This window comes from Erpetoichthys calabaricus, chromosome 7 (genome assembly GCF_900747795.2).
Source record: "Erpetoichthys calabaricus chromosome 7, fErpCal1.3, whole genome shotgun sequence".
Classification (NCBI taxonomy): Eukaryota; Metazoa; Chordata; class Cladistia; order Polypteriformes; family Polypteridae; genus Erpetoichthys; species Erpetoichthys calabaricus.
In genome coordinates, this window is record NC_041400.2 from 127,117,647 (window position 1) to 127,189,735 (window position 72,089).

A 72,089-nucleotide genomic window follows, 5' to 3' on the forward strand; every position below is an offset into this window, starting at 1 on the left:
CAGGCAGGAGAAGAGCTGTTCATTGTATCTTTTAATTTTTCCTTGGCAAAATACCTTAGAGGGAGCACACATCAAAAGCAGTCCGTTACAGCATGGGTAGAATGATAAGAAAGAAAAGAGGGTCAGTGTCAAACAATGCACACATCTTACTCTGGTTGGTTCGTTGTGTGATGGAAGGCCGGCAGCTCAACCTGGCTGGGATGCCCCGAGAATGAAAGGATGGGGGAATGCAGCTACTTTTGGACACTGCCTTGCCCAAGATGCTAGACGGCAGATCCCCTGGAGTATAGTGGTGCCTCAGATTCCCACAGGGCATTCTTGGACTTGGAGTTCAGTTTCTCAACCCTGTTGGGTGCCATGGGTGCCGCCAGGGGGAGCTTTCGAAGGACCTGGGGAGTCATACTTTCCCTATAGCCCGGAAGTACTAATGGATCACGCAGACAGGAGCCCCGAAGTATTTACAGGGCTGACTAAAGAACTTGAATTCTCCAGCTGGCAAGTCACGTGGGAGGAAGAACAGAAGCTCTTCCGGGTTGGGCACTAGTTAAAGAATGGCTGAAGACCCAGCAGGGGAGCCGGAGTCGGGAGGTGTAGGATAGAGTTTTCTGGGAGGTGTGGTGGAGAAAAAGAGAATTTATTATTGTACTTGGTGTTTCTCTTGCCTGTTTATTTGTGGCTGTGGTGCTTGTGGGCACTTCATAGAAGGAAAAGAAGAAATTAAATAACTTCTTCGTGTTTTTAACCTGCGTCTGACTGTTAGGGTTAAAGATGCAACGGCGACCCCTAGCATCCACACATTTATAGTTGGTTTACACCCAAATGATTTATATAAAATAAAAGTCTGTTATATTATATTCTGGTTCTTCTTATACAGTATCATTGAGTTGAGCCACCACCCTTGAAATTTCTGTGCTTATAACAACTGTCCATTATGGTTGTTTATAGGACATCTGCTGACTTCTTTGTCATCTCTTAGTTGTCTTTGTGCTGTTCACTTGACCTTTATCTGGTTTCCTGATATGTCTGAAATGTTTTCTGACATTTATTAACCCTTTACGCTATTTCTTTAAGATGAATCCTATGTTACCCTAAAATTATTCTTCCACATTATGCTCGTGCTTATGCTGTAGGTGACTGCAATTGTTCACAGACGTCTCGGCAAGAAGCCACTCTGTAGCACTCTTATGTATTTCCATACTGCAGTCTGGTTTTCTGGCAGGCTGATTAGATAGTAGTCGCTGCCCTTGTATCCGTCAGTGTTCAGTTAAATCTAGTTTACTAGTGATAATTTACTAACATGTTCATTAGATTCATGGCTATTATTTGATGCACAACATCCAATGCTAAAAATATATTTAATTTTTCTGTGGTTACTTTTAAAGTCTTTTGATTTAGCATGAAAGCATGCACATCATATGAAGGATAAAGAGAAAATAAATATCAAGGGAGGCATATACAGAATCATAAAGTATTTTGAATTGGCTGCAACTGCATTGCCTGTGGGCTGATGTTTTATGAATAGCTGCTTACGCAGTACTTACAGTAAACTCCAAAAGTTGGCTTACGTCCTGCTTAAATATGTGTTTGAACTCTGCTGCCATCTATGAAATACCAACGTGAATAAAAAAATGTGTAGCTCCCGTCTTTGGTCTTTTTGTTTTCTTACACACAGACACCACCTAGAAGGCACCTGTTGGACAGCCAGTTGTTCAGATGTGACAAATATGACGAATACAGTTTAGGTCAGAATATGGAAATGCACAATACAACTGTCTGAAGATTTTTTTCTCTGCTTGTCATTTCACTGTTTGTTTCTTTTCCTGGGTCTAATATACTCACCTAGTGCCCTTTTTATGTATAACCCACACAGCTCATAAAAAAGATTTTAAAATCATGAAATATAAAGTCTGTGATTGGAATAAAAACAACTGGTCACAGTCATCTTCCGTGGACTGCATGGAACATCCTGGCTTATAAATCCTAATAAACCAGTTGCTTTTCCATGACGCCCTGTAACAGCTAATTCAGATGCTCAGGAAGCGATGCCAGACACTAGATTAAAAGCAGAATGATTTATTTTAGAATTAATCTCACAGCCCTGCCAGGACTTGATAATGAAAGGGTTAAAAAAGCAATGTTCACTCAGTGGGGATGGCCGTCACCCTTACTTTCCTCCAAATGTCCACTCATAATCATGCCTTTTTTAAAATATTCATTCTTTTGCAGTCTGCAGAGCCTAATGGCACTCGGTGTGCGGTGTAATTAAAAAGAATGTCCCAAAAAAATGAGGTAAAAATCATACAGAATAGCTTTATAACAACAGATGGGTGAGAAAATCACCAGAGCATACAGCACATGGAAAAAGTCTTCAAAATTTAAATGCTTTGTTTATATTAATTTGATGAATTTAAAATAAGTGACATATAAAACTAACAGTGACTAAAAAAAAACAAAAAACGAACACCTAAGATTAATAAGTAATTGCAGCCTTCTCAGGAGTTTTTATTCCGTTTTTTTGTCAGCTCACTTTTTAAATCACAAGTTCACAGAGAACCAGTGTTGAGCATGGCTGGGAAAGTTCATTTCTGGGTGGGCATACCTATCCATCACAGGGAAGATTCACAATCCACCCCAAAAGCTCTTAATGACTCTATCGTTCTGTGCTAAAGGCTGGAGTACAGTATGCTACCTCAGTTGGTGCTAAGCATAAATTTACCAGTCAAACCTTGTTTTCTTTCCTTTTGCATATTTTACATTTCAGATGTAAGAAGGGAGCCATTGGTTTTAGATTAACAGCCTTTAACATGACTTATGATTGGCCAGCAGGGCTGTCTGTTAAGAAAGATGAGCTAAGTTTGTGTCTCTACATGCCATTCCACAGCATTCAGTTTTAAAACGCTGTCAGTGAGGCACAGTGAGGTGTGCGTATTCAGCAGACTCCCATGGATCTCTTGCAGCTCACATTTATTTCCCTGGGTGCTGTGGTGGTGTTTTGTGCTGCTCTGAAGGTTTATTATTTCTTGAAGATTTTTTCCCCAAAGATCTGGTGTCCTGTGCCTGATCTCTTTTTCATCTCATTAGGAGAGTGGGCAGGTAAGCCTTCCTAATTACTGTTCATACGGAATCTTAATGCTGTCTAACTCTAGGCTGTAATCTAATGTAAAGTCAGTCTGAGCAAGTCACTCACTTCAGCTTTTTGTTTCTTTATGTAGCTATCAATCATTGAGAAGCATGTTTAAAGTGATTTCCACAGCAAAGAGAAATGATCTGCTTCCAAAAATGAACAAATTGTAGTATTACTATAAATATTGAATATTTACTTTTTGTTTTAGCACATTTTTAAGCTTACATTCTTCAATATTGCTAGATATGATAAATTGATGTTTCCTAAATTAGAATACTGGGAACAGAAAATGAAATTTGCATTATTGTGTATTGCATTATACTATGTTTTTTAATAGGTGTGTGCTGAAAAGTGTGAAAGTTTTTAATTTATCAGTTATGGTTTTATGTTTGCAAATGTGAATACAGCTCTGAGTCTTTCTTATGAGAAAATCAGTACACAATAAAAACTAAATTAAATTGAGGTGAAATGTATACATTATTAAAGCAGATGTGAATTTATTATATCTAAATCTGTATCTGTATCTATCTAGCATATATATTTATATATATACTAGCTATGTAAGCCCTTGCTGTAAAAACTCTGGGCTCCTAGAAGCTGTTGAAAACGTCAGAAAAAAAATTGAAATGCAGAGTCGGCGGTTTCGTTTTGTGGACGTACTCACCCCCTTGTCTATCAGCTGCTAAGTGAGTTTCTCTCTCCTCAGAGGTTTAGTTTTGACAATATGTTCGCCTCGCTTGTGTATTAGCAGCTAAGCTAGTTTGTCTTTCATCGGCGGTTTCATTTTGGTGATGGAGTCGCTTTCTTTCAAGCTTCATGCTGTAGCCTCACACTTCTTTCTTCTTCCGACTCGTTAACTTGGGGCCACACTTGCTGGCTCTTTGATTTTCATGCTGTAGCTTCGCACTTTCGAGCCGGACAGACAGACAGTCACACTTCCACACGTAGATGTTTATATGTAAGATATTACTAGCTGTACAACTTGTCTTAGATTGGTTGAAATCGAATCTAAGTAATCAATGCAGACCTTGGCGTTAATGTTTGCAGTGTAACATGCAAAGCATACATCTCTGTTATGTGCCATTTGGTATGGGATTTGTAAAAGCAGTGGTAATGTTTGTGATGCACCATCTACTTTACTGACAAAGCAACCAGACAGACACACAGGCTAATACCGGGTGACCGATGAACAGACTGTGAAGGAGCCTGGAAAAAGAGTTGGGGCACCTGCCAGGTTACCCCATTTAATCATTTAATCGTAGGTGCCAAACTGCTTTTGCACACATGGAAATCGGGCTTAATGCATAAACCTACAAATATTAAGGATTCCATCAGTGGAATCTACATCTCCATTGCCAGTTGATTCCAAATTGAGGTGCCATCTTCCAGGGAACCACCTGTTTATTTTTTCCGGTCTCAACTGAAAGGAGCTGAAGGTGGGTGCCAGGCATCTTCCTGGGGCTGTCTCTTGGAACCGTGGGTGAGAAAGAAGACAGTGTTAGCACCAGTGCCCCCTCTCATGGTGGGGTGGTACTGCTTAGCTTGACAGAGCCAGCTTTTTCAGTTTTTTTCAGTTTGTTTTCTTTTAACCATTGAGTCTTTGATCCTATTGTTTTGCCCTTTGCTTATTGTGCAAAGCCAGAAAGGTGAGATCCCCAGGCGCACATGCATGATAATACTGTATATACAGTATGTGTAATATAAAAATGAAAAAATGTGTACATTTAGCTGCCATATAAGCAAACGTAATCAGTTATGAAAAGACTAACTTTGTATGACAGGTTTCACTTTGTACAATTAGAATTCATTCCTCATATACCAAGTATGATTATACAGTATAGTCAAAATTGACTATGTTGCAAGTAGGACTCCATAGATTGAATATATATATATATATATATATATATATATACTGTATATATATATATATATATATATATATATATATATATATATATATATATATATATATATATATATATATATATAAATCTGTAATATAAATATATATACAATTCCACACCCTTTGTTCAATCTCGACAGAGTTTTGCTACTTTGGAAGTCAAAAATTAAGATGGGTCCAACTAGAGACCTCCACAGTTCTGCAGTTCAGTAGCTCTGCTAGACAGCCATATGGATTGCAGGTTTTTGTCTCTTGGCTTACTTGACTTGACTCAGATAACCGTCTGCCAACCCTAGTGCAACCTGGTGTTATCACTGACATATAATACAAAGTGACAACCTCCTGAGTGGAATGGAGCTCTGGGGGTGTCTTTGGACATTTTTTTTTACTAGCAGACAAAAGAATTACAGCTTAAAAGTATTTAACTGGGCATTGCTACTATATATATATATATATACACGAGATGAGACACAAAAATAACTGGATTGGTAAAAAAACATATATTTATTGATGAATTACTGCATTCTAAACATTGTCACCTTCTATATCCTCCCCCTCCTGATCTCTACACCGCTCCATACACATCTTCCATTGATTGAAACAGTGCTGGAAGTCTTCTTGCTTGAGGCTCTTCAACAGGCTTGTCGTTTTTGGCTTCACTTCATCCATTGAAGAAAAATGTGTTCCCTTCAGGTCACTTTTGATTTTCAGGAACAAGTAAAAATCACAGGGAGTTAAATCGAGCGAATAGGGAGGATGATCGAGGGAAAAATGGTTTTGTCAGTCAAAAACTGCTTTATGAAAAAAGCATTGTGCGCGAGCATTGTCTTGTCTTGACTCGCTGTTCGATTTTTTTCACCCGACATTATCGAGGCAACTCATGTAGCAATTGTTGTGCAAATACTGACTGGGCTATTCACAGGATACACCTAGCCGGTCGGCGGTTTGAGAGGGCATATAGGAGGGGATAGAGTTCTATGATTAGCATCTGGAAAGCCCTAAGTCCAGTCCGGTTATTTTTGTGTCTCACTTCGTATATAGGAAGGACTGGGGGAACAGGTGTTGACAGAGCATTACCTCCCCCAGAATGCTAGATGGCAGCCCCCATGGATGGCAGCAGTGCCTCAGACTCCTGCAGGGCTTCATGGGAGATGGAGTAGAATACAACCCTGTTGGGATCCAGGTGCGCCACCAGGGGGCACTGCAGCTGTCCCTGAGCCCATGTGGGCAGTATTTCTGCCACACCTGGAAGTGCTGCTGGAAGTGAGGCAACGAACACCTAAAGCACTTCCAGGTGCCTTATATGAGGGTTCAGTGGACATTACTTGGTGAGCCAGTGTTGGGAGGAGGGAGATGAAGCTTGTAGAGGAGAAAAGGAAAAGGAAAAGAAGGAAAGAGGATTGTGTTGTGTTTGGGACGGTGTTGAGTTTTTGGGAATGGGGAAGGCATTGCTCACAAGGTAAAAAGAAAATAAAAACTCACGTGTGCTTGAACTTGTGTCCTACGCCTGTCTGTGTCAGGTGTAACAGATGAGGCGTTCGTCCACCTCTTGAACCCTCAGGTACCACTCTGATGACCAGGTGAAAGTACAACAATATTTTATTTTATTATTGTACAGTGCACAAAGCACTCTCCTCCCCACACTCATTAACACAATACACTATTCAATAAACAATACTCTCTCCTCCTCACCCAGACACTTGCCACCCTACCTCCCAGCTCAGCTCAGTCTCTGGGCTTACCCAGAGTCCTTTTATAGCCCCTGACCCGGAAATGGTTCCATAGCCAAACCCACAAGTCCGTTTTCCTTCCGGGTCAGGGCAAACAGTCCTTTTCTTCATCCCGGGAGCACGTCACTTCCTTGAGTCACGTGACTGACATGCACTCCCGGGTTATAGGGCATGTAAAAGTCCACTAGCCCCTTCACAGCGACTCCTGGCGGCCCCCAAGGTATCCAGCAGGGCTGTGTATAGAAACTACAGAGTCCATGAGGCCCTGCTGGAACTCGGGGCACCAATATGCTGTCCGGAGAGCTCCTCCTAGCGGCCTGGGGGTGAGGGCCGGACTGGAAAGCTGGCAATCCTCCACACAGGGTTGGCCATTACAACATATATATATATATCTGTGTGTGTGTGTGTGTGTGTGTGCGTGTGTGTGTGTATGTGTAAACCAAAATTTCCACAAGAACTGGACAGACCAGTGGAAGTCGAGATTCAGGAATGATTCCATGCCCCATACGCCAGGTGGCAGTTTCCTACCAGCCAGACCCCAAGATATTTCTCCAATCCGCTGGCTAATTTGCTTTCATCGTTGCACTGGCCTCCCGTCCAGGTAATGTAATTTTCTCTCTCTTTTCTCTAATTTTCCTACTATGTATAGGTATATGTATATGTATATATATATATATATACTGTATATATATATATATATATATATATATATATATATATATATATATATATATATATATATATATATATATATATATATATAATTTAGATTCTGTAACCCTGGGCTCAATTAATCAAGTTCACAAAATGGATATACAATTTACTTTAGGGTGGTGAGGAGCTGAAGTCTTTTTCCGCAGCACTGGGTGCAAGATAGAAACCATACAAACAAAGGCAAAACAGCCAAAACGTTTTGCCACCTTTAGTAAATATGTTTTATATATTTAGATTTGCATACTCTACATACTGTACATATATACTATATGCCATATTTGAGTCTTTTTGTAAATGTTTGACAATATGATTAAGGTGCATATCTAACTGCAATGTTTTGTGGAACAGCAGTTATCACAGCCGAAAGAATTATAATCTTGCTCTGGGATAAACAGACAGTATACAGTATAACCTTTATATGATTTGTCAAATTGATGAGAATATTTAATTATCTATATTGACAAATAACAAAGAACTAAAAATAAGTAAAATATTCATGCCGTGCAGATCAGGCTTGCACAAGCCTTTGCAAGTACATAATGAAGCATACATTCTGCTGTTGATTGATGACTTTATGCTGTGCTGAAAAGATAAGCGACGGCATAATCTTTTTAGGATTACTGTAAGGCCACATTCCTGCATTATGTTGTTTTGAAATTGCAGCGTCACTTTCATTTCATACTTGCTCTTGTTTTTATATTTTTTGTAATCATGATGAAAAGAATTGTTTTGGTGTAATCTAAAGAAATGTCAAGCAAAATGACACCTTTTATTGGCTAACTAAAAAGATTACAATATGCAAGCTTTCGAGGCATATTGTAATATTTTTAGTTAGCCAATAAAAGGTGTCATTTTGCTTGACTTTTCTCTACATTCATAATGGCTAACACAGTACAACACCCTAGTACTACAGACATACAAGACGGTGTAATCTAATGAAACAATGTGGCACATTAGCTAATGCTGCTGCTGTCTCAGAGAGACTTGGGTTCAGGCCCGACTTGTTCAAAGTCTGGAGTTATTCTCTGTCTTCTCCATGTGTATTTCTTGCAGGTAATCCAGTTGTGTCTAACATCACAAAGTTGGGCAGATGATGTTAATGTGCGTCTCTAAATTTTCACCAGTAGTTAATGTGTGTCGCTGTACTGTGGGATGGAAAAGCTTACCATCCAGATTTGACTGCTGCCTTGATGATGCTAAGATGAGCTAAAACAGTTCTTTCATCCATCCATCCATCCATTATTCAACCCGCTATATCCTAACTACAGGGTTACGGGGGTCTGCTGGAAAAAAAAAAACTTCAAAAAACATTGATGGATGGACAAAACAAAATCTTGATTTTGGTTGTGTGTCCTTGCTTAGTGTAGTGCTACACCCTGATGGTATTTAAATGCAAGGGCATCTAAAGCATTTTGCTAATCCGGTTTTGTTTCTTGTGGTGCTGATATTTTTTCGCTTATTCAAGTAAGAATTTCTCCTTCTCCATTACTACTTCTGTATTTTCTCCTGTGGTGGTTTTTAGCTCATATTATTTAAGTAATGTGTTTTTTTACAGATAATTTCTCAACACAATGTTGAGTAAATTAAATTCTGATATCTCAACATTTTTGCTACTATTAAAATACTGAATGAATTTCACTGAGTAAAAGTTACTTATTTGTTTTAATAAAGGTTTATTTCTAGTTAAAATCATTCACATTTGATTTTGATTTCATGTCCTACACCGTGTAACTGAAACAGGGTTAGCAGTTTTTGTCCAATGTACACAATGATTACTGACACATAAAATACTGAACATCTATTTCACCCAATGCTTTTTTTGATTTTTCTGTCAGTTAATCATTATAGTGCTTTGAATGATGAATAACTTTTAAAAGCCCTCTCGAGATCTTACTTACACAATTGGAATAAAAGCAAGCTGAGTGACATCACAGAGCTGATCAATGTGCCAAAATAGCAGGTTGAAATCTTCAGCCTTTGTTTTCACTTTTTTCAAATTTGAGGTTTTAAGGAGATGAAGCTTCTAATGGTAGCAAAGCAGAAACGAACACTTTAGAGGTGAAGCCAGTTCACTGCTGAGCCTCCTCACACACACACCTATGATCTGTCACACAAGGGCAATTCATAGTCACCAGTTACGCTAACATTAGTGGCACGGTGGCGCAGTTTTTAATGTGGATGCCTTGCAGCTCCAGTGTCCCAGTTAGGAATTCCGGGACATTATCAGTGTAGAGCTTGTAAATTCTCTCGGTGCCAACTGGGGGTTTTCTTCAGTTATTCTAGCTTGATTCCCATTCTAATAGATTGGATATAAATATTAAGATAATGGTGTAGTCTAAACTGGTCGTGCATACGGGAGTTTGGGAATGTGCTTGAATGTGCCCGCTGATGGACTTCTGCACCTTGTAGGATTCATTCCTAGCTTGTGCATCAGGCTGCCAGCAGAGCCACTGGCTTCCCACAACACATTAACTTAGAGAATTGATGAGTGGATGGATAGAATTAGACTAACATGAATGGCTTCTGAGTTAAACTATTTTTTTTTTTTTTGTTTTGAACAAAATGTTTGTCGAACTTTTTTTCAACCTTCACCCCATCCTGAGTTAAGCTGATTTAGAAATGACTAATATATTACAAGAAAGAGAAGAATGAAGTTGGGAAAAAGAAAAGCCATGGGGGCAGTTTAAAGGAAAATCATATCATGGAGAATCAAAATAGATGTAAATAAATCCAAGTTGCATAAATTATTGGGAGGACCAGGTGTGGAAAAAGTTACAGTGGATTCAAAAGTTATTCAGATCGTTTCACTTTTCTGCACACTTTATTGTGTTGCAGATTTAACTTTAAATGGATACATTTTTCATTTCTGTCCATCAATCTAAATTCAATAACCCATAATGACATAATGAAAACATGTTTTCAGAAAGGTTTGCAAATTTGTTAAAAATCAAAAACTAAAATTTAACTCTAAGTATTCAGACCCTTAATTCAGTACTTTGTAGAAGACTCTTGGGAAAGAATTAAAGCTTTCACTCTTCTTCAGTAAGTCTCTACAAGCTTGGCACACCTGGATTTAGGCAGTTGATCCCATTTTTCCTGGGAAATCTTCTTCGGCTCCTTTAGATTGGATGAGAAACATCTTTCAACTGCCATCTTCAGGTTGCTCCACAGATGTTCCATGCAGGGCCGGATTAAGACGAAATTGGGCCTGATGCTGCAGTGCAAAAAAGGCCTATTTTTTCTCAGCATCATTAGTGCAGTGCATTCGACACTCACTCGTCTGTTTTCATCTGGGCCTATTTCAGGAATGGGCCTAATGCTGCAGCATCAATAGCATCCTACTTAATCCAGCCCTGGTTCCATGGGGTTTAAGTCTGGGCTTTGGCTGGGCCACTCAAGGGCAGTCAAACACTCGTCCTGAAGTCACTCCAGCATTGCCTTGGCTGTATACTTTGGGTCTTTGTCAGACTGAAAGGTAATCTGCCACCCCAGCCTGAGGTCACATGCCCTACGGAGCAGGTTAAATTCTTAAGGGTCCCTCTGTATTTGACTACATTCATCCTTCCCTTGATTCTTCCTGTCAAATGTATCCATATAAAATTACATCTGCAACAGAAGAAAATGAAGAATGTGAAGGAGTTTGAATACTTTTGTAAGAATATTGGTGTATTTGCGTTTTCTAGAGTAATTTCTGATTTTACATTATGTACTTGAGGAAGTAGGAGAAGAGTAATGTGAGCGGTCTCTGTGCCAAAGTGGAACTAGGGGAAGAGCTTTGTAGTTTGCTTCATAATTTATGAAGAAAAATGGTGGAGACAGAGAGTAGGTGGGACAAAGTGTGAAACAGATTAGTGACTGCTTAGCGAATTAGAGCTAAGCAGGGCTGGCGCTTGGGGTGAAGCGATGAGTCTCAGTTGGCACTTCATTCAGGGCAGTATTTTCATCAAATATATTTTTTAAAATTACAAAATAACAATACAAAAAAGTTAAGCATGATCCTAGGAATAACACACATATCTAGTGCCTTATCAATACGGTTTCATGTGCCTTTTGAAGCCACATGCTGGTTCGTGGTATTGGTGTTCATTTCCCTGATCTCTCTCCCAAATTTATACAATTAATAAAAATAATTCCTCAGACAGATACAACCTTATAAATATGAATAACAGCTACATGCTACGAGGTGTGATCAAAAAGTACGGTGAATGTTGATGCAGAGCGCCATCCAAGAACAATGCAAAATTATTCAATGCAGGTTCTGACATGTCCTTTCTAGAGCCTAGTTTGTGACAAGTTTCAACATATTTGATACTGTCAGTTGTTTGTGAGCCACTGTTGAGTTCAAGTGTGTTTTTCAAGTTTGTCGTTAATAATGGATATCGAGCAACACATTAACATGAAATTTTGTTTCAAATTGCAAAAAGCTCAGGAAACCATCAGATTAATTAAGACTGTTTACAAGTAGTTTGATCGATTTCGTAATGGATCTGACTCAGTTGAAGATGAGAAATGACCTGGGGCCTCATGCATAACGCTGTGTGTAGAATTCACACTATAACATGAAGTAAGCACAAAAGCCGAAATGTGCTTACGCACAGAAAAATCCAGATGCAGGAATCTGTGCGTTCGCCAACTTCCGCGTTCTTCCGTTACATAAATCCCGCTCAGCATGGAAATAAACATACGTGCATGTGCTTGCTGTCCCGCTCCAACTCCTCCCAGAATTACGCCTCTTTGAATATGCAAATCAATATAAATAGCCCTTAAGTCCAGCGTTCTGTGAAAAGGCAATGGCAAAAGTACAAGGAAAAATAGAAGAATTTCAGCGAATACCAAATGGAGGCAAAGAAAAACGTACTATTTGTTGGTTTAAACAGTTATATAAGCAACAAAAGGAAGTTGATTGAGTGACATAGCGTGTCGGAGAAACTCGAAAGCTCAAGTTCACAAAGTCGCACAGTGCCCGAAATAAAAAAGTTGTCACATATCAAAGTCGGCGTGAAAAGGCGACTCACAGCCCACCGTCTGAGTGTCATATGAAAGCTTATTAGGGTACAGTGAAAAAAAGGCACACAGTGTGAAAAAAGCACGAAATGTCAACTTTAATCTCGAAATTTCCACTTTAATCACGTAATTTATTTTGTCATTAAAGTAGAACATCATAAACTTCATCTTAAAATTGTTTAATTTACTAGTTTCTCAAATCCCATCGTAACTAAAGTAGCATGTTAAATGCTTTATTGTGTATTTGATCTTATATGTGCTCTATGTGCCTGAATCACTACGTGCTCTTCATCCGACAGGACACAGAATCCATTACATTCATAATATTACAGCTCTCTGAATAATTAAAATACTGAAAAGTATTCGTGATATAATTTTCAGGATGATATGAGTTAAAGCATGTTATTAAACATGCGAATACGGTGGCGCAGTGATTGTTCATGTCTTACAGCAAGATGCTTGCTGCGCCATGCGCAACCTTCAATGAAATACTTTATTACAGAAGTACTGTCTTTTTCAAATGTACTAATCTCCAATTCCTGTCTTTACCTTTCTTTCTCCAAATACCCAGTCGCCACACAATCCGCTCTGTAATAGACGTTAAGCCATCTGTAAGCTTAGAACGCCGATTCTTCAAAACTTTTAAGGAACATCGAAATATCTTCGTAATGTTTAATTATTCTATCCATCTATCCTTCCAGTGTCGCTCCAGCCACAGTATGAATACACCGTGAGGCAGGAACAATCCGTGAACGAAGCTCAAGCTCGCTAGCGCTGCAGCACCGTGTAGTTAAAGTTTTATCTGTATAATATAATCAACATATTTTGCTGCATTTCATCTTAAAAATGATATTGTCATCATATGTAAATACACGCTTTATAAAGTGGCTCAGGTTGTGCAATATTATAACTGTATCATAAGTACAATTACCTTACGGTAACTTGCAAGTACAAACAGTTCTACAAGGAGCACTTGATGGACTGATTGAGTGCGTGTATCGTTCTTGGGATGAAACTGTTTGTGAACTGCGAGGTCCGAACTGGAAAGGCTGTGAAGCGTTGGTCGGATGAGAGCAGTTCAAATAGCGAATGGCTGAGGCAGTGAGTGCTTGATGCTGTATACCGATAATTCGCTTTCCAATCGCTGTAGATCTGTGATTCACACTCAGATACAGTGATATAAATACTCCAAGCGGTGCAGTGAGAGTAATATGGAAAAAGATGATCCACTGTAGCAACCCCTAATGGGAGCTGCTGACAGAAGAAGAAGAAGAAGAAGGTGCAGTGAGAGTAACAACGCTAAAGAACTTATGGTATTTAGAATAGTTTGACCATTCTGTGGACCATTATATTCTTACAGGTTAATTACAATCAGATGCATTAAATTTATGAATGATATGCGGTTAATTTCAGTGTATTTGATAAAGCCGTTGTCGTGGATGTGGATCTAAGAAAGGGTAACCACACAGGAACAGTAGCACTGCTTTGACGCTGAGTGCCACCAGTCTGCAAAACCGAGCGGAGAACTTGCGTACGACAGGGTATGAGGTACCGTGGAAAAGTGCGTGGCTTTACGCCAAGTATAGGTTTTATACATTGCGATTTGAACGTGGAAACGTTCTTATGCAACATTTCTGTGCATACGCACTGTTTATACATGAGGCCCCAGGACATCCTTCAACATCAATAACCAAGGGAAATGTTGAAACGGTTTCATTCTTCATAATAACAACGCTCTTGTCACACATCCCTTCTAGTACGACAATTTCTGTCGAATTAAAACGTTATACTGTGTCCGCATCCACCTTATTCGCCAGATCTGGCACCGTGTGACTTCTGGCTTTTCCCTAAATTGAAAATGACCATGAAAGGCAAACGATTTCAATTCACTGAGGACATCCAGGCAGCCACGACAGCCCAACTAAAGACACTCTCGAAAGAAAACTTCCAGAACTGCTTTGCAAAGTGGCAGGAGCATTGGGATAAGAGCATTCGAAGTGGAGGAGAGTATTTTGAGGGTGACTAGTAGTTGTAAATCTTTTTCTTTTTTAAAACATTCACCGTATTTTTTGATCACACCTCGTAGCTTCAAATTTTTCACAGTGACTTAGTCATGTGGCCATACTTGGATACTTATTCGCCAGCTACTTATTTGGATTTTCAGCTCCACCCCTAATTGCCTGTATTTATCCAGTAGATGTCACTAAAAACTTATTTTATAACATACAGTGTTTAAAAATTGTGAATGCTCCCATCTACATCAATTGCTATAACCTTATTGTTTCTTCTGTACACCATCTTGAAACAAAGACGCTGGAATATGAAAATGCATATGGAATTTAGTCAACAGGTTCAAAGATATTCAAAGATGTCTTCCGTGGAATCATCACAACTGGATACATCTCTCAGAATATTATGCATTTTTCTGCGTTAAATTTTGGAATACACGTAAGAATTGTGTGTGTGTTTTTGTGTTTTATTTTGTTTCTGTAAAGTGAATTGTGTATATATCCATCCATCCATTATCCAACCCGCTATCCTAACTACTGGGTCACGGAGATCTGCTGGAGCCAATCCCAGCCAACACAGGGCGCAAGACAGTAAACAAACCCCGGGCAGGGCGCCAGCCCACCACAGGACACACACACACACACACTAGGGACAATTTAGAATCGCCAGTGCACCTAACCTGCATGTCCTTGGACTGTGGGAGGAAACCGGAGCACCCAGAGGAAACCCACGCAGACACAGGGAGAACATGCTAACTCCACGCAGGGAGGACCCGGGAAGTGAACCCGGGTCTCCTAACTGTGAGGCAGCAGCGCTACCCACTGTGCCACCGTGCCGCCCTGTGTATATATTACAAGAGAAAAAAAAGTGCTTTCAACTTACAATTTACATAGTACTATATACTTTTTTGTGTTTCAGAATTGCAAAGTCAAAAGCAAAATTAATTTTATTTGCTATGACATAAAACAAATGTGAAATGAAACTTGTCTCTTTCACTTATCAATTACAAAATCAAGATGAGGCACAATGTTCATTTTAATAATGATCAGACATTAGAATAATTAAAAGTCCAATACATAATTAACTGAGGTACGAATGTCATCTTCATTATTCCTGAAACTTTCAGTGACAAAAATGGTGGAAGGAGAAAGATGGGCCTGTAGGGATAAACTATTAAAGACACAGTTTGGTCCAGTAGATTTTTGTGGTCAGAGAAGGTTTAAAATGCTTTAATGTCCATAAAGTAAAAGAGATTCAGATTACAGATAGCTACCGCTAGTGTATTGAGAGATCAGTTGAAAAGGAGGCATGGAAAAGGATACCCTTGCCTGGCACCATTTTGGGAAGGAAAGGGATGGGGGATTTTGGTATTGGTCAGTGTTGTCATTCTAGACACCTTTAGCTTTTGTTTTGTGGCTGCATGTTGTTTGTTTCTTATATCTTTCAGTTAACGATGTAGAATTGGATTTGTTTTAGGACTTAATTCTGATTTTGGGAACTTTATTATATTTAAAGTCTTGTCTTTTTTTGTTTTCTTGGAAGAGTCACTGCTCTGGATTTAAGTTTGTTTGCTATTGCTGTGGGGTGTTTCCCAGAAGTCATGGTTTTGCTGTCACTAGTGCACCAGTATTTAAGCTGGTGTCATGTTGTATGTGACATATGAAGTTGGGGACAAAAACAAAACATTTTTTGCAGGGTCTAGGCGTTGCTAAAACATTTTCTGAGCTAAGACTTTGTGGGTTTTTACCCTTCTTTATGACTTCTGTCTCCCATTTTTAATCATCAGCTCCACATTTTTGGCTTTGTTTTATGACTCATCCACCTTCTGGTCCTTTTATTGTTTTATTCTGCCAAGCTTCATCCTAGCATTTTAACACTACACACAGAAGCAATAGTGGCATTTAGGGGTGACCATCACAGGCCCCGTGCCTAAGGAGGCCCTGCTTTTGAGGTCCGCATGTCCTGTTCGAGCAGATTTGTCAAGTTATATTTTCCAGTATATATATATTTGAGATGCTTCTGAGAGGAACCCTTTCAAAATCCCTCTGCAAGGTCAAATTCTGTGCATATACGTCTTTGAAAACATTCTATAGTCCACCTTCATCGCCCGAAAAGGGTCACCAGTATAATCCCTTCCTAAAATAGGTATAGCCCATTAGTCGCTGGGTTGCCTTCTCCTATCTATAGAAGAAGTCGGAAGGCAAGAATAGTGTATTTTAGTCTCTGAACCTGGAAACCGGTAAGAGATTTCACGATGATACCCCTACGCTGACATGACATCAACGGGAGTTATGACTATGACATCCTACATATCGAGACTCAGGGTATACTTGCAATTTGGGTACTTTTCTAGAAGGCCCTGCTAATTTCTGCATGACACTGCATCACATTTTGCACTGTCATGATGTTGTCATGAATTATGAATTGCACTTTTTTTAAATAGATTATATCTTTATATTTTGATGAAGTCTGCATGTTATCTTGCAAAAATTTAGCTGAATACTGTAATGAGAAAATCTGGTCTATGTTAACATTATTTTTATTAAATTCACACACAAGTTTATGCATTCCACACATACCGGTAACAGTGTTTGATGTAACCGGCCCAGCGTGGGCTTGGTCAGCCCTAGGCCTTGCACACCTCTAAGGCCACCTCTTCACAGAAACCTGTTTTTTTCACAACCCACCTCAGTAGCAACCAATGAATCTATCTTGTGAGCATTATTTGAGATGAGATTTTACAGGGTTTTGGAGAGTTTAGGCTGAGTCACTGACACGCAAGAGCCTCCAGACTTTGTCAGGCCCTACCTAGGAGAGGATGAGGCCAGCTTGTCTGGGTGGATCATATTTTAATGACTTAAAACCGTTGACAAACACAGACCTTAAATCCAAAGTTTTGCATCAGTATTCAAAAATGATCATTCTGATATAATATTGTACTATTTGCTTGCTTTTCTTGACATGTTGACCCCAAGATTTTAGTGTCTAGAAGAAGCAGCATCCTTATTATAGGATAGTTCCTGCCCAAAGGAGGAAATGTGTTCAGATGGAAGGCCACCCAGCTTTGAAGCCTTCCCTTCACTCTTGGAGCTTAAAGCCTTCTTCAGTTCTACTTAGATGATGCTGATGTTTAAAAGAGAGACTTATTCATCTGTGAGAAGTTTCTTTAACAGATAATTTATTATTGGAACAGTTAGGAAATAATTTAGTGCAATAACCACACCATTTTCTAATAGTTTTTGGGTCACAGGAAAGTGATTAATTTTTGGTATAAATGAGTAGGATTGACGAAGACTTTCTGAAAGTCTTACCACTCTCTGGTACACTGGAATTTTTGTAGTGAAAGACAATATCAAAACACACTTGCTTTGTAATGAACAGCAGGGATATTCCAAATGGCAAATGGTTTTTACAGGCCACAACATAAGCGAGTATTGCTACACCAAACGCCAAAATATCACTAAAAAGGGTAAAACAAACTGAAAAACACTAGACAAGTATAAGTCAAACACATAAACTATACCATATAATACATTTCTTTAGAAACTATTTTCTCTTGCTTGTAAGTAGTTTCTTTAGTTACAAAGTTCAGACCATTACTGATCATGAGTCTTATTCTTATTTCAAATGCTGTAGTGATATTTGGCCCTTGAAGCACAGACCAGCAGACTTGACCTCAGATGTGCATCATGAGCACAAAGTGCTTAAGCAGTGGTGGACCTCCAGTTTTGGGGCTCTGAAGCTCGAACTGTTATGGGATCCCTTTCGCAACCAGCAAAGAGGTCTGGGTAACCACTGTTATATTCTTCAGTGACGTTGTTTTCCATGACAGATCACCACAACTTTTTTTAAAAATGTAAGACCTCAATTTTGATAAAAATTGCTGTACTGGATTATCACACAAGTCAATGTCTCTGTTGTGAATGAAATTTTCCCATACCTTATAGTTTTTGAATTATGGGGAATGAACTTTAAAGTTGCTTCTTGGGGCCTTCCAGGATTAAGGGCCCAGAGGCTTAAGTTTTATCAGTTTAATAGTAGATTGACCCCTTTGCTTGATTCTCAATCTCAAAAAATACGCTTTGCGGCCTGTACATGCAAAAGGCTCCAAAGAATATAAATCACAGAAAGAGAGAGGGGAACTCCAAAAAACTCAACCCCCAAAAGAACAAAAATAATGTTTCCTGCAAGAAATGCTTATTTAACAAAAAGATACAAACTGGCAGAAATACAGAATACTGTCTCAAAGGTACACCTCAAAAAACAACCAAAACCAAGTCTGGAATCCAAAGAGCAAAACCATAAACCAGTCAAAAATCCATTAATGAGAAAGTTAAAACAGAAAAATGTACAAAATGTCTCAAAAGGGAGTCCAAATCCAGGAAATGAAGAACAAGTTTACAAGCTAATGCCTTGGATCTTAGATAGGTCGAGGGAGGTTCCCACAGCTGCAGGGTTGGAAGACCGTCAAGTTCAACATACAGAGGGCAAGGAAAATACTGAACACAATCAACAAAACACACAATGATTAATAGCTGAGATAAAATTGATTAAAGAATCCTCAGGTATACATCAAAATGAAAAATTCTGCAGTAATCTATACTGTTGATTTCTTCGCCCAGTTTTACTGGTCAAGGTATTTTCGTTATTAACAGCAATGGGAATTGAAATTTTTCAGGTAAGGAAGACAAAAGTGTCAAGGCTATGTAGTTTATATTGACTAATAAAAGTTGTGACATCCACTAGCAATTTGCTTGGCTTGTCACCACATATATAATAATTGGTGCGTGTTCTGTGAATTCAAAACTCCTCTCTTAGAATATAAAATGCATTAAGCTCAGTTGTGGTGTTAGCAATACATTATTCTTACTCCTTATTAATTAAAAAATACGGAGCTGTGATTGAAAAGCTAAAAATGTCTATTGCAGTAGTCTTCTCTGTTTTCCAGTGGTACAATTCTGTTTATTTGTATCTCTTTATCAGTTTTAGTTGCTCTTCCACGTGATAGATAGATAGATGCTCAGTGGCCTGAACTTGTTGGAGCTCATCTGATGTTATCTGTTGGGTACCTTTTGGCAGACAACCAGTCCAAGAAAGATAAGATGAGATTAATGTGATAACTGGTCTACACGTTAAACCTGTTATGCCACATCCTTGCATGCATACATGACCACAGCCATTTCATTATTTCCCACCACTACAGTCCCAATCTATTTTTGCCTCAGAGCATCAGTTTTGCACAGATGTAAAAATTCATTCAATTTTTTAAAAAGCAATCCAACACCTCAGATTAATAGATGCAGGCCAGTTCTAAATCCTTTCCACCTTACTTTTACCCGTGCTCTGGATCTTTGCCCTTTCTATCCTCAGCTGGTCCTGAAATAAGGTATAACAGAGATCAGCGGTGATTGAGTATGGGAATATTTAATACAATACAATACAATGCAATACAATTTAGTTTTGTATAGCCCAAAAATCACATAAGAACTATCGCAATGGGCTATAATAGACCCTGCCTTTTGATAGCCCCCCAGCCTTGACTCTCTAAGAAGACAAGGAATAACTTCCAAAAAAAAACCCTAGTAGGGAAAAAAAATGGAAGAAACATCACTGGATAGAGGAAAGTTCAAAGTTTAAAAATTCAACTTCAAGATTCAAATGACTTAATTTTCATGAAAGATGGTGCCCCACCTCATTTCCACTTGGAGGTCCTGAACGACACCATTCCAGGACGATGGATTGGAAGAGGTGGACAACAAGATCTTGCTCATCATCTATGGCCTCCCAGGTCTCCAGACTTGTGATTTTTATCTCTGGGGGTACATTAAAGAAAGAGAGTTTGTTCCACTTATGCCCACTAATCTTCAAGATTTGTGACATCGAATTGAGGAAGCTGTGAATTCAGTAACTAGGGATCAGTTGACTCATTTGTGACAAGAAATGGTGTACTGTTTTGATGTTTGTCGTGCTACATATGGTGCTCATGTTGAGTGCATGGAACCTCAAGAACCATAGGACCAAACTTTGAACTTTCCTCTATCTAGCGATGTGTGGAATGTTTTTCTGTCTTTTACAGCTTGTTTCAAATAAATTCTTGAATAGCCCTGTATGTGTATATATATATATATATATATATATATATATATATATATATATATATATATATATATATATAGTTGTGCTTCCCTTATAGCCTGGAAGTACTTTCGAGTCATGAGGACCGAAATCCAGAAGTACTTCCGGGCTGACAAAAAACATTGAATTCTCCGTCTGACCTAGAAGTGCTGGCAAATCACGTGGGAGGAAGAGCAGAAGCACTTCTAGGTCAAGAACTATATAAAGGACTGCTGAAGACCCAGCAAGCAAGCCGGAGTCGGGAGTTGGAGTACAGAGCTTGCTGGGAGGTGTGGTGGAGAAAAGAGAGAATTATATTGAGAGATTTAATAATTACTTGTCTGTTTACTTGTGGCTGTGGTGCTTGTGGGCACTTTAAAGGAAGAAATTAAATAAATGTCCTGTGTCTGTGTGTTGGGGTTAAATAGATCCCACTTTGAGTTGTTCAGAATCTCTAACATTCTTAGATGTTATAAATGAAAGGTACTGTAGCCTTGAGGTTCTTCCAATTCTCTTTGCTCACCCAAGTTTTCAGCTCATCTGAATGTCAACCGAGATGGCCTCACACTCAGGTCTGTGTATGTGATGACAGAAGCATATCTTAAATCATAAAAATTAATTTAAAAATTGATAGTTACAAGCCAGAGGTTAATTCTAAACAATAATAATTAAGAAATTAATAATGATGAAACAACAAATACTGGGTAAAGTATCAGACCCTTGCGTCTTCAACATCAACTGCCCAAGGGGAAGGAAAAACTTTGAAATCATAGCTGGCAATTACTTCCATGCAGTCTGCAGTAAAGCTCTTCTGTGGCCCAAGGAGGCAACTGAAACCTTTAAATGACATTTGGCAAGTTCCTAGTGGGAGTTAGCCACTCTGCCATAAACACCTGATTGATGGAGTGCTGCTGAGATGGTCTTCATTTCTGACAAGTTCTCCCAACTTAGCAGAGGACTTTTCGATTAGAGTGACCATTTGGTTCTTGGAGAGCTCCCTGCCAAGGGCTTACTTGCCCAGTTACTCAATTTAGCTGGATGGCCAACTCCAGGAAGAGTCCTGGTGGTTTCGATCTTCTTCCATTTCACAATTATTAAGGCCACTGTGCTCTTGGAATCACTCAAAACTTTAGAAATGGTTTTCTATGCTTGCCCTGATTTATGCCTCACCACGGTTTGATCAGAGACATCTACAGACAGACTTCATTGGACTTCAAGGCTTGGTGTTTGTTCAGACACTCGGTGTGAATTGTGGTACTTTGTATTGTGATGCGTGAGACGCTGCCTTGCACCCAAAAGACGAGACAGAGTCTAAGGATGTCAGGAAAATCAGCTTTATTCAACTTGAAACAGGAACAGCAAGGTTATTAGTGCAGTGGGAGCTACCTCTCTACTACACACAGACACAGCAGATGGGCAGAGCCGGGGCCAGGTCAGTGGTCAAGTTAAAATGTTCACTGCATCATCCATCAGGTGACAGATGTGTTGTGCGAGGAGGCAGGGAGCTTGCACTTGCCTCTGTGGTGCTGCGAAGCCTCTGCGACAGACAAGCAGCCCTTTATAGATTTGTCAATTGTGGTTCAGCATGTTGCCCCTTTGGGGAGGGTCTCAAAAGAGTTCAAACATCTCACAATATATCCTGTACAGGTGAGTGCCTTTCCAAAGCTGTCCAATCAATTCAGTTTGCCACAGGTGGACGTCAGTGAAGTTCTAGACCAGGGGTCTCCAACTCCAGTCCTGAAGAGCTACTGTGGCTGCAGGTTTTCATTCTAACCCTTTGAAAGAGAACAGGGAATGCAGAAGGCATTTAAGGTGAAAGGATGCAAACTGTAGTTGTATTCTTATTAAATGTTTAAGCAAAGTCTTTTACCAAAGTTATATTATACTTTATACTTAAGAAATAAGTAGTGGGCTTCAATGGGAATGACTTTCGTTGAACAATAGTAAACATTGTGAAAATGTTAATGAAAAAAAAGATCAAATTATTCATGTCGCATCAGCCATGCGTCAGGCATCCAGTCATTTTTCCAATTGTGTATTTTGGCCAAAATATTATGACACATTACAATGCTTCTTTGTATTACTAAATCACCCATGTGAAATGAAGCAATCTAGAAAAATACTAAAAATGACTTCAGGTTAGCTTTTCGAACACAATGCGGCCTAGTTTCTTTCACACAAGTAATCAATCTGAAGAAAAGCTGAGTTCCAGCTCTTCACAATTAGCACAGCATGCAGTTGCCTAATTAAAAAGGGACTGCGGCTAGGAGGGCTATTATGTCAGTCACAGTTCATCAATGGTGGCACCTGTGTGTTAAATCGAGAGATCATCTCGGATGACCTACCTAGTTCATGACTCTTTGGCATAATTTGCAGAGGGTTGGGATGGCAGAGAAGGACTCCTTTTTGACCATTCCTCTTGTACTGCATTCTAAGACAAGGCCGCAGATGCTGTACTTCTGTCCATGGTTTCAGATGTAAGGAAAACGCTTTTCATTCTGTGTTCTGGTCAGTTTTATCAACTCCAAAAAAACATTCTGCATATTCACATCATCATCAATGGTTTCATAGCTATTTTATGGGTTTTCAAAGGTTAGCCAGACACCTCCCAAATTTTTTCTCCTTGGTGTTCTTCAACATTTCATATCATTTGACACCACCTTCACCCATAACATTATCTCAAGACAATCGTGAAAATACAGATTTCCTACTAAAACAAAATAAAGAATTAGGGTATAATGCCAATTTGTCATACCTGCACAGGTCACAAAATGTCACTGTCAGCTATCTTTACATAAAACATATTGCAAAACATAACCAGAGAACTTGAATGGCATGGGTTGATGGGCTTGATTGTAATAAATGAAACTGATAAAAGAGAGACAGGGAAAAGGTAAAAAAAAAAAAAAAAGTTTTTGAAAAGGAGTGAGCATTAAGTTTTGTTTTCCGTCTATTCATTGTAATAGATGGCTGACGTCCTTACCCAGCTGAGACACCCTCACAGTGGAAGAACAGGGGGAGACAGCTTATACAGGGCTTTGTCTCCCCAGGACTCTAGATGGCAGCAAGCTCAGGCTCGGATCCTCACATGGGTGCCAGGTATTGTAGAGGGACAGCCTTGATGGATCCTGTGGAGGGCACCAGGGGAAGCTGTGGGATTTGGCAGTCCCTACTCCATAGGACTCCAATCTCACCTAGAAGTACTTCAGAGCTGAGGTGTCATATCACCGGAAGCACACCTGGGGATTAGATAAAGGGAGCTGCCTGCCTCTTAATCAATGAGCCAGAGTCGGGAGGAGGAGGAGGAAACTTGTAGGGAGGAGTGGAGGAGGCAGTGACTATGAGAGAAGGATGAAAAGAGTTGTACTGTATTGTGCTTGTACTTAATTGTACTTGTGGCTGAGGTGAGAAATGCTCGGGGATGAGTTTCCCACAATTAAAGACTCTTTGCCTTTTATACTTGTGTCTGAGACTGCTTATGTTGGGTGTTTCTTTGTAAGAATTAGTAGTAGAACTGTCACATATGACCATCGTGGAACACATCACACTCTCCCAACACCATAAAAAAGAATGCATTAATATGCACTGCAAGACAGAACACAGACAACTATGAAGTGCTTGGTTACATGTTCGCAAACCTTATTTAACTAAAACAAAATCCATCCATCCATCCATTTTCCAACCCGCTGAATCCGAACACAGGATCACGGGGGTCTGCCGGAGCCAATCCCAGCCAACACAGGGCACAAGGCAGGGAACCAATCCCGGGCAGGGTGCCAACCCACCGCAACTAAAACAAAATGCAAGTTATAAATCCATTGAAAAAGAAAAAAAATGCTTTTGCAGACGCGAGTCTCAAAGTATATTCGTTCAAGATGACAGAACTTCCACCGATAAGGACTTCTGGCAGGAAGAGGTTGGTCCGGGTGGGCGAAGTGACATCAAGGGTGGTAAAGCCGGAAGTGACATCAAGGGTGGTAAAGCCGCCAATTTTCCGGTCTGCAGAGGGAGGAAAATATAAGGTGTTAGTGAATAGTGCCTTCCTGTGTTCCGTGTTCTGCTGTTGCCAATGTGCATGTTTGAGACTGTACATAACATAATAAAAGCATTCAGGCCCCTTCACTTTAAATTGATATATTTGCTATTGAGTCTACATATAATAACCTATAATGACAAAGTGAAAGCATGTTTTGAGAAAGGTTTGTAAATTCATTAAAAATCAAAAGCTGAAATCTCTCATTCACATAAATATTCAAACCCTTAATTCAGTACTTTGTAGAAGCCCCTATGGCTGCAATTACAGCTTTTGAGTCTTCTTGGGGGAGTCTCTTCAGGCTTTGCACTCCTGGATTTGAGCAATTTGTCACATTTTTGTTTGACAGATCCTCTCAAGCTCCATTAGATTTGATAGGAAGTGTCTGCTATCTTCAGGTGTCTCTGCAGATGTTCTGTGGGGTTTGAGTCTGGTTTTTGGCTAGCTAGGCCACTCAAGGACAATCAGAGACTTGTCTCGAAACCACTCCAATGTTGTCATGCTGAAAAGCGAACCTTCACCCCGGACTGAGACTGAACACACTCTGGACCTCTCTGTATTCAACTACATTCCTCCTTCCCTCAATTCTGACCAGTGTCCCTGTCCCTGCTGCTGAGCACCCATAGTACCTGATACTACAATTTGATCGTGGCGGTCTACAGAGAGTTTCTTGAACTAAATGATTTAGTTTTTGACCTCACACGCAGTATAAATTGGGGGACCTTATTCAATTTTACACTGGTGGACTCCAATCAAGTTCTAGAAACATCTCAAGGATAATCAAAGCAAACACGATATACATGACCACAATTTGGAGTACCACATCAAAGGGTCTGAATGCTTATATGAATGAGAGATTTCAGTTTTTTATTTTTAAGAAGATTGCAGACTTTTCTGAAAACACGTTTTCAGTTTGTCATAATGGGTTATTCAGTGTAGGTTAGTGAGCAAAAATGGCAAATTTATCCATTTAAAATTAAATCTACAAAATGATAAAGTGTGCAGAAAGTGAAGGAATTGAATACTTTCTTAATGCACAGTAATTAATAGAAAACACTATAACGTTGCTCACTTGATGTACTCCTCACTCTTATTCCTGTGCTCCTATATTTATTAACTCATAGATCTGGCCAAAAGATTAATAAAGAGAGAACCAATAAGCGATAATAAGGACATGCCAAAGATAGATATGTAGTGCCATTTTTTCTTACATGAAATATTAGATTATGAGTGCATCTTAACTGTGAGAGTGAAAGTTCAGAGTGCTTTTATGTATCCTCACTAAGGAATTTAAGACTCAGAAACCTTGAGTTATGATAGAGGTTAGGAGCACCACATGACAAACCAACTCAGAATCCCAGATTAGGAGCCATGTAATAGGTGACACCTCAGCACCACACTCGTTCAGATGGAATGGAATGAGTGTGAGGTTTTTTATGGTGGCTGGGGTGCCAATTCTGCCACCAACCCCCAGGGTTGGAGGTTGGAGGGCCTACTTGCAGATTAACGTCATACCCAGGATGGAGTAATTGCAGGTTAAGGGCCTTGCTCAAGGGCCCACCGAAGTAGAGTCACTTTTGGCGTTTATGGGACTCGAACAGACAACCTTCCAATTGCCAGTGTAAATCCCTAGCCTCAGAGCCACCACTCTGCCCATAGTTATGATGCAGTTTCCATAAAAAGCTCTTCCATTTTGCTAGCGTCTGGCTAAAGATGTGTGCAGATGTCCAAGCACTAATATCATCATGTACAAAGCTTGCCTAAGGCTATGAAGGGCCACACATATACTGAAAATAGAGAGTGTAATATTGCAAGGATCCCAGGAGCAGCAGAGTGTAAAACAGGAGCTGGATGGGGTGCCAGGCCATTGCAGGGAACACATACTGTATACCTGCCAGAGCAATTTACAGTCACCAATCAACTACACCAGGACTGCTTTAGGAGACCAAAAGAAATCAGAAAATTCCACGTGGACGCAAGAACTTCACACACTTTCTAGACTGAGTCTTCTAAGTAGAATACTGGAGCTGTTGGACAGTGTTGACTAGTGTATCACTATGCTGTCTATAATTTAAAATGCGATGTAGTTTTTTGTTTCAAACACACCTTACTTGTATTTCTGTTATTCAGAATTGTGTTTTTTTCCTACAGTTGTTACAGGAGCAACCGATGGAATTGGGAGAGAATATGCTTTTGAGGTAATGTTCCAAAACATTTTTTGAAGCTGATTACACCAATTCTCTTTTACTGTTGCATGTAATTATTACCCTTTTTGCTTGGGAATTGTGAAATTTCCACACATAAAAATGATCCTTAAGATTCTTTGATGTTTAAAAAATGTCCTATTATTATGTACACACACATATTAGTTAAGGATTAGAAGGGAACACGATGAGTGTCCACAACATGAATGATCCCAAAGTGCGCAGGGAGATACTTAGAGTATCTGCAGGGTTTCTTTCAATATAGTACATACAATGCAGCAGGCTTGCTTAGTATGACAGTCAATTTCAAATTTCTTTAGAAAAAGTGGTTTGTACATTAAAAAAAAAGGATTTTACAAAGTTAAATATCCCCACATGGCAGATATTAATGGAGTTTGTGGTGGCACATCAACACATTCTCCCTAACACTAATAGTGTAATCTTTCCAACACGCACAGTATGCAAATAAATCAACAAGTTCAATTCATTTTACTGTAAGTTACAGTCCTACAGTGGGTAAACAAAATGGGTGTAACAGGGGATTTTAATATCTGTTAAATTGTGTGGGTTTGGGTGAAGTCCAAAATATAAAACATATAGAACAGGTTCAGACAAAACCAATATAATTATACAAAAACAAAGTTTTAGTGCTTGTTTAACACTTTTCCAATCTCTTCTCTCTGATGCTAAAGCAGCAGTGGCCAAGTTTTCAGTCGATAGTGAAAGCAATGGACAGCATCTGAGACCGCCTACGGGGCAGAGAGTGAAAGGAACGCCCTTCACTTTCTTTCTCCATTGGGAAAGACACTTGTGTATTTGACAAAACACTCCCTGTCATCATTACAGGAACATACTGTATTATTTGATGCTGTAAAAGCAAAGTAAGCTTAATTCATAATTACACATCTTGTTATATCAGATATGTGAGGACACTTTGGTGACATTATAAAAATAGTGAAAATGTAATTAAGAAGCTGCAAAACTGGTACACAGCTCATGAACTATACAGTAGCTCATGTCATGAACATTACTTTTACCCTTGTGTTAATAGTCATTTACTTTTACATATTTTCATTTTACTTTTGTTGTACTGTGAGTAATTTTAGCCTTGCATAATTCTTTTAACATGGATGACTAATGACTGTTAGATCTATCTATCTATCTATCTATCTATCTATCTATCTATCTATCTATCTATCTATCTATCTATCTATCTATCTATCTATCTATCTATCTATCTATCTATCTATCTATCTATCTATCTATCTATCTATCTATCTATCTATCTATCTAGTCTTGGCCCAGTCATTGATGATATGAACTATGCACATTTATTTCACCTATCTATATAGATTTTCTCAGTTTCTCAGTTCCGTTTTTAACATTAGTACTGACACTCAGTGATGCTGCTTATTGGCTTTATTACTGAAAGGATTTCAACAACATTGCAGAAGCATTTTAAAGTGTGATTCCACATTGTGAAATAATTGAATTGCAAAATTTGTGTGGGTATTGAAAATTAACTTTGTAAAGCCTTAAACTGGAAGACAAATACACCCTAATATGTATAATATAAATTTCCTTGTTCTATTTGTTAATGAAAAGCATGCTTGGAAATTTTTCAAGTAAGAGAGACAGAAGTTTTGAGGTAAGGGAGTTCTACTCTCTAATCATGGCAATATCGAGTGCCACCAAATTGCTTGTTGAGTAACACATGCAAGTAAGAATTCCACTGTACTCTCTACACATATCAGTAATGACCCCATGAACCTTCGAGGATATAATTTTCAGCATCATGGACAGCATACTCTTCACTACTATCACATTTCGATAGAATTGCTTTATTTAAATAATTCGTAATCATTTTATTTGCTGGTCAATTCAGGGTTTGTTCCTGCCAAATGTGGAACCATAACAGGATAAATACCAGTCCTGTGTGATCCTGAACAAGATTTGTGAACAAGCAAATGGATGACTGGACAGTCATTTTAAGATCTGGTATTCTTTGCACTCTTGATTCTGTAAGAGTGAATTCCTGTATGTTCTAAGTCCTTATGTCACATAGCATGTCTCCCTCCCTTAGTGACTCACTTTCTTTGATGAGGTGCAATTTAGTGACTACTACACTTATCAGGACAATTTTGATTAATTGAATAAATGGTTGTTTTTCAGCTTGCAAAACGAGGCATGAACATTGTCCTCATCAGCAGAACTCTTGAAAAACTGGAAAGAGTTGCAAACGAAATTGGTAAGTAGCTGCCATATAATCTGTACGCAGTTATTCAGGTTCTCTTGGTCATGAAGAGGTGGTATTTTAGCTTGGATTGTGGTACCTTATGAATGTCTGCATGTAATTCCAATGCTCATATGAGATTACTGAAGATGTGTTACCTTAACTGCTCATAAGTAAAAATAAGAAAGACAGAAGTTTTAAAGTGAAGTAGTTATACTTTATTAATTGTTTTGCCAGGGTGTGGCAATGTGTTGCATGTTGATTAGCACATGTAAGTAAGGATTTCACTTGTGACAATAATGACCCAATAAACTTATAAAGTACTATTGCATAAACAAATGTGTTCTGTTTTCCATACAATGAACTGGCGTCATATTCAGGACTGCATCAAAGCGTGCAACGTGTGTACCAGCTGGGTATGTGCATGTGGCAATTTTATGTGGTGACCAAGTTCTTTTTTTTCTAACGTACATAACAGCCACATGGATTGTCTGCATCAAGTACAAACGCTCTCATATGGAGAGTCAAAAACTTTTTTTAGGCCTCAATTATTTTAGCTAATGTAAGAAGAAAAACTTTTTATTGTAACCAAATGCGGTAGAGAATATTGAGAATAAGTTTAATAAGCTTATTACATAAATGTAGAAACATTACATTTTCAAAAACAAATCTAAAAAATGTAATTTGTACTTTTTTTTTAGTTTTGTGGTAAAATGCTGCAAATTGAATGGCTTAATCAGAAAATGCTACTTTACATACCCTCAAAGCAATGAACACAATACATTTCAAAAGCAAAATAAATTAAAATATAATAAAATAAAATGAAATAAAATGATTAAACCTGGTTAGAGATATTTCTATGCTAGTAGTTTTTGAATATGGAGACTTGCTCTTTGTGATTGAACTTATCACATCTTTTGTTTTTATCCTTATTTATTCCTTTCAGACAGTTGCTGATAACAGTCACTTGAAAATAAATGTAAACCTTGTGAAAGAAGTGTGTTTTAGTTGTAATGTAAAACTGTGTCTGCTCACCGATCTACTGAATATCGCATTAGAAGTGATTGTAATGCTTTTCTACAAACAAGTGAGGTGGATTTGAACCATTTTCAGCATTGGACTTGCTGCTACTGGAAAGGCTTTGATTCTCTGTGACCCTAAAAAGGAACATATTAAGTTTTATTTTTAATACACAGCTGTTTCTTATTTGGACTCAGCTTTAAGTGAACATACAGTTCACAGACCTACTGTATATTCAGTGACCCCTTTCACATTTGCAGGCCATGTCAGGAATTTACCAATAAATCGCTCCACTGGAGTTCAGTCTCAAGTACAAATTTATTGTCACGAGCACAGAGTAACAGAGGAACAAAAGCTGAACTTGATATTCCTAAAATCCTGTTGTGTAATCTTCTCATTTGTAAGCCTTGTAAAGTAATAAAACGGTTATGCCAAAAATGAAAACATCACACTCCGCATATTTAAAACACACCTGAGAAAAAGACCAAATTATAACAGACTTTTTTAATAACAGATTCATGTATGCAGATGAATGATCAATCGAATAATTTTCACAAACTAGCATGAGCAGTTGTTAATTTGTATAATAAAATTAGCTATTTGTAAATGACTAGAAATTAGACACACCTTGAATTATGTGAGCTGTTCTTGGATTCTCAAGGGATTTTAAGCACCATTTCTCCCAGACATGGTCTTGAACCCTCTGCATCAACAAAATTGAGTCCATGTTATAAAATGGATGGAATGAATGTGCTTAAGTAACAGGAAAGCAGCTTTGAAACTCTCTTCCAATGTTAGCAAAGTTTTTCTAGAAGTCTCTCTATTTGTGTCGAGTGTTTAGCTTTGCTGTTTCCCAGTTTCTCAACAAGTTTACATTTAATGGGTTATGAACTTCTGTACGACTTTTAGGATTGTATGCCCTTATTTGCAATGGTCAGGTATTAACACTGTTAGCTATAGAAATTAATAGATCTTCATGATTGGAAATAATAAGCTAATCTCAATAAATTCATGATAAGCCCCAAAATGTACAGTATGCATGTAAGGGGCTTGTGTTTAATGTTCAAACATATCATGTCATCTGGCTTAAGAAGGCATTATGATCATCAAGTTTTCACTTGTTTTCTTTTCTCTTTCTTTTTTAAATATGTCTGGTTTAGCCAATTAAACTCCTTAATTGATCATTGCCCTTAAGGCGCTGTCATTAATATACTGAATTATTGTTCAGTCATCCAAAGGACTTAAGACCAAAAGGGCAATCAGTGCTTTGGCACTGAGTGTGTTGCTTTACCAAGACTGCCACCTCCTCATCCTCTTGCTTCTCCTTGTCACTTCAGTTTTCAAGAATAAATTCAAAGATCTTGAGTTCAGAAAGAGTTCTGGTTTATTTTCAAGGATTTAGGATTACATGCTTTTTTGTGCTTTTGCCTCTTTGTTCACTGTGATGATTTTTATTATCAATTTTTTTAATTGTCCTGTCTTGCTTTTTTTACCTTTCTGTATTTCTTTGTTATTTCAGGTGTCTTTGATGTTTTGCCATCGGTTTCCTTTTCAAACACATTAATTAATTACTATTGACTGCTTAGTTTTGGCTGGGCTTGTTGCGGTTTTCCCACTTCTCTTCTAATTTCATTACAATGATGAAAAAGGATGTATCATTGACTCCCAACTAATATTATTTCTTTTTCTTTCCCCTTCAGTTGAAACAACAGGAAGAAAGGTGAAAGTAATTCAAGCGGACTTTACCATGAATGACATCTATGAAAATGTGGAAGAGCAACTTAAAGGCCTTGAAATTGGAATTCTGGGTATGGTGGCCTATGCTGTTTGGTTAAAAACAAGATATCAGTTTTTAATCAGGGTCTTATGTTGTGTATCATACTGTAAAAAGTCAGCTGTGTTGTCTCCATATGTCATTTAGGAAGACATTTTGGATTGTTATCTGTACCAACTTGCTGCCTGATAGTGTAAAAGCCCCAAAACCAATCTGTGTCTGGTCAGCATGGGTCAGTTGCAGTGTACCTGAGACAGTATCATACTAGCAGTGGATCAAGACCAGAAAGTGTAGTATGGAACTAAGAGAAGATGACCCTCAGGTCTATCTACTGGCACAATGAACAGCAGCATAAGATCAGTACTAGGTTTAACTAATCCGCAGTTGATCTTGCTTTGTCCTCATGTTTCTCCTCAGTTTGCTCAGCTGTCCAATTGATTGCCAGCTAATGGCAGCATGCTGGTTATTAACGTCTTGCCTTCTCTCAATTAATGACATGCTGCTACACATTCTTCTTAATTTAAAGTGGCAGAGCACAGGAAAAACTGTGTTCTCATTTAAATGTAGGAAAAAAATAATACAGTTATTAAGCTGCATTAGATCAACATGAGCATCTCTGTTGTTGTTGTAAATATTATTCACTGAGAAGGCCCTGAAACTCCTATAGGGAAAATAATAAGGATGAGCGCAACACATTAGTAGGATTGAATCTGAAGCATAATTGTCTGTTTTGTAACTCATTTCCCAATTACATAGATAATACAGAAAAGTTGATACTTGTTATTCATTATGCCTCTAGCTTTTCTTAATAACCAAATTAATTCAACAGTCAACAAAGTATATATTAAATTACATATTACTTATTTATGTATTATATATATACATATACTGTATATACTATTTGTGTATTTTACAATATTTTAGCAAAAGAATCATTTGTTTTGCATGTTTTGACTAAGCAACTGGATAACAGATGTGTGGATTTTGCAGCACGAGTCACGTGAGATTTTTTTCCTTCTCTTTCCCATGGATGTTTCTTCAAATCGTTTGCCGTGATACAGCACTAGCCACTATTGACTTGTTATGTCATAAACTTCTTCCTCTCCATTCTGCATGAAAACATGAGAGTATGCATTTTTATATATGTAGGTAACATATAATAAAATATAATTTTTGGGTGGAGTATTGCTTTAATGAGTGGATCATGTATATCTCATAGCCGCCATTATGTCATATGTGCTTCATGTGCCTAGCAACTATCAGGTGATTGGACACACAAACCATGGATCCCATGAAATCCAAAACAAAAATGATGCAAACATATAAACAAGCATTAGTCAAGCATTAAAAACATGTAACAATCAACAAATATTAATGAAAAATTATTTTAACTACCAGTTTCTGTTCTGAAAAGTTAAATCCATCCAAAAACTATCCAGCTTTTTATTTCTTAACCTAATTTATCCAATACTTTAATTTCCTATAACTTGAATACTGGGGGCAAAGCAGAACACCAGTCCAGAAGTCTTCCCTTCTATTTCATGTTAAATGCAATTCCCCTTAAAGCTACATACATATATTTTCTTTTTCTTCTTGTGATATCTGTTGGCTAAAGCAGGGTATTAGGAAAAACACGATAAATTAGTTTTTAAAATGGCTCAGCCTGAATGCTGGCTTGTACTTTACACATGACATTTACAACTGCTAAATATAATAATTGCTCCTATGTGTTGTTTACACAGTTAACAATGTTGGAATGCTTAACAGCTACACGCCTTGTCGTTTTCTTGACACTGAAAATCTGGATAAGGTATGTTGGAAAATGGTTTAATTACTATTGTCACAGTAGTTAGGTAAAGTTATCTATAGTTTAGACAAATGCAATTTTATAATTGTGATTTGATAGCTGTGTACATTTTTCTAGACTTGTGTGCATGAAATATAATCTGTCAACAATTTTAGGGGATTAGGACAGAAGGATTTTGATTTTAAGTTTGGTTTTTGCAGTAGATGCACTTTTTACAAGGTTGACGTTGTATTATCATTTTACCACGGTGCCGTCTTTGTTTTTTTTCTAAGCACACCACCATTTTATGACATTTTTGTCATCTCTCTCCTTGGTAACACTTCTCAGGATTCTCCAGGAAGTGGGACGCAATGCTATTCATGGCATCCAGATTTGCGGTTAATACCTACACATAGCAGTTTCCATAGGACCTTTTTATTTTTTAAATTCCTGGTTAACGACTCTTATTTCTCTTACTCGTGACTTTGGTTTTTTGGTTAGTGTTTTGGCTTAGTGGAAAGATCGGTTTATCTCACAATTCTGACATTCGCTTGTTCTCTGAATAGGTGTATCTCCAGGTCATCTTTTATGCAGTTTGTTCGTAGTAACAGCAGCCATTCTGGAAGTTGATGTGTGCGATTTCGGTGATTCTGTGGTAGAAAAGAGAATGATACTCTGTATGTAATCATCCAACATCTGGAATAGTCTCTAAAAAGTCTCATTTTCATTTTTGATAGTAAGTCTTGAAAATGATGTACTAAATTATAATATTGGTTTAGCATTGTTAATCTCCTTACTTTTGTCCACTACTTTTTGTCTACATCATATCCTGGGATCTCGTGTACAAATCTTGCTAAGAGTCCATACTGAAATTTTACTTATAAGGTGGCGCAGGGAAAAGGGAAATATTGGAACTAAGTGTTGGTGACCATGGCGCATTGGCAGTTGTTTGGGACAAATGTAACCTCGTTTAGAAACCCTTGCCTTTAGTTATAATGGAGCAGTGGAGTGGTGCACAAAGAGCATTCACTGTGAAAGCCTTTTATAAGAATGGTGATAGTGTGACTGCTGCGCAAAGGGAATTTCAGCGTCATTACCAGTTAGGACATCACGATCGTGTCCTGTCTGCTCATGCGATGACAACATGGGTATGTAATTTGAAAGAAACGGGTTCAGCCTTTAAAAAGAAGTCTCCAGGTGGAGTCACTTTGCATGCTGCCCGACAATCAATGGCAGCTATTCGATGATTGTTTGGGAGGCGCATCATTTCACGCAATGGTGACATTCCATGGCCTCCTAGATCCCCAGATCTCACTGTTTGTGATTTTTTTTTTCTGTGAGGACATCTTAAAAGTCAAGTGTACCACACACGTCCTGCAGCCACTGCTGAACTACAAAGGAGGATTGAAGAGGAAATCGCTGGCATTCCTCTTAACATGTTGCATCGAGCAATGCAGAATTTTCCACAACAGGCTGTCAGAATGTGTACAGAGAAATGGACAACACCTTCATGATGTTTTGTTCAAAACATACAATGAATATTGAAAAAATATTGATTACATTAAATGTATTTTGTAATGTGTTTATTCATGTACTGAATGTCAGTTGCAAATTTCACATTTCCCTGCGCCACCCATGTGCCAAAACCCATCCAAGTGCCCCCTCCTCCCTGTTCTGCAGGTGCATGCCAATCTCTAAGGGAACTGTCCTCCTTTCCATTCTTCAATCTCACATGCAGTATTGAGTAAGCCCCTCTCCAATGGAGACCCACTCTTCGATGTCATTTATAAATCATGGGGGCATGAACCCTACACTGACTAAGGGCGCTATGTACCCTTGAGCCATACCTGCCTGTTGGCAAACAGATCCATGGTAGTTAGCAAGAGTGATTAAACGGTAATGTATGTGGTTGTGTTTTATGCCCGCGTTGGTCTGAGCAAATCTCTTTACATGTCTCACTGTGACAAAATGTTTAAAAAATAAAAACACAATATCTGTATCTTTTGTGAAGCAAATAAAAGCTAGAAAATGTTTCAAATTTCAAAGTAGTTAAGTTGCACTTGAACGTTACTCTATGTGTATATTTTGTAACTTTTAAGTGCTTAGTTTGCAAAAATTAAAATACGTAGGCAAAGAAACATAGGAACACAATGTTTGCTGTCATTTAAATATTGTCAATAACATTTGTATCCTTCTTCATGATAATGATTGATGTATAAGCCGATTTAGACTTCTTACAGTCGTCCTCTTGGAGTTGTGTGCTGAACTGATGCCTACATCACGCAGAAATCACACAACCCATTTTACGTTGCAAGTTTTAACAACTGGGTTTAGAAAATGAACTGATGGGTGGATGGACATCAGAATGTACCTGCTGCATCATAAGAATATGCAAAGAAACAATATTTTCTGTTCACTTCAGTTGTCCTGCCACCTAAATCACTAAAACGGCAACACCAAAAGAAGTCTGTGTAGAACTTAACGATGGTTGAAACGTTCCACATCTTTAAGTCAATTTCCATTCCAAATTTGTATTTTGTATAAATCCTGACTTCTAAAATGACTTATGTATGCTCTTGAGTGTAAGTAAGCTTTATACATGAGGCCCCTGGTCAATATCTCATTCTAAAATTCTGGTGCATCCTATAGTCAGCACAATAATATTCTTTAACAATTTATAATAAGAGAAAAAGAAAAAAATACATTAGAAATGCACTAGGTCTGTATATCGCATATTAATTTGCAAAATAATAAAAACATGGATCCAAACAAGAATCACCCCTTGAACCAAAAATAATTCATAAAAATCTATCAAAACATTAATATTTTATCATTTTCTTGTAGGTCCACTCCTGAGCTTGAGCCTACAAACTTGCATTTCCTTTATTAGGCAGGCGCAGAGTGCAGCTATCAATAATTGTAATACTGCACACTGTTTTTACAGGCTGTTTAGGTTTTGTTTTATAATTTATTTCATTTATATATCTTGACATTAGCGATGTTAGTGGATGTTCTGCCAGAAATATGGCAACAACGCCACGTAGTGTTATCCTTCAGTTAGATAACACTCAAAATCCTTAGTGGTAATTTGTTTACTTTTTAAGTAGGCCGCGTGCTAGGTTTTGATTTGGGTTTATGATCTCTTTTTTGACTTTCAACTTTGATTTTGGATTTCCCCAGCACCTTGTTCACTTGTACCTTTTTGATTTTCCAGTTTTGATCCTGGCTGGCCTGACTTTGATTCTTGTCTTGTGTTATTATCTCCTGGTCCTTTTCCTTCAATTACAATAACCCTCTAAGATTCTTTGTCCTAACAATGATAGAGTAGGCAATCTTGTGGATTCAGTCTGTAATTAACATTTTAACTAAATAAAGTACAGACATTTTATAAAGTGTAATAAAATGATTGTGTAATTTTTCCAGCCCGCTGTATAAATTGTATTGTTAAAATTTGTCATAGATATTAAATAAAATAGTATATACCAAAAGTATTCAATAACATTGTTTTGGCATATTACAAGTGAAATCACACCTATAATATTCATTAGACTTTTTTTTGTAATTCTATATCCAATTTAGATAAACTTACAATGTATTTATGGAACATAACACAACAGAGTAATACAAATAACCACATTAGCTATGAACATTCTAGAAATGTTTAAATTCTCTGTTGCAACCATCCCTAACCTACAATGCATTCATGAAAAAAACTCTTTATAAATGGTCCCATGTTGCTGTTAAAATCATTCTGTAATCAACACCTTTGTTTTCAAAGCTCCAATGACCACCGTTACTGTTTATGGGAATTCAAAACGACATGGAAATTCTGACGCACAAATCACCATGCTGTCTCATTCTCTCATTTCATCCATGTAAATGATGATCATTGTCAGATTGCGATGGCTAGGGTGTGTGCTTACGTTTACTATTTTTCATTACATGGTGTAGGCAGGTATAAGTGTCAGTAAGCTCCAATCACGTAGAAATTCTTATATATAGGTAAGGTTAAAAAAAGAATGCAAAATAAAAAGTCTGCTTGAATTACTAAGCCTTTGTCCGCTAAATATCATTCTTTATTGTCTCCAAGCCACTTAGTTTAAACTTTGAGGGCTTTAACTGAGCAATAAAGTATCACTTTGCTTCTAATTTATGTTTCACTCCTTCTGTACATATTGTAGTCCATGACATACACTTTCATAACCTACCTAGTCCTATAAGTTTCTTTACTTGTGTATAGCTTATCTTAAACTTTGCAATATATTATACAATTATTAATTACATTGCTATAGCTTTGCATTTTTAGAAAACCTTTTCTGGAATGAACTTAGCTGTGATGAATTCAGTAGTGTAGTTTTATAGCAGGGTGAATGATGAGGCAGGGTAAAATCTAAATGTTTGGGGTGCCAAGTGGGCATTCCAACAACAAAGAAAAATGTTAAATAAAACATGTGCTTGTTGGCACACTCATACTGGGACAGTTCACCTGGGATAGTGCTCTTTTATAGGACACACTCTCTCTCTCACTCTCTATAGCAGTCAGGCCCAAATAGAGACTCCACTGTCTGGGAGTATCTCCATTTTATACTGAGCCGACCGTCACGGGTAGGGATTCCATTGCTTTGTTGCTCTCAAGGGGAGGTTTTTCAAGGCTGTGAGGGAAAAGGAGACAAGACTGTCAGCAACAGTGCCCTCTTTTATCCTGGTGTGGTATCACATACCTTAGGTGAGCCTGGAGGTGCCTCATTTTTTGACATGTATGCGTGACAGTCCTTAACAAAGCTGATGAACTAAACAGTAGTTGAGCAACACTGCAGATTTACACCAGACCCCTAAGACACAGGACTATTCACGTACATTTTATGTGCTGCTTTCAAAAAATACTATTGTGCTCATTTGGGCTTATCTACCCTTAAATTGCATTATGGCATCTGGTTACAAAATGGATATTCTGTAATTTGATTATTTGTTTTAATGGCTAAATTTTAATTAAGAAATTACAGTAGTTTATTCACTTCGACTATAATATTTAACATATATGTATTGTCTTTTGATACAGATTATCCCTAAATTGATCAATTGCAACATGACATCTTTGGTTATGGTATGTAATATCTAGCAAATATTGAAAGCTAATTTACTATTATCTGCTTCCTAAAAAAACCTGATACTCTGCATATATATTACCTTTTTAGGAGTACCACCATCTTGTTATACGTAGGTAGCTACATGACACAGCTACAATTTCTACTAACGAGAAGCATAATGGTGGACATATGGTATACTGTTTGATGCTTTTACTGATTAATTCAAGTAAAGAGCTGTTTCTTCACAAAAAATGTTCTCTTTTGAATAAAACGTTGGATGTTGCAGTGGTCATAGTGGGGACAAATTTTGTTTATTTATTTATTTGTCAATAGTCATAGCTGTAAGGTTTAGCATTAGTACATGTAGGTAAGAACTTGGTGTGCCTTCTGATAGACTGATGATGTCCAATTCAGCAACCATGTACTGGACTTAGCTGTTAAAGAAAAGAGAAAAAATTAATGCACAAATTAAAGATTTAGAGTAGCACTACCGCCTCGCAGATTTGGAGACCTGCCTGAGTGACAATGACATGTCCTCCTCATGTTTGCCTGCTTTTTTTCTGTGGGTTTTCTGATTTCTGTCACATCTCTCTATCATGTAGGTTGTTGTTTATCGTTGCCAATCACATGACTTCCAGTCATGTGATGTGGTGTGTCCTCTGGGCCAGCCCATAAAAGATGATGGCCTACTTCAGGCTGCTTCCAAGTGTTTGTACAAAAAATAAATCAAAATCAGTGATGAATCTTGTCAACAAATTACTTTAGTTAGGGAAAAGATTTCTAGTTATGTTAGAACAGGGTTTGGTGTTGGCTTACCACTTGTGTATTGAGCTTTTCTGGTTTCGACCCTGGCCCTGAATAATTGACTAATCTTTTGATTCAGCCCTAAAATCAATTTCCTGGTCAATTCAATTCAATCATCTTAGGATGTGGGGAGTATACACCTTGACCACAATAAAAGTAAGTAAGCTAGTTTGCCCTACGTTGCTTTATTATCACACCAGACACTACTGAACGAAGCTTTCTCTATTTAGAAACAGACCACCCATTCCACGTGTTCTAGCGTATTATGAGGTGGCCTGCATGGGTTATTCAAGGAAATCTTACATAAGGATGCAAACCAAATACTGTTGTGAGTGTTGTTGAAATTGGCTACAATGGACACTCTGTTTTGTAGGTTGTAATTTCAAATAGAGAAAGCATCATTTACTAGAATCTAGTTTTTCCTTTTATTAAATATGCCTTTAAATCAGATTGCTTTCATTCTGCTTAGTCAGACATTCCTTGCTGGATATAATTTTGGAGATTATTAATTGAACAGTTTAATGTGTTAAACTGCATCAGTAATCTTCAGTGTTTAATTTTTTCTAATGCACATAAGCAGGTAGATATGGCATCCGATTAGCAGCTGGTGCTGACTAGTACCTTGTAACTTACAGTTAATTTTTATTTTTAATGCTGGCTCACAAAAATATATTTCTTCATCAACAAGTGACAAAAATAAAGTAAAAAAAAAAAGTGCAAAGACTTACATTTCTGCTGCCACCATCATGACTGCCATAATCAGTTTTCTGACGATTACAAAGAAATAAGAGAGTGTGGACAGGTCTGAAGAGAGCATCCACATAAATATCAGGCGCAGATTTTAATTTCTAACTAACTAAAACTAAAGCAAGAATGTTCACCATCTGTGGTTTGCAGGGGATAGCATTGCATACAAGGAAGGAACCAAGCCTGGAAGAGAAAGCAGTCAATTGAAAAGATCAGTAACCCGTTAAGATTAGGAAGAAGGCAATGCACTGTTTTATGACAAGCGCTGAAGTCATCCTGGTACTGCGGGCTGAATTCTCTTTAACTCTTTTATTCTCCCTGCAGATGTCGAAGATTGTTTTGCCTCATATGCTAAAAAGGTACTTAGTAAAATTTTAATCCATGTTATACATTAAACAAAACTAACATGGAATCCATGTAAGTCTACTTTAGTGTGAAATTCATTAATTGTTAGCATGGTATATTTATTTTCAGTAAATTATGAAAAATGTTATAATTTTTTTGCTTTTTTAAATTTAGGCAGAAAGGATTAATTCTTAATTTATCATCAGGTGTGGGCTTGTTTCCTTGTCCATATTATAACATCTACTCAGCTTCGAAGGTATTTATTTGTAAAGTACTTTTATTTACTGACAATTCCCAAGAATACAAAGTGGCAATAAACTTGAAAGACAACATGCTCAAAGAAAACAATTTAAAATGTGGTCAATGCATGGGACTCAACTGTCTGTCACATTCTGCAAAACTAAATATATAAAAAAATCTATCCTTCCATTGCAATGGTCAATGCCACTGCCTCAGACCTCCTAAGTCTTGGGTTCAAATCTCAGCTATATTGTGTTATTTATTATATTGTAGGTTTTGATCTTTCTCCATTATATTTATTGAATAATTTATTGTTTGTTATTCTGCATTTATATATTATGTTAATATATATATTGCTTTCTAAACATGGAGTGTCAGGGGGCCGCCTAGCACTGCAGCTAGGAAATTGTCTCTAGTAGGTATTTAAGTAGAAGCAGGCAATTGATGTAGCTGCTTCCAAACTGAGTATTGTTCCTGACTTTTTTTGGTTGCAGGTCCTTTCCATCAAAATTTAACTCTTGTTTGTAAAGCAAATCTATGAATTATACTGTATACTTAACTAAAATAAATGACACCCTGGTTATAACAGGATGGTTGGCATTAATAATGAAAGTGGTTCCAGTGAAATAAACACAGCCATTGACTTGTGTTCCAGTACCTTATTTCTGCAAAATCTATGAAAACATTTATTAAAAAAATTAAGGTACTGTACTGCCTGGGCTATTAGAAAGTTAAAAAACTTGAATGTTGGGCTAATTCATGCACTATCCTGCCTCATCCATTGATAAGACTTTAGTGAAATTAAAAAACCTAAATACTCATCATTCCAAGCAAATGTTGTTCAAAATGTGTTCATTGCTTTATTGTCTTGTTTGCAACATTTTTAAGGTCTTTGTGGAAAGGTTTTCAAGAGGTCTTCAAGCGGAATACCACTCGGCAGGTGTTATTATTCAGGTAATAATAAACCCCATCAAGCATTGGCTTGGAAATTGTGAAAAAAGAGATTAGATATGAGAGTTCCAGTTAGTTAAATCTGTCAGTTGAGTTTAAACTTTAAAGCATCCCCCATACAACATGCAAATAAGAATTTCACTGTTCTCTCTACCTGAGACAATACCACTTCTACTACTATACTACTACTGCTGCTACTACCATTACTACTACGTTTTACTAATTCTGACTTAGGTGAGTAATACCTGGAAAATTTCTAATGATTACATGTGTTTAACATGTAAGAATATCTATGATTAGTATAAAAGGACAGAAATTGACACAATGACACTGGAACTGGAAAGGGGCTCATGGACGAGCACATGCAAGAGTTGACAGTTGTTAGCGATTACAAAGAAGTCAGTCCTTACTGGATAAATGAGCATTTTATTTGTTTTGCCTTCAAATCAAATCTATGGAATTTTGATTACAAAACACGTGAAGAATGACTTCTAGCCTTTTGTATACTGCAATCCAGAATGTAACAAATGTAATGCTGAAAGCAAGGCCCAATATATCTATGGCAAGTGGGCTGCAAGAGACCTCCCTAACTTGTTTGTGAATGCTTCTAATAATTTACTAACAATATACCACCCACAAGTGAATTTCTGTTATACCCATAAATCCTGGATTGTTTTGAAGCTTATTAAGCATAACAGACACCTGCCAGCAGTTGGAAGACTGTCCTCAAAACCTTTGATACCCTGACCTTCATCTGAATTCTCCATTCCTCTGACATGCTTCTATTGCTCTGCCATTATTTTACCTAATGATTTTCCTGGTTAATGAATTTTGTGTGAATATTTGACTTGTGCTTTCGAATATTAGTTTCTTTTTGATGTGAAAGACTGTTTGACCATTTTGTCTATGGTCTCAGTGCATAAATCCTGGGGTAATTTCTTCCAGTCAGTCAGTCAGTCATTCTCCAACCCACTATATCCTAACACAGGGTCACTGGGTTCTGCTGGAACCAATTCCAGTACTGAACTCAAAATCGCCCCCTATATAAAGTGGACCAACCTACCACCCATTCCATTATATACCACATTACTCAAGGTAATTGCTTGAGGTAGAGGCAGCTGAGTAGGTTTGGGTTGGGATCCTTTGATAGGCGATCCCTTGTAGTTTTCAGTCGGCAACATGCCTTGGTCCGGTGTGCACCATGCTTTCGCTGTCAAAGTGTTCTTCAAAAACAACAAATCCATCACTACGCAACGAGCCTTCTGAACACACTTAAGCAATCCTCCTAATGGTGACATCTCAAATCGGAAAACAATTCTTCAGTAGGTGACAAAATTTAGACAGAGGTGTACAACATTGAACAGAAAATCTCCAGGCCGTCCTCAGCCCATATGAATTCCTGAAAACATCCAAGCTGTAAGGGCATTAATTTTGCAGTCTCCTAGACATGTTTCTACTTTAGGCATTTCCAACACATCTGTGACAAGGATTTTGCATGAGGACCTTAATTTTCATTCATACAAAATGATGGTAGTGCAGGAACTCACTGAGAGAGAATGGAAGAACTGTAGAGAGTTGAGCTTGAACATTCTGCAAACCAAGATGCCATCGTCATGTGCAGTGACAAGGCACATTTCCATTTGAATAATTGCAAACTTTCGCTATTGGGCTGAAACCTACCTTCATAAACTTCACCAGAGGCCCTTGCACAGTGAGCGTGTTACAGTTTGGTGCGCTATTGCAGAATTTTCCATTGTAGGCCCTTACTTTTTCGAGGAGGGGAGAGCAACGGTCATCATCACTTCAGAATATTACATTGAAATGCTAGAGAACTTTTTGTGGCCCCAACTGGAAGAAGTGGGTCTGGTTTCAACGGGATGGAGCAACAGCTCATACGGCACGGAGATCCATGCAAGTTTTGCGGGAGATGTTTCCAGGAAAGTTGATCTCCCTGCGCAGCGATGTCGGGTAGCCTTCACGTTTGCCTGATCTCACTCCGTGTTATTTCTTCTTGTGGAAAAAGTTACAGTATACACACACCAACCTCAAAACCTTGAAGCCCTCAAGGATGCTATTTGCCACAAAATCAACACTACTCCCCTTGAAAGGGCTGAACAAGTCATGCAAGCATCTCAAAGAGTGTATTGCTAACGATGGCCACCACCTTGAAGACATCATTTTTAAAACACAGTGAAAAAAATCTATTTCGTATACACTTTCTTGTGTCGTAATGAAATTTATTTTATCTTGTAGCATTTTTGTAGAATAAACGTTTGAAATGTGGTAATTCTTTTTGGCTCACCCTGTTATACTATTGCCAAACAGTTCAGCTTACAGCCCCTACTCCCTGGACCTAAAAGTGTGGCACTTTATAATTATTGAAAGTAGGCCATACTTTCCTGAGGTTTTTAAACTTTATATAGACAAGGGATACTTCCACTAAAATAAAATTAATGGTGAATTCCAATGTCTTTCATATTGGTAAGAATAGAAAATATAGATGGATACTGTGGGAAAAAAACAGAACAGCAAAATCCAAAATCTATGTGAAAACAAAGCATTATATTCACTGAAAAGAGGCAACAAATATCTTACCTTCATTTATTTGAACAAACCTCAATTGTATTCACAATTCCTTTTATGTTTAATTTTGTTTTTGGAAGATTTATTGTTTTTTAAAACGTTCATTTATAACATGCGTTTTTTTGTGCTTGATCAGTGTATTGCCCCATTTGGAGTTTCAACTGCAATGACCCACTACCAGCAGAAAAATGTTGTGACCAAATCAGCAAAAGACTTTGTAGTTGAATCACTGGACTTTGTTTTGTTAGGAGATTATACTTTTGGATGCTTCATTCATGAAATTCTGGTAAGTAATAATAAGTTGTAATAATTTATATAATTATCATCTTCTTTCATAGTTAACAATGTAAGACTTTTTAGCTGAACCAAAAATCTATCAGGAACAAAATAACTGAATATGGCAATAGGAGTCGGCATTTAGTCACTCGCCATGTAGCACCATTGTTTCATTGTGGAAAGGTCCTAGGGTGGTCCTTTTCTCACTTGAAGACTCTTTTATTACACAGTGTCTCAAATCTCTGCTGTAGCCCTTGTATCTTTACACTCACCAACTTGTCACAAAGATGCTGCTGCATTTTGCAGCTTCACTTGTGGTCCCCATCATGGTTGACTGTTACTGCAGTTCAATATATCTTCCCTTTCTCTATACCTATGACACCAGTTGAAAAGACAGAGCACCTAATTAAGCAGAAGAGAAGGTTTAAACCTCTATTCATCCATCCATCCATTATCCAACCCGCTATGTCCTAATTACAGGGTCACGGGGGTCTGCTGGAGCCAATCCCAGCCAACACAAGGAGCAAGGCAGGAACAAACCCCAGGCAGGGCGCCAGCCCACCACAAAACCTCTATTCATGCATTATAGATTAACATTCCTCTAACTTAAAGTTCTTAATGTGCCTAAAGCAGAAGCAAAGGCAAATGAGTGTGGAAAATGACACCAATACAACCTGGATGGATTGCAGTTTGTCTTGCTAGGAGTCTTGTCATCCAGTGTGCCTTGATGGCTAGGTGGCTCTTTCATCGTGGTTACATTATGACATGGTCAGTCAGTCTCTCACCCAGTGTGGTCTCTGGATGAAACAAACACATCTAGAGTACGCAGGTTTAAAAATTAATCCTTAGTTTGTACTTCTTATAAAAAAGAAAAATCTATGCCATTCCCTTTCTTCTGTAAATTCAACAACTGTTTTTGTGCACTTCATGGGCCTAAATAAAACTCAGAACCCCATTTTTCAGTCCTTGTTTTTTATGCCATTGCGTTTACTGTATGCCTTGAAATATTTTGAAAAGCTGTGTAACTTAGTTCAATTGAAACAAGGCAGTCGGTCACTCCTTGGTTATATGACTTTTCGTACTCGGTGAAGCAATAGCACACAAACTATTATTTCTTGCTCACATTAGCAAATTTATTTAATTTAGTTTAGCATTGCAGGGCACAAGGGCCTGCAGTTTTAAGTACAAGGTAGTAAATAACGCTGGGCATGGTGTTGTTTCATCTCTGTGTACTTTCTTGCACATGCAATTATGTTCTGAGTATACAAGGAAACTTGAAACATTTAGAGAAATTTCCATTTGCTGATCCGCAGAGAATTTGAACTCATGGGGCAGCAAGGGTTAAGTTGGCATGAAAGTAAAAGTAATGTAAAGACAGGTACTAAGAATGCAACAAAACCTGTGACACTACATTAATACCTGCAAAAGTATCACTGAACTGAGGTGTGACAATTCCCATGGCCCAATTATAAATTTGTTCCTTGTAGTTACAGTTCTCTGTGTAAGGTAATAATTATAACATGCATGCAAAATCACATTCACTGCTTCTGTCTGTCTCTCCTATCACCATTTTGAAGAACCTGCTTACCCACCTTCAGAATTATAAACAATTTTATCATCCAGTTGTTTTGAAACCTGTTTATCTAACTTAGGGTTACTGAGAAGATCAATCGAATTCCTGTTGTTTCTGGAATTAAAGTTGTCCATAAATTGACCAGGATAGCCATGTACCTCTAACCAATGAGCTTTAAAGTTAGTCTCTGACATCATAAAGCTTGAGCTGCATAAAAAGGCACAAAATTCCTTATTGAAAGGAAAACAAGCATTTAAAAAGTGTGAAAGAAAAAGATATTTTTGTAATAGTTTTCAGTTTTTACTGTTCTTTAGTATGATTAAATGTAACTACACTTTAATTATTGATTGTACTATGGCTTACTGATTAAAAATCTATTAGATTTTACTTATCTTTTTCATAATCTGTGCACAAAAGATGGCCCTGCAGCTTCAACTGTTATACAAGTTGGCACAGAGAACCTACATCAGGCTTTTATACTAATGGCTCTAGGTGTCAACATATAATTTGTTTTGTTAAGTCCTTACGGTTAAGCCCACACGTTGCCTGTATGTGCAGTTTCAGATGGAAGGTTTACTAAAGGCTGAAACTGCAAAAGATTTTCATAAATACAGTATCAGAGTGAAAGGAATCAAAGGAGACCCAAAACAATTTGGGGTGCCAGCTGGACAAAACAAATTACTGATATTGTCCAAAAAAACAGAACAAAAATGAGTGTGCGACAGTCTACTAATTGCCTATCTAGCTTCTCTATAGGATTGTCTCTCTTGAGCAGTTTAAAATCAAGGAGCTCTGTCATGTGATCCCAAAACTGAGCAGACATTTTCCGGGCATTCCCAATCTTATATGGTCCTGATCGTAAGAGGTGGTGCTTCCCAAGGTGCAATGCGTGGGGACTTACTGCCCTCATTCGGTGTCTTCCTGGCACTGCAGGGGAAAAAACCAGACAATACTGTTTGTGACAGCACCCCCTCTCATTCCGACGTTGTACTGCGTACCTTATCTGAGCCTGGAAGGTGACCCTCAGACATCCAATGCGTGACAACATCTAATAATAACAAAAGAAAATAACTAGTAGTACTGACATTAAAAACATACCTCAATGACCCTCTGCATTTGCAAAAGCAGGAACTAAAAGATCCAAGTCCCTGCAAACTGTCTTTCAGGGGAAATAAGACTTGCATGTCACCTGGCCAGGTCTGAAAGACTTTAAATTAACAGGATTGGCAAAGTTGAGTTGGTTAATCATGTCTTGCAAGTTAGGCTGCCATAAGAGCTGGCACAACTAGCTCCTCAATAAAGCTGTCAAAAAAAAAAAGCCTAGAAACCTGTCGATTTTGACATGGATCGCCTTCAGTGCCTGGTATTATATTTTACAGCCTAATGTGTTTAACAATACTGTAAGTTAACAAACATGTAGGAAGCATACACAAAATATAAAATAAATTTTGAAAACTACCATAAAATCATAAAGAAAGAAGAACTACATGGCAGTGTATGGCAGTCCAGCTTAACAGCTCTGGGGATCGGAGCTCAAATCCTGGCCTTGTCAATGTCTGTAAAAAGTTTGCATGTTTTCCATGTGTCTGCTTGGGTTTTCTCCAGATATTCTGGCTCTCGCTCATATTACAGATTTTGTATCTTAACTTAATTAGTAACTAAATTGGCTAAGGGAGAATAGTATTGCTTTATTAGGCATTGCTTGCTTATGCTGCTGGGAGAGGTTCCAATTCAAATCAAAATGGAGATATGATGTTTGGCTAGGCAAAGGATGCATGTCATGTTTTAATTTTTGAATTTAGTGTAGTATTACTCATATCAGTGTGGACAAATTTGATATTTAGAGATCAAGGCACGGTTCCAGTTTGTTATGCATCAGCCTGCATTCATTCCCTGATTTATACAGTATATGTTTTTTTGATTTCTGTTAATTTAAAAAATTTTTTCAGCTGTTTTTGGTTATTATCTAAATACCATTAATTGTTTATTTAAAATTTATTTAGTAATTATGTTTATATATTTGCACCTTTTAAGCTACATTCCTAATATTTAATGGGTGGAACCCCAAGAGGCGGGGCCAACATGACACCACTGCTGTTTATAATCAGATAAAAGACTTGCCAGCAGAGGTTCATTGTGTTTTGTGTGTGATTATTGTTCTTTGGGTTTTTCTGTTATTGTTTTTTTAGTTAGCCTTGGATTTCCTTTTTAGACAAACCATTTTCGTCTCGTTTTTGCTCTTATTTTTTGTGCTTCTTTTTGTTATTTGAATAACATTTTATAAAGATTATTTGTTTGTCTTGTCTATCAAATCAGATGTTTGATGGTTTATTCTCTCCCTTGATGGGAATTTTGTGAATTTTGAACATTTAAAGTATATTTTTGAAAATTAAAAGTACAAGCCCTATTTTGGGCCTGTAAAGGCCAAAGCCTGCCTGATTAGTTTGGGGTCAGGCTGCCTGAAGTGAGACCTTTCTCTAGCCAGGCCAGTAAAGGTCCTGGTCTGGGGGTCTATTTAGATGGATTTTACCATTTTTGTCATGTTTGTGTCACCATTTCACAACACTCATCACCACAGCACAGAAAAGAAGTTCTTTGTTATCATAAAATATGACACTTGAACATACTGATTTAACAGAGTAACCAATCACAGCTCTACTGCAGGACTGCAAGAGCCGTTTCCAGCAACATCAGGCTCAATGCAGGAATCAACCATGGAAGGGGTTCAGTCTATCAAAGGCTGCTATATAGATATGTAGCCAATTAAGTTTCTGACTAACATAATAATAATAATAATAATTCTTTGCATTTATATAGCGCTTTTCTCACTACTCAAAGCGCTCAGCAATTGCAGGTTAAGGGCCTTGCTGAAGGGCCCAATAGAGCAGAATCCTTTTTGACATTTACTAGATTCGAACCAGCAACCTTCCGATTGCCAGGGCATATCCCTTAACCTCAGAGCCACCACTCTGTCCTGCAAGTGTTAGAGGTATGGAGGTAGAAACAATATGGGGAACATGTACAATCTCCACACTGATGGGGCACAAACAGCTGTGGATGGAGTGCAAGTGCATCGCAAGACACTATCTGCCACATATTTTGACAATTAACCTAACGCTCTGAACTTTGGGATAGGAATGATATTGGGATGTAGGATACATGGACATTGGGATAATGTGCGTACTCCACATTGATTGGGCTGTGACTTGAACCCAGGACTCCACAGCCGTAAGGCAACAGGACTAAGCACGGCACCACTCCTTAACAGAAAAGAAGCATGCAACATGTATAAGATAAGATACGTTGGCTCTGTATTTCAAATCTTTACCCACTTTTATTTTGCTTTTCTATTTTCTTTCCCCCACAGGCATGGATAATAAAGGCAATTCCCTTAAAGTTAATACACAGTGACTTCATTTTGGATACTTTCCTGGAATATTGTAATAAACGCATTTCCTCTTGATTTCTATGGCTCATTATTTAATGTACAGTATATTGCTAGAAGTGCTGAAGATGGACCCTGATATAGAAGCTCCTTTCTTTTTCTCTATTGTAATATTGTGTCATCTTACAGTATACATTATACCCTTTTTTCATTTTTGTATTTGTATTGTGTACACATAACTTGTAAAAATATTCAGTTCATACTGTTAATTCAAAAACTTTTTGTTATTTAAATATACAGTATTTTGTTTGTAGTCTTTGTAACCCAATATGTTTGTTGTAAGAGTGATAAGGGAGCATATGCATAAAGTCCAATCACTAGCTGTACATCCATTTTCTAAGCAGCTTATTGTTACAAGGGTCACAGGGCACAGAGAGCATCAATGATATCAGGGGCCAGGAAGGAAGGAACCAGCCTTGGATAGGGGCCAGCCAATCAAAGGGCACAATCACACACACACACAAACACACACACACTGTTGTTGTCATTTACATTCAGGTAGTCAGGGACTGAAATCATGAAGCAGGATCTGCATTAAAAGGTACACATAATCCCCTGTTGTAAGAATAGAAAGAGTCCATCCTTTGTCAATAAAAATATGTACAAAGAAGCTTGGAAAGAGCACATTTGCCTTCATTTAAATGTAGGAATTTGACAAATGAAAGGACACCTTTCAGTCCATCAAGCTTGTTTGCTTAGCTTATAATGAAGCAGTCCCAATATCTCATCTAGATGCTTCTTTAAGGCTGCAGTGTTTCAGCTTCTTGGTAGTTTGTTCCACTTTCTACAAGTAAAGAATTGCTTCCTGTCTTCAGTCCTAAATGCACTTCAACTTAGTTTCCACTGATGTCCTGAAGTATGTGATTCCATGTTAAAAAAGAAAAGAATTCAGCTGCATCTACTTTGTTAATGCCTTTGAGAATTCTGAAGACCCGGATTAGGTCCCCTTGCACTCTAATGTGCTCGAGACTAAACAGATACAACATGTCCTTAAGTCCAGGGTTGCACTTGGTTGCTCCCCTCTGCACGTTGTATATACAGTCCCTGGTTTATGATGTCAGAGGAGAATTTTAAAGCTGATTGGATGTAAACAACAGGCCTGGACAGACAAATTTAAAGTAGTTTCAACAACAACACAAATCCAGTAAAATGAGGTCAGCTTTCTGGTGTGTATTCTGATGGGCTGCCAGTCAATCAGAGGACACACTCACGCACAGCCCCATTAGTGCTGCCAATTAACCCTACGTGCATGTGAGTGTGTGCTGCAGCTGGAATTGGTGTTGTGAGGTAGCCCTCTGCATCTATGCTGCCATTCAACAGATTTGTAAAAACAAGAAATCAGAACACATGCCTGCAAATGTGAATTTCTGAAATAACATTGCCTTTATTTTAAAAGACGTAATGCCCTGTAAAAGAAATCTTGATGAGGGCTAATGCAATGTTGTTGAAAGAATTTTGAATTTTACACAAATGACTGTGGGCAGCATGGTGGAGCAGTGACAGCCAGTAAGGAAATCAGGGTTTGTGTCCCTGGTCGTCCCTGCATGGGTTTCCTCCTCTAGTCCAAAGACATGCAGGTTAGGTGAATTGGCAACGCTAAATTGGTCGTAGTGTGTGCTTGGGGTGTGGATGTTTGCCCTGTCCAGAGTTTGTTCCTACCTTGCACTCTGTTCTTGCAAGGATAGGCACCAGCACGCCTGAGACCCTGGTGAGGATTAAGCAGGTTATAAAATGACATGACATGACAAATAACAATCAAGTTATTGTCAAATTCCTGTAACTTCATGGAGCTGTGGTATGCAGGAATATTTCATGCAAAAATAAAGAAATACACAAAAAAATATGCAAATAAGTTAATGTATTGCGAAATGTGACAAAATATTATTAAAAACACAATGATATGCAAGTATAAATAGTTGTGTCATAAAACACATTTTTGCTACTTATTTCTTTATGTATTTGTCTCAATGACATGGCACAAAACACAAAATAATTCTTGAAAAGAAAACTGTTATTTTTACCCATGAAATTTAAGAGGGTGGGTCCTGTGTTTTGATGCATGTAAATCTTCGGCCATCAATATTTATAGGCAGGCACTCCAGACTCCTGAGAGAATGACAAGTTCATGGCCCCTTGAATTAACGTAGCTGCCTTGTGCAGTAATTCTGGCCAACTTTGTCAGGAGGTACAAATGACAAAGGAATCACCAGCTCTCTAGCTAATGTGCTTCTGTTTAAACCTATGCATATGCATCATGACATATCTTTTAATAAAATGTTTAGATATAAATGAGCAAGAAGGGAAGGAACAAGGAGTACAAATCTGTTCTGCACCACAAAATATATGGATCATGTTCTCAGAAAATAATCCTTTGTGATGAAGGCTTGTCTTGGAAGAATGAAAGCACTCACACACCATATGATACCAGGTTTCGTTATCTGCGAGCCTTGGCTTCTAATTCTGAAACTGTTTGGAATGAAATCCTGCAGCTGCTGCAGACCTCTGGGAGCAAAGTTAAGTAGCCCTGCTCTATACTCTGGTGCCCTATGTCCATCCATCCATCCATCCTCTTTTGCTTATCCGAGATCAGGTCGTGGGGGCAGCAGCTTGAGCAGAGATGCCCAGACTTCCCTCTCCCTGGCCACTTCTACTAGCTCTTACAGGGGAAACCTGAGGCGTTCCCATGCCAGCAGAGAGACATAGTCCCTCCAGCGTGTTCTGGGTCTTCCCCGGGGCCTCCTCCCGGTTAGACGTGCCCAGAACACCTCACCAGGGAGGTGTTCAAGTGGCATCCTGATCAGATGCCCCAGCCACGTCATCTGACTCCTCTCGATGCGGAGGAGCAGTGACTCAACTCTGAGCTCCTCCTGGATGACCAAGCTTCTCACCCTCATCTTTAAGGGTGCCCTATGTGTTACAATATAAAACTCTTGAACATGAAGAGATCTGCTTAAAGGCAGAGAGAGTGAGTGAACAAAACATACAGTAAGTCATTCATATTTAAATAAATACACATGTTTAAAGATTATTATTTAATGGTATTATTAAAGTGTCTGTGACATTGTGAAGCATCTGTTTTTAGCTGGTGATACTGTAATTATTGGAATACCAGCAAAGTCATCACTGTGTTGACTAACAAACTACAAATTCTCTTTTCTGTATTTCTTTTTAGGCAAATGCTAAGAATAAATGACTTTAAGTTTATGCATAAATTCCTTCATCATATTGTTTTCTATGTATAGTTATTTTCAGTATTTTACCTTTCATTTTTAGAAGACCTGGGGCCTCATACATAATGCTGTGCGTAGAACTCACACTAAAACATGGCCTACTGACAAAAGTGGAAATGCGCACAGGGTAAGGCTGGAGTGAGAATGTGTGTGGCGTCACGGAAAGTTTAGTTTCTATACATCTCGAAGTGAGCGTGGAAACGGGCGTACGCAACATTTTTGTGCATGCGCACTGTTTATACATGAGGCTCCTGGTTATATATCATTGAAATGCACAATGCCTTCTGCATATTTGCTTCTTGTCGTTTTTTACCAATGATACGCATTCAATGGCTATTTAAATAAATCTTTGATTATTTTCATTGCTTCATTGCACTTTATTTATTTTTCATTTTACTTGAGCACCTGCAGATTTTGGCCACATCTGTGACAGCAGCATTACATGGGGTAGAATGCAGCCTGAAGAATCCTTGAAAGTGTACTATTTGGCAGATCTGTGTAGATGTTCTGTATCTCCTTTGGTTATCTCATTTATGAATTCAGGAAATTTGACGGGCTGAGCATCAGAAGACTTTGATTCCTTTTCATTATTATATGAATAGCTTCAATATATCATACCTTCTACCTTTGAATGAAGGCAAAAAAATATCTAAAATTAGTTTACTGCCAAAACTGCTGGAAACATAAAATTTTAGGCATGTACAGTATGATTTAGCTCTCTAGTGATTGCACATATGGTGACACCTTTCTATATTTTTTCCTAAAGGACAGGCAGGTAGTTAGATATAAGAACTAATGACCATTTGGCTTTCAAATTGTTTTTTGTTTAATCTTCAAAATAATTAAATAATTGTAGCTTTTATAAGGCTTCATGTTTTGGGCTTTGCATTGTCATTTAGTAAAAAAATAAAGAACCAAATAGTTTCCCTTCAAAATAAACACGTTTTGTAAAATCAAAACAGGCCTTGTGGGTGGTGGAGTGTTTAGTTTCTGTTTTGAGGCAACCCTGTCCTAAAACATAGATTCTTGAATTCCCTCTGCACAGATTCTTTGTTATGTATGTCCTCCACTCCAACTCCTGTTCTCTTATCTTTGCACTCACCTGGCCTGGAAGGAGACACAAGCCTCAGACACGAGGCTCTAAGACCACTGACTGCCTTCTCCCAGAACTGATTGCTGCACTGCTTCTTTTTTCTATACTCCAGACAGCAAAACAGAGCAACAAGGGCAGCAAGGAGTGGAAGCAATAAACGTTTATTCACTGAATATAGTCTTTAACATTGTTAAATTTCCTTAATATGCCAAAAGCAGAAGAAAATACAAAATGGATAATGATAAAACACCAATAATACAATGTGGCTATTTTAGTAGCTATCATAGACAATGCTGACCAAGACACTCAATGTATGTGGCATTCGGTCTCTTAAGGTTCCTTTGCTGTGTCACACTGTAGGGGTCTTCTTGGTGACTTCTCCTTCCTGCTTCTCCCTCTCTTCATCACGTTGACCCCCTCTCACTCTCCCTCTCTTCAACTGTTTACCTTTAGGATCAAGGTGAACAACCCTAGCCCCTCTACTAGTGTCTGGTGTCATTTGGACAGACTATTTCTGTCCAAGTTCACAAGGTGTGCATCACGAAAATGATGAATGGTTCAACAGCATTTGGTTTACATATGTGGAAAGTCCAGAAAATGATCTCTGACCTTTCATCTTGCTAGATTGCCTTTGTTACAGTGGCAAGTCTAATTTTGACAAGTCCGCTGTTTCTGCAGATAGAAGTTTTAGATCAGACGATCTCAAAGGCCTAGAGGTGGAGTAGGGGTAAAGGAGGTCTGAGATATGATATAGTACTAAACCAGGGGTGGGCAAAGTTGTTCCTGGAGAGCTGCAGTGACTACAGGTTTTTGTTCCCTCCCAGTTACTTAATAAAAAGCACTTATTGCTCAAGTAACACTTCTGCTTCATTTTAGTTGTCTCTCTCGTTAACATTTTGAACCCTTACTGCTTATTTTAGTCTTAAATAGCTGTATTTCGGTTTTTAATTGCTCCTTATTAGATGCAAATGACAAAAGAAACCAGCATTTCTCCATTTAGAATGTTTCCATTTACACCTGTCTGTATTTATTGTGCACTGTTTGGATTAATTAAATACTTGGAAGGAAAGTGAAGAGAAAAAAGTGAAGGACTGAGAATTACTGATCTGTTTTAGACTTCAAATCATTTGGATGACATCCTTAGAAAGGAAAAGAAAATCTAGGATATGAGAATGACCTGACATGGCAAAATTAAAACACTAGCAAGACATGAAATTAAATTATTGGCAAGGATTTTTTTTCTAATTAAGCAACTGGATTGGAACAAAAACCTGCAGCCACTGTGGCCCTCCAGGACTGACTTTGCCCACCCCTACACTAAACCATCGAGTGCTTGAAAGACAAATAATAAACTGTATTCTGTTTTTAACTGGCAACCAATGCAGAAAAGCCAGCACTGGAGAAATAGGCTCTGTCTTCTTCATACCAGTCAGGAGACTAGCTGCTGTGTTTTGAACCAACTGGAAATGGGATAGGGAAGGTGGACTAATGTCCAAATAAAGAGAATTAGAATAATCAAGACGAGAAAACATAAACACATGAATAACTATCTTTAAGTCTTTTAACAAAAGCACAGATTTCAGTTTGGTGATCTTCTTAAAGCTGCAAGAAACTGCCATTTCCCACTCTCTAAATTTGCTTGTCAAATTTAAAAGATTATTCAAAGATGACAAAAAGATTTCTGACATGGGTGTGAACATTTGCTGGCAAAGGGCCTAAACTTTTATTGATAAGGCATATAGAATTTGTGGAACCAAATATAACAACTTCAGTTTTACTTTCATTTATTTGAAGGAAGTTTTTTGACATTGACTACTAAACAAGTAATAATTGTGTTTAGAGATTCATCAGATTTTAGTGGCAGATAGATACTAACTGAGCGTCAACCTGCATAACAGTGAAAAGAAATGATACCTTTTTGAAAAACTGAACCTAAAACAAGCATAAATAAAGAGAACAAGACAAGGCCCAACTCTACAGGTGATATATGGAAGAAGAAAAACCATCATGCCTCACCGAAAAACTTACATCTAAGAGTAGGAACAAAACAACTCTAACTCTAATAACAGAATTTATAATAAAAACACACTGAAAAATTAGCAAGAAAATTAAAACATGTCTGCAATGCTTGTGAGGGCTGGAGTGTGCAGATTAGTCTTAAGTGTTGATCTAAAAACAAAAATGGAGGAAGCACACCTAACTTCAACTGGCAAGGCACATGCAAGATGTGTTTGGTTGAGGGTCTAAATAATCTGGGAGCTGAATCTGGGCAAAGAAGATCTGAAATATGGGGTTGGGTGTATCTCATTTAAAGCTTTAAAAACAATCAATAGTACTTTACATTGAATTCTGTACTGAACAGGAAGCCAATGAATAGACGCCAGGATTGAGGTAAAGTGCTCACGCCTTTTAATGCCAGTCAAAAGAAACGCAGAAGCATTCTGGACAATCTGTAAATGATCAAGCAGTGAAGTACAGTAGTAGGAATACTGCACTGTCATGTCAAGGGTGGCTCTACCATTACCTTATACCATTCTGGGCATGTGTGATGGCATGGGGGGCCTTAATCACCAATACCAGCTCACTGGCTTGAAATGACCAAGGGGGACCCCCAGAGGTGATGAGGCAATTAAATCTCATGCTAAAATCAAGAGTGAGAAATACTGTACTGCATTAAACAACCTGATGTATGATGTATGCACTGTATTGTTAAAAGTATGATGAACTCTCTGTTAAGGATCTAAGCCATCCAGGGGCCTGGGGGGGGGGGGGGGGGGGGGTCTTAAACCAACCTTGTGCCATGTATACAGAGGACAATGAAAATCTTACTAGAAAGAGAAATGGACACTTAATAAAAGCAAAGGAAATTAAGTTTAGAAGCTATTTTGTCCTGACAATTACTTCCTATAAGGGAACGTTAAAAACATTTGACCATGTGCAGATTGGAAAATTGAAGTACTTGGTCTGTTGAGCCAAAGAAACATGACCGTAGCCCGAGAAGCTGCCGTCCTTCTCCTTCAGTGATAGTGATGTCCATATAACAGACTTCGACTTCTTAGCTCTGTTCAAATCTAATTGGCTAAACCTTGCAACTAATATCTTTCTTAAACCAAATTACACTTACTGAAAAATGCTTTAATTTTCAACAAACATACAGAGTTTGCAAAGTGTGAACAAGTGTGGGGGTAGGCATTTGTGACTGTCAAGAGTATCTCTCTAAATAAATAATAAATGTAAAATAATAAATGTAAAAGCCAACAGATGAGGGGGCAATAGTCATCCTTTATTGAGACTGGGGTGATAAGTGAAAAGGCAAATTTCCTGAAAAATTCTGTTACAGGTTGTTGTTGCTGGACATCTACAGAATGTAGATATTTACCTGTCTTGCAAAGGAGTCACCTGCTTTAAGATCAGACTGCTTTGACTGGTATCTCATCAAAATGCAATATTATGATACAGAACTGCTTGCTTCCATTGAAAATTAGCGTGTTCTGGGGCATTGGTTTCAAATCGGCATACAGTGATACTGTATATATACTTCTTGGTAGCTGACAAGAATACTATTGTTTAACACTAGAATCAATGTTTTAATTAATAATATTATTTATTAATAATATTATTTATTTAATTATTAATAATAATAGCAGCTCACTTCTCAAAATGGGGAGAACTCAGGCTCAAACCCACAACCTCTTGATTACAAGGCAGCAGTTCTTACCTCTACACCACCCAAGCAGACATTTTGACTTTGTGTCAATTGATATTTGAGTTTGGATTTTTACTTATTGATGGCAACATGTAAATTGAACAATTTCTGTTTCTTTGGTTACATTCTTGAATAAAAGCGCATTTGTTATACCTTTTGTGAAAGTGTTTATTTAATACTTGGACTTCAGTCTTCACTCATTATACACTTCACATCAGCATTTTGTCATTATTAGTATAACATGAAAAAAGTTTCTGTTTTATTTATGTGTTCAACATTTCTTGCCTCGTATTTTCTGTTGTCCTACTTTTGCAAAGATCTTTGTAGACACGGAACACATGTACAGTATGTATTTCAAATGTATGTATTCCAAAGGACGAGATATTATTTACCCTATACAATTCCAGATACTTCACACCCAGATAAACAGACTTGAGCTGGGAAAACATTGTATCCAACTTCAGCTCCATTGGTGGAGGATGGGATAGCAGGCTGCTTGCTGCCAGTGCTGACTGACACAATAGCAAATCAAAGACGCTGATGAAGAGGTGCAAGGGAATTTAAGGTGATCCAGAATTACAAATATTTTCGTAGGTTTCAGGGATTCTAGTGTTAACCAATGAAAATGTGTTTACACTGTTGTTAGCAAAGGCAATTGGTATGTACCATTGTTTAATCGAATTACATGTTGATCTAGGCAGAGACTGAATCAGTTATATACTTCTGGGGCAGTGGGTGGTGTAGAGAGAGTTTGTCCACCAAGAGCACTATCAACATCACTTGTATGGACCACAGGAACTCGCAGCCAGATGATGGTTTGTGGCTGTCCAGATGTGAGACACACAGATGGTGACATCTACCTCCAGGAAGGAAGAGATAGTTTTACCAGAGAGACACCAGTTGTGGGTCTAGCAAGATAGGAAAGACTCAGAAGAGGACTGAGCGAAACTGGCTTACGAGAAGCAAGGCGTGCTTAGGTTGTCGCAGAAACACAAAGAATCCCGAAGTGAAAAAGAATGCTCACTCCATGAGGGAGAGACACCGACAAGGATTCGACAAGTTAGCACGACTTCTGTGGGGAAACAAGCCATTCTCCGAACAGAGTGTTTCAGAGAGACAGTTGGAAGTTTAATTGTTGCAGTAACACAGTGCACAACTTGGACTTTGCACCATCAAAGGTTGTATCTTCCACTGTTATGCTTTAACGGACATTTACAATGTGGACCGTGTGCTCTCTTTTTAAATGGTTTTCACTTCTTCTTGATGGATTTTATAATGTCTGGTGGGAAAGAAATTAATGTTGTTTGTCTTGAAATTGCTGCTGTGTTTTTCATCGTGTGTTTAATCACCGCCTAATTTAAAGGAACCTCATGAAATTATAAAGGATCTTATTGTTAAGTTCTGGTTTAATAATTTTATTAATTAAACTTTTAGCTTCTTAAAATAATTTCAAGAGTTCTCAGACTCTTCATAAAATTGGGTGGCATAGTCAGATATTTTAGTTATGGGAAAGAGAAGTGGAAGCTAGGTTAAGAAGTGAGGTGATGATTAGTGAGCAGCAGTATGGTTTCACGCTATGAAAGAGAACCACAGATGCAATGTTTGCTTAGAACGTGTTGATGGAGAAGTTTAAAGAAGGCCAGAAGGAGTTGCATTGTATCTTTGAGGACGGTAGTGAGACCAGCTATGTTAGATGTGTTGGAGACGGTGGCATTGACCAAAAAGCAGGAGACAGAGCTGGAGGTAACAGAGTTAAAGATGCTAAGATTTGCATTGGGGGTGATGAGGATGGACAGGATTAGAAATGAGTACATTAGAGGGTCAGCTCAAGTTGGACGGTTGGGAGAAAAAGTCAGAGAGGCGAGATTGCGTTGGTTTGGACATGTGCAGAGGAGAGATGCTGTGTATATTGGGAGAAGGATATTAAGGATAGAGCTGCCAGGCAAGAGGAAAAAAGGAAGGCCTAAGAGAAGGTTTATGGATGTGGTGAGAGAGGACATGCAGGAGATGGGTGTAACAGAGCAAGATGCAGAGGACAGGAAGATATGGAACAAGATGATCCACTGTGGCAACCCCTAACAGGAGCAGCCGAAAGAAGAAGGAGTCAGATATTTTAGTTGTGTTTAGGTAAGATTACCTATAAGTGTGACCTAGAGACTTGTCATAAAATGACCAAGTGAATTTTAATTTAACTAAAAATTGAATTATAGTACTCTTGGTCAGCCACCTGAAATCCTTCTGAAAGTCTTTTTTAAGTTCTATTTTTAAAAATAATCTTTTCAAAATTTTCAAACACAAAAAAATTCTTAGTGCAACACTTGGTTTTTCAATAGATAAATTCATTTTAAAGGAATAAAAAAAAATCCCAAAAAAAGAATCCTAATAAATTTAACTCACAGAGGACCTTGGCAGCATTTTAATGGGCTGACTTCCTTTTCCAAGTTTCCACTTTTTCCTCCCAATTCTGCTGAAGCAGCCGCAGCCTCCTAATAGTACAGTAATGCAATAATTGAGTTTGTGAAATGCATTTATAAAATTAATCTACAGAAAAGCTGTTACATCTCATCCATGAATTTGCAGACAGAATTTTTCATCCTAATGTTCTATGTACTAACAAGTATTATGAAAAGCATAACTCAATAATCCTACAATCACTTTAGCACACAATTTGAAATATCTCCATTATGATTATGCCAAAAATAAATCCACTTGATTAAATTCCACTTTACTTCTGCGTGAACAAACAACACTCACCTTCTGTCATAAAAAGGTGGATATAAAATTGGCATATGATAAACCCGTCTAACACAAATACATCTTTGTATCTCTCTTTATATCCTTTATTATGAGCTGCTTGACCACCTCTTAATTTCAGATGGGTTGAGGATTTTTAAGCCTGATACAGTTTTTTTGGCTCCAACATACAGAGTGCTACCAATAGAGTGGCATGTATAGTTTAGAAACGTTAAATTATAAAAAGTGATTTGGGGCAGCTGTGGGGACCCCTGTAATACTGAACATTAACTACAGTAACAGAATACTCCTTTAGATTGATTTGTCTTTGAATAAAATGTTTTGGTTATGATCCAGGTTCAGTCTTCAGATCAGTATCTAATAAAGCCTGCAGAAAGACAAGGAACAATACTGCAGTCCCAAGCCAGGATAAATGGGGAGGACTGGGGTCAGGAAATGTATCCGTTGGTAAAAATCCAGGCCTTTCATGACCTCTTAGACACAGCCATCAGCAGTGTGTCTGATCTTGTCGAGAGGTTTACTTACTTCGGCAGTGACATTTATGGTAACTCTTCCTATAAAGTTAGCAGACTGTTTGGGAGAGCATGGGGGATCATGAGGTCGCTGGAAAGGGGTGTGTGGCTCAGTGACAGTGCGAGTCCGGCTCCATGCTCCCTCTTCTCATTTTTGGAAGCCTCTTAAACCATTGATAGCCATCAATCCATTAAAATGAGGTTAAAATAAGCTGCCAGGAAACTTCCCTTTTTAAAAAGTCCAGTGCATTGCTCTTTTAACTGGCAGCTCCTCTGCTTATCCCGTACGGGCCTTGTAGCAGAGGAGTCACCCTAGCATTAGACGCAGCTGACCTTCCTTCAGGTCTGGTTGGCGCTCATGCTCTCCTCCAAAGCCTCCTCGACCCCCACTGCCTTCCCAGTCTTATACGGGCGAGCCGCTCCTTTAACGCACATCACTATGGCATCCCAAATTACTCAGCCGGATCAATCACTCCTTCAGTTCCGGGTGTCAGCCTCTCACTCTGCTCAAGGGGCTCTCACATCCCAAATGCCCTGCCTTCTCTCCCTTAAGCCTGCTCTTCTCAACTTCTTTCTTTCTTTCTTTCTTTCTTTCTTTCTTTCTTTCTTTCTTTCTTTCTTTCTTTCTTTCTTTCTTTCTTTCTTTCTCCATGTAACCTTCCTCTTATTCTTGATTCTTTCCAATTCCTGATTCTTCTCATCCTTGCACTCGCGCTTCCCTTTTTAAAATGGGGACGTGGCACAGCTGTGTCGATTAGGGTCACGGACAATCCTACACCTGTGCACTTAGTGTAGGGCCATCCGCTCCCGCATTGCACCCAGGAACTGCTCTCGCCACACTGCCATGCCCCCTCCTACTAAGATGCGAATGTGTCGATTATTTATTTAAAAAGATGCGGACTTCACTTTACAACAGGCGCTCCAGATATCTTTGCAAAGGGATAAAGGTCCAAGTCTTTACAGTCCTGGCACTTCCTGTCTTGCTATACAGTTACGAGACATGGACGCTATCCAGTGACCTGAGATGAAGACTGGACTCCTTTGGTACTGAGTCTCTTTGGAGAATCCTTGACTTTGTGTCGAATGAGCTGTTGCTCACGGAGCCCCGAATGAGGCACATTACCTGCATTGTGAGGGAGTGTCATTTACGGTACTACGGCCATGTGGTTCAATTTTCGGAGGGTGGGACTAGACTGCGTGTCTGCCTGGGGGGGTTGTCAACCAGGATCCTGAGCTGTTTTGTCATGTGGTGGGTGCAGCATCACTCTGTACCAGTGCATGCTCCCCAACCTGACCTGACCTGACCTTATTCATTAATATTCTTACCTAATCTTATTTGTTTGGTCTTTTCTTGTAACTTTCTCTTTGCCATCTTGTAAAGCACTTTGAGCTGCATTGTTTGTATGAAAATGTGCTATAGAAATAAATGTTGTCGTGGTTATGGGCATTGATTTTAAGGGTTTCTTGGATCAAGTTCTGTGGTTGTACAGATCTGTCCATTAAAAATGATTACATCCAAAATGGTGCTAATGTATTTAGGGAAGTTTAGATTATTATCAAAAGCTATGCAATCTCATAGCAAATACAAGCAAAATTCAAAAAACAAATTAATAGTAATTGTTCATCAAAGGTTTACTGAAGTGTCTTAGCCATTTTTATATTTTTCTTAATGCTTGTCATTTTGCACCTTATTCTGGTCTACATTTAGTTTTGTATTTTTTTTTCCTGGTTCCTTACATTTAGTTATATGTCTTCAGGGGCAGGACATCAATTCACAGGTGCTGCAGTCATAAAACCACAATTTGCAGGAACTTACATTTATAATTTTATTTGTGTTTTTGTGTTGTTTATTATTTATTTATGTTTCTGACAGTAAAGTCATCATTGGGGCATTTCGGTATTTTTGGCCTGTGTTGTTTATAACGAGGACCTTCATTGCTAGGCATGCTATTCGGCATCTGACGTCATCACTGAGAACGTATTTTAGGAGGACATTGCAGTAGATTTGCTATCCAAGCGTTCAATAAATTTTAAAATAAAAACAACAAAGCTTAAATCAAAGTCAGCCTCAGTTAGGGGGAAATAATTTAAATTAGTTTAAGAACCTTTTGCAGTGTTGTTTCTGACTTTAATTTTAGTTTTGATGAATGATTTAGGGGCGGCATGGTGGCGCAGTGGGTAGTGCTGCTGCCTCGCAGTTGGGAGACCTGGGGACCTGGGTTTGCTTCCCGGGTCCTCCCTGCGTGGAGTTTGCATGTTCTCCCCGTGTCTGCGTGGGTTTCCTCCGGGTGCTCCGGTTTCCAACCACAGACATGCAGGTTAGGTGGATTGGCGATTCTAAATTGGCCCTAGTGTGTGCTTGGTGTGTGGGTGTGTTTGTGTGTGTCCTGCGGTGGGTTAGCACCCTGCCCGGGATTGGTTCCTGCCTTGTGCCCTGTGTTGGCTGGGATTGGCTCCAGCAGACCCTCATGACCCTGTGTTCGAATTCAGCGGGTTGGAAAATGGATGGATGGATGAATGATTTAGATTTAGTCTCGTCAGTTTTTCTGATCCCTTTAGACAGTCGCTATTTTCTAAACAAGCTTAGTTGTTGCTGTGGCTCCTTTTCTTATGATTGGTATTTTTAATCATTTTTTATGCTTTATCATGAATGAATTCTGGCTAATTATATGTCTCTACTGGGGTTTCAAAACTTACTGATTCTGATTGTGAAGTCAGATTTAATGCATTTGTGATTAACTTATTTGCAAGCTATGCAATAGTAGGGGCAGAATTTATTAGTGTTTTTGCCATAACACCGTTTTGTTTTAGCTTGAGAGCTGCCATTTTGTGAATTCCTTTGTCCTGATGCGGATCCTGGTTGCTAGGGGCATGACCTCCAGGGTTCAATTGCTGAGAGGTTAAAAGGTCATCTCGGTTGCCATTTTGTATCCCGGATTACAAACCTGTCTGTGTATTTTTTTTGTGACTTTAAGACATTTTTTTATTTCCTTGTTCTCAAATGTTTTGCTCTTGTCCCTAACCTTTGATTGTTTTTCTTATTTTGGTTTCGTTGGTAGATCTGGTGACTCTCAGATTTGAACCCTGGCTATTTTTTTTAAATTTTATTTTATTTCACATATATGTACTGTATATTCCAGTCCATTTTATAAGAAGCATACTGTTTCTCTTGGAGTCAGTAAACCTTTCTGGTTATTGAGATATAAGTTGTTTTTTGTACCTTTCCTGTCTCTTTGAGACCTTAAGTTTTGGAGTTCTGTTTTTTTACACTTTGGCTTGGATTTAGGTTATGCTGTTTCTTTTCATTTTTTTCCTTCATGTTTCAGGTTTAATTTGTGTTTTTTTCCTGTTAGTTTTTAGTTATAAATTTTTTGTCTCTGTTTTTTGGTTATAAGTTTTATCAACTGAATTGGTCATTAGAGTTTTGCGCTGTACCGGTACTGGAAAAGTTCTGAAAAACCCAAATTTTAAAACGGTATGGTACTAGCATTTTGGGATTTTTGGTACCAGAAGTAAATGTTGCATTTCCTCTCAAACCCAAGTCCCACCCTAACCCCTTGGGACAACACCCACTATTGCAAATGTGGAAAAACGTCTGTTTTGTAGATTTCACAAATGTAAATTACACGTTTTGACACAATTGGGGCTTCAGAAGTGTCCAACCCCCACACCCACTTATTGCTTCATGAGACCCCCATTATTGCTTAAATGTGATTGGGACTTCACAGCGACAGAGTTTATTGTTTTGGTTTATTGGGAATTGATACCAAATTCAAAATTTCAGTACCAATCCAACACTATTGGTTAATGGATTATATTAACTTATTTGAAAATGTATCAATTTTTTTTTGAGTTGGGAAAAGGTTTTTGTTTAAGTATTGGCCTTCTCATTAGGCATGAAACAAAACAATGCCGGGGAAATACAAAGTAAGTTATGCCCCAAAAGGTCTAATGCAGACCACCAATGAAAACAGAAGGAGAAGGTAGTGCTAAAAAAAGTGGCAATTTGCAGAAGAAAAAGAAGATAGAGACGAGAGGGCATCCAGTTAGAGGCAGACAATAATATCCAACTGCAAAGCCAGAGCACCATACGTCACTGCCAGTCTCCACCAGCAGTTCTAGAACAGCAGTTAGTGGACGGTGGGTTAAGTTTAGGGGCTAGTATGGTTAGCATGTAGGATAAATGGTTGAGGTTAGGGGTTAGTTTTGTTCCGGTTAGGGTTTGGTGTGGTTAGCATGTCAATCAATTTGATTTGAGACAAGGTATAAATATGTCTTACCAAACTGCTGGTCTAGACATGCAGTGATGTCACTTTTGTCCTGAAACTGCTGGCATAGACCTCCGGTGATGCACAGTGCTGTGGCTCTGCAGGTCAATACATCTCAACTGTGATACTCCAAGCTTTATAAATCAATAAATCTATTATGTATAAAATGTATTTATTATGTATCCCTTATAAAATGGCTATATTATGTATCTCTTAGTTAATTATGAAAAACCACTGTCTCTCTTCTGAAAGATGTTAAGTAATTTGTGTATTTTAGGTATAGAAAAATATATACCACTGGCTATAAAAGTAATTTAACTTTATTATAAACACTAACCTTTCTTTATCTGAAGGGATAAAGCAAGATTTTCCTAGAAGTACTAGCAATTATTAAATGTTGGCATTTTGAACTCTTGTTACTTTCCAAAAGTATGGCATGTTCATCTCATATTTCCCAAATGGCAGGAACTACCTCTAAAACAACAAGTGGAATGTTTTGATTCCCTTAATCATTTTCTATTTTTCCTTGAAATAACATGACTGGGTAAAAATAAACACAAAGCTTGATTTACTTTAGAAATACTTGTCTGTCATAGCTCCAGCTAAAGGAAACACTGAGACACTCTAGTGCCTTACAAGTCTGATATCAATTTAATTAAAAAGTACTGTTTGTGCTGAATAGCCCTGATTAAACAGAGCCAAGTTTTACTTACTGCTTTCTCCATACTGCTCAAAAGCCTTCTGTCTTAATGGGTTCATACATTTTGCTGGTTGTTGTGTTTCAGGTACGGATGAGTTTACAACATGTAAATCTGGCCCCAGTGATGGTGAAAGGCCCATCCAGCTATGCATTATCAGATCTGCATGATTCATCTCAGGGTCATGGTTGGGTGAAATCTACCCTGGTAGCACTGGGGCAAGCAGTGCTGGATTAACCATATAAGCAAAGTAAGCACATGCTTAGGGCATCAAGGGTAAAGGGGGCACCACAAAAATTTTTCATGGCCGAATTTATCACATAAATTAGTAAATTAATTAAATTTATAGCCATTTTCAAAATTTAATGAAAAATGAATAATGCTTCCCTGTACCTCCCTATGCCGTCACTGTTCATAGATGGCGCCTTACACAGTGTGTTCTGTATACTGGTGCCATCTACGATGGGGAATTCCCGTTTCATGGTGATTCCCTTAAATGCCATGTTATGTCAAAATATTGTGAAAATAATTCAATTCAAAACAATATGTTTTTATATTTTTAAATAATAGTTAATAGTTGATTAAAAATTATTATCACGTAATTGTTGTGTTTAATGAATTATCTGTTATTTAACTTAAAATAAATTTCTAGTGTGTAGAAAGCGTTATTTTCTGTTTTAAGCAAAAACAAAAAATCGTCCCAGTTTCAGGAAAAAATATTCTGTTAAGTCTATTTAATTCTATTCTTGGATATTTTTAAATTCATTTACATTATGTAAAAGTGAGAATCATACAGCTGATTACTATTGGATAAAATTGTTTATAACTTTTTTACTAATAAAGATTTATTAACAAAATTTTCACAAAATATTCTTCAAATCTTGTACTAAGACTATGTGTAAATAGATTTGCTAAATTGACACAAAAGCCATAAATAAATTAAATAATCAAAATGGTAAATCTATAGTTTTCATTACTTCAACAGTAATTTCTCAGCTGAACTTTAGCAGTTTCATTTGTATGTGCGCCATAAGTTCAGTGCAACAGAAAATGTAAAAACAAGATTCAGTCATGCAGAACTTTATAAAATAATTTTAGAAGACAATATTGAGTGTGCTTTTCCAAATGTAGACATTGCCTTTCGTATATTTTTAACATTAATGGTCACAAACTGCTCAGCTGAGGGCTCATTTTCTCGGTTGAAATATATTTAAAATCCCCTCAGAACAACTATGCATCAGGGCAGGCTGGATGCCTTATCTCTATTATGTATAGAAGCAGATGTGTTATGTAAGATTGATTATGCAGATCTAATCAAAGAGTTTCAAGGAAAAAAAGTAGAAGAAAATTATTAGGATAAAAATGAAATGAAGCATACAAAAATAAATATTATTTTCCTTCTCAGTATAAGTATGTTTTGTTTAATTTTGAATTTTCGATAATAAAATTTTTTTTTTCTAGTTTGTTATTGTTTTAATATTTTGAATTACTAGTGAAAGGGGGCACCAAAATTACTTAGTGCTTAGGGCATCTAAGGGTCTTAATCCGACCCTGGGGGCAAGGCAGGCATCAGTCGTGGGTGAGGCATCAGGTATGATAAAAGATGATAAATAAATGTATACTGTATACACAAGACTAAAAGAAGTTTACAAGTACATAAGGTAGGATGATCTGCGTTTTGATTAAAATGATATTCTGTATTTTTGATTTCTTGTTTATCATGATGCTGGATAGTGGCAGTGTGTTGCATGTTGGCTGGATGTGTTGTGTTCAACACATGATGCATGTGTTGCATGTTGTTATCATTTCATCTTGTTTAGAAAGTATCCATTAACTATCCCTTTTCTATTCTGTTTGACGGTTTTTTGGTATCCTAAAAGCTCTGGTCGCAAGTTGGTAACCAACCATGGCTGGACACCACTCCATTATAAGCCTTAGTCACATACTAACTTACTGCTAACATACTAACTACTTATACATACATACTGCGAATTTCCCCTTGGGATTAATAAAGTATCTATCTATCTATCTATCTATCTATCTATCTATCTATCTATCTATCTATCTATCTATCTATCTATCTATCTATCTATCTATCTATCTATCTATCTATCTATCTATCTATCTATCTATCTATCTATCTATCTACAGTACCTTCACACTGGGCTGATTGACACACTGAGTGGCCATTGGCCAGTTAACCTAATGTACACACTGGGAAAAGGTGCACAGGTCTCAAGCTGGCCTTAAAAACCCAGAACTGTGGAGCTGTTATGCAGCAGCACTGAACATTTTCAAATCAACTGATCCTGGAAAAAAATGAAGGCTACAAGTAATATTAATTACATTTTATTATAAAATCTGATGGAGGCTTGGCTCTAATTTTGCTATCTAGACTAAAGATGGCAAAAAGCACATATAATGTAAACCAACACATAGTACATTATGTGCTGGGAGGAAATATGATGTATAATATTGTCATTTTAAAAAGTGCTACAGTGCTTTTTTTTTAAGAATTCTTAATGCAAGAGGGCTGTGTAGGGATTTAATTCAGGTTCTTCGAAATTTCCAAAGAATTCAGTAAAGCTGATGCAATAGAATTCTTAAAAACAGATTGTAAATCACACCAGTGGAAATTGAGGAGAAGTGTATTGGAAAGCAGGAAACCATTGGAGAAGCTACTCATTCAGAAGCCTGGCACCCCAAACACTTCTATTTGATTTATGTTAATTGTCAGTTGTCGATCATTTGAGTCTCTCACCTATAAGGGGACCACAGGACGATTCACTAATGAATCAAGCCACTCTGAACTTCAAGGGGACAACCAAGGGAACTCGCCTCCAGCCCACAAAGTTTTAGAATGTAAGAATGGTTTATCACTTGCCCACCCAGTTGTTTCCTGCACTTTCAATTTCTGGCTTTGTCACATTAGAAAACGCTTCTATACTCAAAGACTCTAAAACTAAGATGGGATGAAAATAAGTAATCAGCATAGACCTCAGCATTAAAAGTTTGCAGTGCACCATCTACTGGAATGTATTTTATAATGCATGTAGTAATACAACTTACTACTTTTAAAAGTTTTTAAAAATATGGTAGACCTAATTAATAACCATTTAGATTAAGGTTTTACATCGGGGGAAACAATATTTCCCCTTCTTTGCTGTTTTTTTTTAAAGAATTGCTCTTGTTGTTGGCTCTCCTCACTTTCTCTCACGTGGAAGATGGTTTTAGGTTTGTTAAGTTTGACTCAATTGTATTTAATGTTACTTTCGTTGTATTATGTAATGTTAACTTCTTTAAATAACATTTACAAAAAATGCATTTTCACTCCGACAGATGGGTGCACCACACACATTTTTGGTAATAAAATACATCATAACAAATGTGTGTGATACAACATCTTTTGGAATAACAAATGCAATGCATATGTCTCTGTTATATGCCTTTTGGTATGGGATTTGTAAGGCAGCGTTAATGTTTCTGATGTGCTGTCTATTGGAATGACAAATACGATACATTTTATTACTAGAAATGTTTGTTATGTGCCAACTGTAGGAATGACAGAGACATAGTAACCAAACGGACACATAGATACACAGACACTTATCTGTGTATTGAGGTGGATACTAGCAATACATTATTGTTAGATGTTAAATTGGAATTGTAAAAGGTGGTGAAATATTCAAACAAAGTAAAAGATGTCAGTGCTTCCACTGGACAGTATTTGCTTTGTCACCAGTAATTCTGGGTTCTCCTTTGCTTGAATTCCTTGTCTGGCAATACTAATGGATTATACTGGGGAACCATATTTGGTTCAAAACACTTTGGTCATAAACGGATACGAATCAGTCTCACTTTGGCCCAGATCGGACTGTCAGGTCACGCTCAGAAAATGACATCCTGTGCTGTTAGAAAGGAAAACACTACTAACAGCTACGTACACAATTAATAAATACAATTATTGATCAAGTCCACATGTCTGCAAACATGTTTTAAAAGTTTACGACAACTCAATAGGTTATTTAGAACATTAAGACATGACAGCAGTTTTGTAGAGAAGAGGACATTCAATCCAACAAGCCTGACAATCTTGTTTGCCTCTTTTATGCAGCATAAGGTTGAGTCAACAAATGAATTTCCATAAAGTGCTATTGTCTACCATAATGGCTCTCATACTCAGTCCTGGGGACCCCCTGCGGTTGCCGTGTTTTGTAACAACTAATCTCTTTATTAATTGATCTCCTAGGTTAGTTAAAGCAACTGTTATTTAAAAGTTTGTCTTTTAGTGTCAATGGAGAAATTACAAAACTAAATTTGTTTTTTAATAGAATGTACCAAGCATGTGTGTATTTTACATGTGTATTTTTTATTGTTTTTAAAAACTTTCATCATTGTTATGATTTTCATTCGGCTTTTCCAGGTGTTCAGGTTATTTAATCTATTTTTTTCTTCTGAGAACGTTTATTCTGTCCCTACTAATGTGTAGCTTGCAAAGCTCAACAGATCGCAATAAGATGACAAATGAAGAGTTGAGCGCTGAAGCAAAATGAACAAACATTACTGGAATGTCTAGCTTTGTATTAAATTACAGATATTGTGAAACTGTGAAGACGTGCATAAAATCAAATGAGCTTGAAGTAATATTACAAAAGAAGCACAATCACTTCAGACGAATAAAATATATCAAATAAAGAGGATTTAATCACATATCTGTTTCTTTGACCAGTTGTATCGTGGGCAAGTATCTAATATAAGCATTGAGTTGGCCGTGCTCCTTTAACACAAAAAAAAACATACAGTATGTAAAGACATAAATATATAGATACTGTATCATAACAAGGTTCAAACATTAATGATAATAATGTTGTTAAACTATTTAAAAGCAGTACTTTCTGAAAGTTCAGTAGAGACAGTTGGACTGAAACATCACATTAGGAGAAGCTGATGTTTTTAAAGGCACAGCGTCAGAGGATGGATTGAGAATACGTACGGGCACAATGGGCTCTGACCGGGGGCTCCAGGAGCATGGGGCCCACAATGTTTCTGATGCCTATGTACATTTCTGTTTTGCTATCAAAACAGGGACCCCAGTGCAGTACTTGGCCTGGGGGTCTATGATGCTGGTAAGATGGCCCTGTGAGATTGCCCCACTGAGCACAGAATGTGAGTGCATTGCAATTTGATGGCTCGAGATTCTATCAACAGGGATGACTTGAAGTTGTGTCCTTACAGCAGAGGCTGCAAAGCAATGACAATATTAGTGGGTCTGACGCTGAAGCAGTTGCAGCCCTTCAGCATTCAATGTCGTTTTATCAGGCTGTCTGCTCTACTTGTTGCTAACTGTCATTATTAGGATAAAACTCATGAAGCAAAATACATGGGAAAAAAGGCAAACTAGAAGGAAAACAACAAAAGGGAGTTACTGTATATAGAAAAAATACAAATGTTTAATGCCTTACAAATGTTAAAGATTAGGAGAAAAGAAAACAAAAAACTCAGTTAATTAATTCAGGTCAATGGAACGTAAACTGGCTGAGTTGTTTTGTAACTTCATTGGAACAAAAACCTACAGCCACAGGGGGTCTCCAGGACTGAATTTGGTATCCACTGGTCTACCACATTTGTCTGTGCTTCTCTGTGTGAATAAAAACTTTCTGAATGTACACACATTTTTCCTTAACAGAGTTCCATTGATGTCCCAATGTTCTTGCTGAAGAGTCAATTTTAAACTAATAGCTGGCAGCCACTGTACTCTCTTCTTTCATAATTTTAAATATTTCAGTCATGTCACTGCTTAATCTCCATTCGCTTAAAATGAAAAGCTTCATCTCCGTAGGTCTTTCCTCATAACTCATACCTCATAGCCCTGGAATCAGCCTAGACACTCTTTTCTGGTGTTTTTTGGAATTTATGAGACCTAAACTGTACACAATACTCCATTATATAGTTTAAAAACATCCACCCTGGACTTGCACACCACAGTTGTGACGTACGACCTAACATCTTATTGGCCTTCTTAAATTCTCCTGTCCACTGTCTGGATGTAGAAAGTCAAAAGTCCACTATGACTGTCAGAGGGGGACATTTTTTTTTTGTGCACTGGGTGGTTCCATTAGGCACCCATT

The 72,089-nt window shown here is 37.9% G+C and overlaps 1 protein-coding gene across 1 annotated transcript; it reads left to right on the top strand.

Moving 5' to 3' along the window:
• Window positions 1-2,875: 2,875 nt before the first annotated feature.
• Window positions 2,876-53,292, top strand: hsd17b3 (hydroxysteroid (17-beta) dehydrogenase 3). Its single transcript, XM_028805338.2, has 11 exons — window positions 2,876-3,093; window positions 26,784-26,830; window positions 29,009-29,084; window positions 31,790-31,897; window positions 33,606-33,673; window positions 38,709-38,753; window positions 40,612-40,646; window positions 40,807-40,888; window positions 41,761-41,826; window positions 44,543-44,692; window positions 49,623-53,292. Exons 1-11 carry the CDS (start codon window positions 2,943-2,945, stop codon window positions 49,716-49,718), a joined length of 924 nt encoding a protein of 307 aa, XP_028661171.1. The 5' UTR covers window positions 2,876-2,942; the 3' UTR covers window positions 49,719-53,292.
• The last annotated feature ends 18,797 nt before the right edge of the window (window positions 53,293-72,089 follow it).

What these genes read in the sequence shown, in the direction of transcription:
- hsd17b3 (XM_028805338.2), top strand. Translation starts at nt 2,943, where the DNA reads ATGGATCTCTTGCAGCTCACATTTATTTCCCTGGGTGCTGTGGTGGTG. An exon ending in TTGCCTCATATGCTAAAAAG is followed by an intron (nt 40,647 to 40,806) that starts GTACTTAGTAAA and finishes TTTTAAATTTAG; the next exon opens with GCAGAAAGGATTAATTCTTA. An exon ending in CGGCAGGTGTTATTATTCAG is followed by an intron (nt 41,827 to 44,542) that starts GTAATAATAAAC and finishes GTGCTTGATCAG; the next exon opens with TGTATTGCCCCATTTGGAGT.